Source organism: Gymnogyps californianus, chromosome 2, assembly GCF_018139145.2.
Source record: "Gymnogyps californianus isolate 813 chromosome 2, ASM1813914v2, whole genome shotgun sequence".
NCBI classification, from domain to species: Eukaryota; Metazoa; Chordata; class Aves; order Accipitriformes; family Cathartidae; genus Gymnogyps; species Gymnogyps californianus.
The window spans coordinates 34,773,510-34,842,862 of NC_059472.1; the positions used below are offsets into that span (position 1 = coordinate 34,773,510).

Genomic DNA, 69,353 nt, shown 5'->3' on the forward strand with positions numbered 1-69,353 from the left:
GATTGAATAACAAATAATATACAGAAAGTTGCATGTTACTTGTAAAAAGCTCATGAGCTGAAGAAGCAGCTAAATTCACAGCAAATCTCAAGTGCTGTGAATTATTCATTCAGCTTAGTTACTCTGTGTGACAGTCATCAGAAGAGTTTTACTGGCAGTTAAGTGTTCTCAAAGAGTTACTTGCTGAAAAATCAACACTGTATACTCAGTTAAGATGTAGCTGATACATGTTCAGGGACTCCTGTCCCACTCAGTCCTATGCAGCCTTTGGTCAGCCAACTGGCCTCAGTGAGTGCTATGCGGATGATCTATTAAAGCTCTAGGACTTACATCATCACTACCCTCATTTGATTAATTCTTGCTTTTTGCTACATTTTTATGTAAATGATCAGTCAAAAACTCAGAATTTTGCTGTTTGTTTTGTTCAGACTGAGGATGGTGTCTGCTGTTTTGTTGGTGCAGTCTGCTTCTTCGCCAAGACGCTACAAAGTCCTTTTTCTTGAACACAGCAGAAATCAAATGAGAGAGTGTCCAAGGTCACTTCACACTCAGTCCCAAATGCTTTCTCTCCTTACCAAGACCATCACATCTGCCCTTGTGTCCAGAAGTCTGCTTCTGCCCAGGGTGTGCAACCCCCAGAAGCACCAGATGTACGGCCACTATGTAGCACGTGCACAGAGAGTCTGTCACGAGCGGGATGAATGGGACCTGCTGCCCTTGGGCTGCACAACCAGTCAGACACGTCTGTGGTGCCATAGACATGAGATGGGAAGTGATACTCAACAACTTGTCTAGGATTTCAGCGTGTAAAACAGCCCAGGAGCTCTGGGCAGAGCAAAGGAATTGAATCTGCCTCTCCTGAGCCCTGGGAAGGTGCCTCAACATTAGCCTGTCTTTCCTGAGGATAATGAATTCCACTTTGGTACTTCCCGCTTGCTCACTGATGGCCATTATGTAAACTATTTGTGACACTAGCAACAGGACAAAATCCAAAACCTAAAAGAACTGTCACTTAAAGCTGTGACAAACCACAGCCATAGCTCCAAACACCCTCAGGTCACCTCAGCCCACAGGGAAGGATGTGCAGGGATGGCTTTCAGCAACACAAACCAGATGTCAGAACAGATCCTCCCTACACTTTTTTTTGTTACTCCTCACTGGGACCACAAAGAGTACTTCCCCATTTCTTTTTTGCAAGCAGCTGAGAACTGTTGTATCCATGTATCACTTTTCCCTTGCCAGGCTGCTAATTGAAACTTAAAGACCTTCATTAGCCACTTCCCATGGATCCGCATGGTGGATCCATGCAATAGAAAAGCAAGGGCGTTGACAGATGAAACCTGGCAAGTCTCCCCGAGCCATTCCAGGATTTCTGACCTCAGTGGCTTGCTCTGTCAGAGATAACCATCCCATGGCAGAGTCAGCAAAAGAGATGTGCCTCAGCTTCTGCAGTCGGTGCCAATGCAGCATTGCAGGGCACAAAGGGTTGTCAGGCCTCGAACTGACAGACCTTAAAGATCTCCCCACAGCAAGTTTTGTTGCTATTCCTTTGCCACCTCCCTGAAGAATTGCTTTTACTTCATTATCTACTTGTTCGCTATTAAAATTGCCATTTTCTCACTGGACTACAGATTGCTTCTTCTTATATATGCTGTTTACTCATGCGCAAAGAAACTGAATATAATGACCAGCCTTTCAGTATAGACTCTGTTCTTGCTACCAGGCTCTCTGCCAAATAATTACTGAATTTCTAAAGGAGCAGGCAATAAAATGTAAGAGGGAAACGCAGGTGAATTCCACATTGACTTACCCTCAACAGTGATGTTATTATGAGCAATATACCAGTGTCAGACATAAAAGAAGTGCTGGGCTCAACATGCCTTTGAATTAAACCTCCAGCCTTGCGTAACAAGGCTACTAATCCCTTTTGCAATTTAAGTTCCCTGAGTTTCCCCCTTCACTACACTTTAACCCGTTGCTGGTGTAGTCCTGATGATACAAATACAGTAGCGACAGTGGAACATGAATGCCTGTACATCCCGATATACCAAAGTGAACCACTCAATCTCAGAGACTGGCAATTGGCCTCACACACAGAAGGCAAGAGGCTTAAACAGCAAGATGGAATGTTTTGGTAATTGCCAGTTTTCTCAGCCGCACCAGGTGAAGGGAAACATTTGTCGCTTGCTTTGAGAAATTCCCAGCAATCAAAACTGCTGACTGCCAGTACTTGAGAGGCTGCGATGGAGTCAGTTCTAGCCAATGACTCGTACTAATGAGCAAACACTTGCTGTGAGAGCTGGGAAGCAGCTTTTCCAGAACGCTCTCAGCCAGTCTGCTTTCTTGCCAAACACCAAAGGACTGTAGAGCTTCTTTTTAGAAGGGAAAGGAAGTTTTCCACTGAAATCCGCTGAGTGGCTTTGGAATTAGGTTATTTGATTCAGTAACTAGCTAGTAGTGTAGCCGCCTTCTTTGAAAACCTAGCCCCTTCCATCTTCCCTTTTGTTCATATAAAGCAAGCAAAGTCAGGCGAGGCAGCCAGGACCTGTGTTGTGATTCACAATTGTAGGAGTGAGAATCTATTTTCATTGACTGGACAACAGACAGAAATGGTGACTCTGCAGCTGACTCCCAGGACAGTATGTAAGATATGTGTGGCATGCTGTAAGCTTTGTAGTCTCCTTTGGCAGAGGAAAATTCCCTAGATAAGGACAACAGCAGGGAAGGGAAGGAGGAACTGACTGAAAAATCTTACAGCAGCAGAAGTCCTCAGAAAAAGTGAAGAGGTTTGGATTAAGATCTTCTCTTTTATGGATTAGAATAATTCTCTTAAGATAAAACAAGAGAAAGAGCAAACTTTTAAACATCTGAACATGAATAATTGTGCCTAAAGTAAACACTCACAAGCACAAATGCAAACAACCTTACTTCACCCCGGTCTTTCTGGATCAAGGCATCTCTCAAGGCAGATCTTCTAACACTGACAGGAATAGTGACGGACAAAGAAAAGGGAGAAACTGTAACTCTTATCTGAAAGGCTTAGGTGACTTGGCAAAGATTTTTCTCATCCTCAAAGGCCAGAATAGAGCTCTCCCCCTTTAAAAATAAATAGCATTGTTAACTAAAAAATGTCTAAATCCCCAATGATTTGCAGGTATCTTACACTATGCATGGTGTATAGACCTCTCGTCTAAACTGAATAATCTTTAGTAATCAGAGAGACTCATCAGCTGAAGGAAGGAATATGCCAGTTTTCTCTTTCTCTGACAGTTTTTTACCTCCACCACACACCAAAATGTCATGATCTGTTTGGATATCTCAATTTACAGGACAACATACTCAGCAAATTAAACTTTATTTCAGGAGTTCATTAAGTTAAAAAAAAATCAAATGTGGGCTCAATGTCCTTTGTGCAGACTAGTGTAACACATGAATTCTCTAATTCATCACTTCATTAATTCACAGATTCTCCAGCTCACAAACTCTCTAGCTCGCACACCTACAGGCAAAGCAGCTACCAGCTGATGATGAGCATGCTCGTCCTTCCTCCTCCCTCAGAGTGTGGGCATCCCTGTGCCACACCAGGGAGCACGGGAGCCTCAGCGGTCTGGCTGCTGACAGAGCCGCCCCAGAGGCTTTTTGGGTAAGCTGGCATATTTCTACCTTCCAGCTTGGGAGGTTGGTCTATACATTTCTATAGGTTAGTGGATTCTGAAGAAACCGACAGACGGTTCCTCTGCAGGAGACAGGAGCTGCAGGGGACAGCAGGCTGCAGGTGACAAAGGCTGCGGAATCACTCTCCTCTCTTCTTCCCACTGTGTCCTGCCCACACGTTGCTCTCGCCGTGCCCCAATGGCTGCTCCAGTACACATCAGGCTGTGGCATGAGCTGTGTGTTGGGCCAAAACTGGAGCTGAGTGGACAGTCACACTCACCCCTTCGCATAGACCAAACACCCAGCAAAACCACTGCCTAGGCGAGTGGAGGTACTGTTAGTCCTCTTGCCTTGCCAGGGGTGAGGGCAGGGGGAAGATCTGGGCACTCACTTAAGCCCAAATCAGGTAACAACTGGTGATGCATGCTTTCAACACAGCAAGATATGTGATAAACATAGATATAAAAACATATTAATAGCAAAACTAATAAAATACAGCACAATAATACAATGATCACAGGATGTAACATGAGTTGCCATATGCCATTTGCAGATGGTGCGTATCTCATAAACACGTCATACCAATGATGTCCAGCAGTTTGTTCTATTTCTGTTGCAATTCTGACAACCCGGCCAGTATCGTGTTTGATAGCAATGATCACCTGTATTAGACAAATAATAGCCTTTTCATATTTGGTGATTAAAGTTTCCAGTTCCTCAATTTGAGAACACACTGCGTCCCATATTGGTCCTAAGGGACCATTTGGGTCCAAGTTGTAGGCCAGCATTCCACCAGCACTGGCGCAAGGTTAGCTTTATGGTCTCTGTAAAGTTGTGCACAGGTCTCTAGTGACATTACCTTGCACCAGCACTCTTGGACAGGAATGATGGTTTTATCCCAGCTGTTCCACAACAAAGTTCAGAGGAGACGTCATGTACTCCCTAGATGGACACTTTCTGTAGTATGCGAGTTGAATGACGGCTTTTGCTTTTTCATCCAGGAGGTCAGCAGTTCCTAGGGAAGGAGAAAGAAGACTTAGGTCTTGGATCATATCTAAGCCTCAAAAATGATTAATTTCACTCCCACAATATCAACAGTTTCCCATATTCCTTTCCCTCACAAGTGCTGCAAAGTAACACAGTGTCTTCCAAGTGATGAGTGTTGAATTCTCACCTGATCTTCTAGATACCACACCGAGATGTTCAAAGCATCCTGCTGGTGTTGGTTCAGCACAGGGGATTCTTCAAAACCTCTGTATAGTGGACTACCGGTAGGAGTCTGCTGGGATTTCAGCACTCGCACATCCTGCCATAAGTTTCTTCCCTAGTCAGCATCACCATTTCACTATTTGAGTTGCTCTTTAAGCAACCCATTCCATCTTTCTACTATACCATTACTCTAAGGTTGATAGAGTAAGTGGAAAGTCCACTTAACTCCATGCTTAAGGTACCATTCTTGTACTATTTTATTTTTAAAATGTCACACATTATCTGACTGTATCACTTGTGGCATTGGCTGCTGTATTGGGTTTGCATGGCAAGGTTTTGGTAGCATGGGGGGCTACAGGGGTGGCTTCTGTGAGAAGATGCCAGAATCTTCTCCTATGTCTGATAGAGCCAATGCCAACCAGCTCCAAGATGGACCCGCTGCTGGCCAAGGCCAAGCCCATCAGTGACGGTGGTAGCGTCTCTGGGATAACATATTTAAGAAAGGGAAAAGAAGTTACAGGGGAGTAGCAGTTGCAGCCAGAGAGAAGAGCGAGAATATGCGAGAGACACAACTCTGCAGGCACCAAGGTCAGGGAAGAAGGAGGGGGAGGAGGTGCTCCAGGCACCGGAGCAGAGATTCCCCTGCAGCCCGTGGTGAAGACCATGGTGAGGCAGGCTGTCCCCCTGCAGCCCATGGAGGTCCACTGTGGAGCAGATATCCACCTGCAGCCCGTGGAGGACCTCACGCCGGAGCAGGCGGATGCCCAGAGGAGGCTGTGACCCCGTGGGAAGCCTGCGCTGGAGCAGGCTCCTGGCAGGACCTGTGGACCTGTGGAGAGAGAGAAGCCCACACTGGAGAAGGTTTGCTGGCAGGACTTGTGACCCCACAGGGGACCCACGCTGGAGCAGTCTGTTCCTGAAGGACTGCACCCTGTGGATGGGACCCATGCTGGAGCAGTTCATGAAGAACTGTAGCCCTTGGAAAGGACTTGCATTGGAGAAGTTCGTGGAGGACTGTCTCCCATGAGAGGGACCCTACACTGCAGCAGGGGAAGAGTGTGAGGAGTCCTCCCCCTGAGGAGGAAGGAGCGGCAGAAACAACGTGTGATGAACTGACCCAAACCCCCATTCCCCATCCCCCTGTGCTGCTCAGGGGGAGGAGGTAGAGAAAATCAGGAATAAAGTTGAGCCCGGGAAGAAGGGAGGGGTGGGGGGAAGGTGTTTTAAGATTTGGTTTTATTTCTCATTATCCTACTCTGATTTGATTGGTAATAAATTAAATTAATTTTCCCCAAGTCGAGTCTGTTTTGCCCATGACAGTAATTGCTGAGTGATCTCCCTGTCCTTATCTCGACCCACGAGCCTTTTGTTTTATTTTCTCTCCCCTGTCCAGCTGAGGAGGGGAGTGATAGAGCGGCTTTGGTGGGCACCTGGCATCCAGCCAGGGTCAACCCACCACAGCTGCACAGCAAGTCATTGGTTTAATCCTGCCACAGGATTAAACCCAATCTGGATGTGGTATGTGTAGGGTAAGCATTACCCAAATTGCTCACTATTTCAACCCCAATCATAATGAATTTCCACCCTTCAGAGGTATGTGCCATGGGTCTGATATAGTCTACTTGCTGAGTACCCCAAGTACTTGCTGACTTTTCCTTCCCTAAGGTTTGCTTGCTGTTGAATTTGGACAATACAATCCTTTATTTCATTACAAAATCCACAGGTGATCACTAGCTGAACTACTTCATGGCAAGTAAAGTTCGTAGGAGTACCAATGATCCTTCCTACCAAAGTAGCTTAGTGTCTCCTGAGTGAACTGCAAAGCTACTCTAGCAGGTAACAGCTGGGCAGGGAAATCTGGACTTGAGTCCACCCTAAGGCTGTAGATTTCACTACATTCTCCTTTTTTACTTAAGCTTTCATCAGTCATCAAATAGTCCATTCAAGTCAAAACACTTTCCTTCTCTCATGTGTGTATAAACCTAAGCGAATCTTTTTAACCGTAAGTGATGGCAGAATATTATTGTATGGAACCTCTTTCTTCAGGTTAGACTTAAATTCACATTCCATGGAGCAGTCAGAAAAAGGCAAAACACTTTAGTAAGATATGAAATCAAGAGTCTCATCAATGCTGGCTATTCAATAGATAGGGCAATGTTCTGTAAATGAAGTGCTAACCTGGTAATTCTCATAAACCACCTTCTCTCTTCGTTATATTTTGCTAGCATCAACCTTCATCATTAAACACTTAACTTTTTGTCACTAACACTGCTGTACAGTATTCTCTGAATCCAGTGAAAAGGCTGCTTTACATTTTGTAGAACAGTCTCCAAATTTGAAGCCACATGCAACCCACAAGCCTGTAATTCTACTTTTTGGCACATAAGTTAGAATAAATACTGCATTCCATTTTAACACTGACCCGTGGAGATGTAAAACCTCCTTTAAAAGAGAGCTGTTCAGGAAGTCCTTTAGAGAAAGAATACATACAAAAGTCCAGGAGGACTACAAGGTACTGAAGTCTCTACATTTAAATAAATATCCAGTCCTGTTGGGTTACCAGTTAGTCTATTGTTATGAGGGGACTCAACCACACATGCTTTTATCCAGCTAGTCAGAGGTAGAGTTTAGTTTCTGTGCCTGGTCCAGTGTGGTCAGAGTGCTCTCCCAGGCACAGCTTTCTGGTCTGCCAAACACGCTTGAGATCGGTGACTCCTCACTTCAGTCACCTGGGAAATGAAATCAGGATCTCCACGCTTCGCAGCTCTCTTTGCACGGCCATCATATGTAGCCAGGTTTCCAGTGAAACCCCTTTTCGGAACAACATGACACTTCAGCTCAGCAGGAGCATCGCCCCTCTGTTCTCCTGCCACGTCCTAAGGCAGGCTTGCACTTGGCAGCCAAATTCCCCCAGTAGCATAGGGTGCCTTTATCGGCAAATCTGAAGGACCACTCTCAGTCACAGCTGACAGCAGTGGCAGCAGAAAGTTATCATCTCAAGACTAAAGACACCACCTTTGGAAAATCACTGTTTGAGTTTTATGGATCTTCTTTTTCCAGATTCTTTGAATAAATATTTAGCTATTCTTGGCACTTCGGTGAAAAATATGGGATGTTTCCTTCCCATTGCACGGGACCTACAAACACTCTACAGCTCTAATAGGAATATCCTTCCCTGCTCATTAGCAATTACATAGCCTGTTAGCAAGCAGGTGAGTGTCATATTTCAAAGCTAGGAAATTAAAAGTCCTATTGCTGTAGGACTGCTATTGGAATACTTCCTGCAGAAGCATAAGTTTAGATTAATTTTTAATACTTAAAAAAAACCTGTCCAAACTGCCTTGTGTCAAATGGCCTTGCCATAAGTGTTGCAAAGACTTTCTGGCTCTAAAAAAAGTTAATAGGTTTGTATCAACTTTCACCACGTGGAATTTGTCCAATAGTTGTAAAACAATAGAAAAAGGTGTGCTTTCTTCAGTTTTGAACAGACCACGACCAATAAAACCAGACACAGGAGCCAATTCTGAGAACCTCTAACGTGCATGGTCAAATGAACTGGCTTCATATTATCACTGGATTTTTCAGCACTCTGAATGTTGTAACACTTTAAGCTGTGGGCTGCTTAACACCTCTTAACACAAGGTACAGCCTGCAAGGAGAAATAACTTGTGCCAATTTTCCCCAGGTCAGAGGTCTTTGGGATTTTTTTGTGTGTCTGCTTTTTATGAAATTCAGAAAAGATTCAGGTGACCTTTTATATTTATGGATGAGATCCATATCTGTACAGAAGGGAAATGGAAAGATCTAATGAGGGTCTTTAGCACAAAAATGGCTGCCACCCTAATAAACTCAATGTATTCATGCTGTAAGGGTAGTTGCAGCCCTGACCCAAATGGGGAGAGTGAAGGGAACACGTGCAGCCAGGTGACTACGTCAGGCTGTGTAGGAGCTTGAACTGTATCAGCTAGTGCTAAAAAGAAGCTCCAGCCCCTTTGCTATGTCTGCTGCTAAAGCTTTTATATATACATATATATACACTCATACACACACACATTATTTCTTTAATCAGCTATTATCTTTATTTCTGTTTTTCATTATGAATAAGCATTTCTAGCGTCTGCTGATGAAAAGAACTATCATTTTTGGCCATACGTATCATATGCAAAAGCTATATGCAGAATAAATTTAGTTTAGCAGTTTTAAATAAAATTTAAAGAAGACATTTAAATAGAATAGCTGGAGCTTGTCTTGAAAAGAAAAATTGAAAAAATGCATAAGGGCATGTGGCTGGTATGGGGGTGGTAACTGAAGATAGCAGCAGAAGCAAGAAAAAATGTTTATAATTAATACTAGGCTTGTAAAAAAGAATGGCAAAGCTGCATCTAAAAATAATATTCATGGACATGTCATTGCAGGATATATTCACAGTAGTGTTCCAGGCAACAACAACAACAACAGCAACAACAAAAAACCACAACACAAAGAATTAAAGAAAATATGCTTCCTGTTAAATTAAATTATTAATTAAAAATTAAAGATGTGTTTTCTGCTTTCACCAGAACAGTAGCTTTATGCCAAATGCCACCACAGGAGCCACTTTGCACTATGAAATACCTTTATTGCAGCCGCCGCCGTACAACTTAATGAACTTGTTCACTTTTGCAAGACAGGCTTTAGATCATTTTCTATTGTCTCTTGCTTTTTCACAGCATAAGCACACTAGGCTGGTACATAATGTTAATCACAGTTTTTAATTTGAATCACTATTAGTTTCTTTAATATTCAAAGCAGCCCTGCTAGAGAGAGAAACAATAGCTCCAAGGCAACAGAAGCTGTTCACTTCCTTTCCACTGAATAATAATATTTCCCAGCTTTACTTTCAGGCTGATGCTGAATTATGGGCAGAGATGCTCACAGCTGTTGCTAGATCCAGATGACTCTCCATTTCCATACCGATGGATGAGACAGCCTCCTCTTCCTCCTTCAGTGCAAATAGGGAATAGGGGAGAAGGAGAGAGGTGTTAATGAGCCCAGACCCAAGCTGGTGGTCGCAGAAGCACCTCAGGTGCACCTCCAGCGTGCCAGTGGGGCATGCAGCATAGGAGGTGTCTGACCTCGGTGGCAGGACACACCATCGCAGCCAAGTTAGTCAGCTCCCCAGAGGGCTCGGCACCAAACTGGGGAGGTGCTTGAACAATCACGGGCAGTTTTGGCCACAATTAGCATACAAACCAAGTACCCGTCTGTGGACAAGGGATGCTCGACTGCACTCTGCTGCATGCTTCCTCAGTGGCTCAGCATCACTGCTACTGCTTTTTCTAACTCTACTTGCATGATGTCAATCACTCTCCAAGTTAATTAATTTGGTTTCAATTAGTAGGATAATTAAGACCTCATTTTAAGCAAGAAAATAGTTCTCTTAATTTCAGTACTGTATGACTAAATCTGAGTTTTGCCTCCAGCCCAACATCTCCCAAAAAACTTGACCTGATATAGTGAATCCGTTGCAAGTGCTGGCCAGGAATCAGAATCCAAACAAATTATAATGTTACAAAGACTTTCCAGCTCTGTCTGTTCCAAGCTTCACAGATTTTTCAGGGCTCTCAACCCATTTTTCCCTCAAAGTATACCCATGGCATTGCAGACAGTTTCACTATACACAGAAAAACTCTGCCTGCTGCAGCAGAAGAAACACAAGTGACCACTACGTGAATTACCATCTTTGTTTAGGTTTGTTTTCATAGGGAGGGCACAAAGGTGCTGATTCAGCCAGTGGCTAATCCTTCAACAAAACCTTCTTCAAAACTTTAACCTGTGCATGGAGTTGAGTGACCCTGAGTCACTTGACTAGCAAAAACCCTTCCGTGTTGTGGGAGACTTTTATGCAGCAGGTCTTGTAGTAAGGGGAGGTGGGGAAATTTGCTAATACGTGGAGAGATCTGCAGGAAACAGGAGACCTTCAAAGGGGGAGATTCTTGGAGAAATTAAGGTAACAGAATCTGTCTTTAGGAGAGATTCTTGTTCAGGTGTAAAGCTGAAAGGAGTCAAATTTTCCTGTGGAAAGGCTAAAGGAGTGTTTAGATCTCTTGCATTTCATTTGATGAAAGCGAACGATATCCCAGGAGGCAAAAACTATTTAATCTAGAACTAGCAATCATTAATATTCCTGATTATATAAGGGACCCATTTCCACATAGTTTAAATTTCCTCCTTTCAGCTTTGGTATTTTAACTCAATCGATTTTCAGGAAAGACATTTTCAGTACAACTAAACTTTGATCATGACAGTGACCATGATGTGCAGTGCCACTCAAATGTGTGCTTATTTTTGTGTTCCTTCACTTAGACCGTGATAAGCTTACAGGGTGCTCAGAAACTGAATACAGATTTCTGTTCATCAAAGCAAAGATTTCTGCAGATTTGGGGAAAATGCGTGTACTGCACTGCTCAAAAGGTGATATGTGCTTGGGTTATTAAAGACTGAATCGTAAGGCTGTAGCAGAAAGGGGCACATTAAAAATGAGTGACAACCCTTCCCGATCTGAGTATATAACTATACGTCCAGCCTTAATATCTCCTGGCACTGCTTGGAATTTTTGCATAAAATTTTCTGCAGCAGGGACTTTTGGTTGCTTGACAGATTCAAACTGACAGTCTACAGGTGAAAGGCTTTCTGCCACGTTACTAGTCTTTTGAGTCATTCAGGAGCATAGTGACAAGTGCATATTATGTGTAGGCACTTATCTTATCAAGGGCCAAGCCGTGAAAATCCTTCTAAAAAATGGCTTCATTGACTTAAGCAAGTTTGTGTCATGCTTAAGGATGTGTAGAATTTGGTTCCAAGTACTGAGCTTCCTTTCACGTTTGATTGCTCATTTTTTATTCAGCAAGATAATAGCCTGTCAATCATCAGCAAGGATAAGCTCTCCTAGCACTGTAATTCAGAGAGCAGTTGTTGATTTTACAAAGTGAGGCACTAACTTGCAGCCAACCTCCTCCTTTTATTCCGGGTTTGACACCAACTTTGGAAAAGTTATTAAGAATTTAAAGCCTAAACAGAGCATATTCCATTTCTTTCTTGAACATTTTAGTATTTATCTCACCCGTTTAAATAGTCAAATATTACTTTTTTTTTTTTCCCCAACAGAAATGAATAGAGCAAAAACAATATGAAGCATGCAGGCAACATTGTGCCGTTTGCTTTCATGCGCATCAAGATCTCCTGAAGGGAATAAAGCTCTCTTGACAACTCAAAAAATGTACCCTGTAGGATATGATCAGTTCCATTATTTAGCATATATGCATTTATAAAGTAGCAGTTCCTGGCTTGTGCGAAAAACCCTGTTGTTCTGAAGTAACTAAAACGCACCCTCAGTAAGATGGCAAAACCCTCACCCAACGGGGAGGCCTTCACTTCAACTCCAAGTGTGCAAATTGCTTCACAGTTTTAAGGGAAGGAGGGAAATGGGAATAATCACAAATTCACGTAGGGGATTTAAGATCAAGAACTTGGAAAATTCGGTAGCCTAGCAAGATGACAGTCAGCTTCGGGTTTTAACCCTTTGATATTTATTTCTTCTTGGTAGAAAAACGTAGCATGTGTAGAAAGTTGAGGCGACCGTGCAACTGCTAGATTCTCTCTGTTACTGTGCACATGCGAGACACTTACCATGTGAGTTTAGGGAAATCAGATTAATTTATAAGACCAGACTACTTCAGACCCATACCATGGTGAAGTCACAACCCTGCAGAGAAGAAATGTGGGTGTTGGCTGGCAGTAGCCACCCCAGTCCACTGAGGAGTGACGCTGCTGTTCCTCAGGTCCACAAATCTACAGTGGTTCCTGTGAATGACCTCTGGGAAACTGGAAGACCACCCAGTCCCACCAAGAGACAGCAGACTAAAAGGTTTCCCCCTGCTTACAGTGAACATTAGGCCAATGAGCGTAAAAATATATTGCTTTACTCTTAGATTAGTCACTTAACCTCCAGATCGAGACTAAAAATAGAGAAAACAGTCACTGAAAGGGTCAGTGATTTGGTCTAGAGATTGCATCGATGTTGTTCTTGTGTTAGGATCTTTTTAATAACACAGCTATGTACTTTATTGTGGTGGAAAATAAGGTAGTTCAGTTTGCCTACCATCTTACATTTCACAGAACTGTTGTCAATGTGATGTCCCTTAGAAAAGTGTAAGACTATTGCAAAAAAGGCTGAATTTTATGTCAAATCCATGTAACATCAATTTAGACATCAAAAAAATGCATATGCTCAAGATCTATCACAGCTAGGCATCTGGCTCTATTTTCAGCGTGGTATTCCAGCAAAATCTCTGAATTTGGTATACATCTCACTGTGTCATGCTATATGCTTTTCAGGCTGTTAATGCTTTGAAATGCGAATTACAGTGGAAATTGCAGTGGAAAATAAGAATTAATTCAGTTTGTCTGCCATCCCCAGCAGAAAGCTATCTTGCACTGCACTGAACCAGTCCCCTCATTGTGTAGGATTTCTGGGTTGCTCTTTGGAGATGTCAAACAGTCTCACTGCAGAATTAAGGGATGCTGGGTCACTCTCTTGGGGTTAGATGCTCAGTAGGTGCTTTGGATCTGGCCATGATTCACATTTCAAAGAACTCTTAAAATATTATTTTACTAATTTCATAAATATTTATACAGTACCCAGCAGGGAAGCAACAGTCCTGATTACAAGCTAGTTACAGAAGGCACCACTTCAATCCAAGTATTAAAAAAACAGATCGTTATAATTGTAATTGCTGAATACCTTGAGCTTATGGTGAATTTTAGCTCTTCTCACAGAATTATGGTGTCTTAGTCATCCTTGTTGTATTGAAAGAATGTTTGGAGAAAGTCTCCTCTTTCAAATAAACCTAATATTAGTGCCTGACTCACTGATATTGCAATGTTTTGTCTATAAATATTTCAAACATCTTGCATTTGATTGTATATTTTATGTAACTGTTTACCCCACCTGTACTTTCTTCCTCATTTTCTTCCACATTTTCAAAATTGAAATTATAGTCTTCATTTGATTCCATATTTTCTCCCCCAGAACACTGATTTGGGGGTGAAGAAGTGGACTATCACAAGGATTGGCTGTAGCTATCAGTGGAGCAGCAGTGAAACAGGGAGCAGCCATGTTTCCACTCCCATCACGGCAGTGACAGTGACTGTGGACTTTGCAGAGCGCTGCCCCTCCAGCAAGGCCAGAAGAAGGCATTCCCTCCTGTGCTGCTCCCCTGTCACGCTCACAGACATCCAGGCTCAGCATCTTGAACCAAGTAACGTTTGTATAAAACATTTGCAGCAGAACCAATACCAGCCTGGAAGGAAATACAGTTTCTTTATTTTATCACAGTCTTCTCATCTACACGTAAATAAAATCATTTGCATTATGACTGTGCTAAGATTGGGATATATGAAAATATATATTGCTGAGTGTGTCCAGCTCTCAGCTTCAGTAAGATTTGGAGACACCCAACACCTCTAGTAGGGCTTATCAGAAGTTGGCCAGTCAGGTCCCGGATGTCACTAAAATCTGCTTTAACTTTTGGTCAGCCCTGAAGTGGTCAGGCAGTTGGACTAGACGATTGTTGTAGGTCCCTTCCAACTGAACTATTCTATTCTATTCTATTCTGTTCTGTTCTGTTCTTTTCTATTCTATTCCATTCCATTCCATTCTAAATTTTGGTTACCCTAGCCATTTACTCCTAAAGGTGCATAAGGAGGAGGTGTATTGGTCTGTTTATTTGTTCTATTTGTTATAGCATTTGCTTTTTATAAAACCAAAAGTACTAAAAGAAAATTATAATTTAAAAAGTTAAAGTATATGGTTTGGTCTGCTCCCACCGACATCTTGCTTCTTCTTGTACTGTTTGTAAAGTCTTAATGTTGCCCTTTGCATAGCAATTCCAGAAGAAGGCATATAAAGTCATATAGAACTGGGCTGTGCACCTGTACCTTATAGGACAACTCAGATTGTCAAGTAGATACTAATATGAGTACGACTATCACAGCTTGTCTCCTGGCTTATCAGTAGAATCACAATGATTTTGTGACACAACAGTCTTTCCTTGAATAATGCCAATTTGTCAAAAAGTAGAAAAATATTTCTTATTTGCTGAAGCATCTCAAATTTAAGCGAGTTGAAGCCTACTATTTTGAAGTTATTTGGTCAAAATAAACACACAACATTCTGAAGTTTTCAAAATTATTTATTTCACACAACCATTTTTTTTCCCTTATTACGCATCTGAGAACACTTTATTTTAATATTTTGGATTGTCCTAGATAAGCAATTACTTTAGATTCTTTTTAGGAACCCCTTTCTTCCATAATTAGAATATTAAAATCTCCAAAACTTTTACAGGTCAGAGAAACTGTATATCTAGCAGTCAGAGTCACTGGCAGGTAGCTCAGGGAATCAGAAAGGCATACTGCTGCTGACAGTCTGTTTTTCTCACAGTCATATGTGAACATCATTAATGATGTTCATTCTTCTATCTATGTTATATCTATGCTATTAAAGCATCTTTAATGCTTTAAAGATATCAGGAAAATTCCACTACATGCAGTGTCCACTGACATAGAGCAGATTGCTTCAGTGCAACATATGATTACAAAAGATAACTACCAGTCTCTTCAGCTGATATTCAGACGTGAAATAAAGTCAAGTCATTCTAAAACAGGGTCAAATTAATTTAGGGTCAAAGTGAACAACAGCTTATTCTCGTATGCATTATGTTTTGTTTGATTATTTCCTCCTTTATGCATCTCGTAAGTGAAGGGCAGATTTTTCAATTCTATTGCTTTCGGAGGACTAATGCTAAAATTTTGCTTTTCTATATTTATCTTTACTTATTGTACGGTTATGGGATTTTTTTTACTTTGCATTACTGAAATTGTTAAACTACACTACTTTATTAAAAATACAAAAAATATGGGTAATACAGTGACAAGTCTAAATCTAATCTGGCTGAACAGAATGTACATAAGAATTAATCCAACTTCATAATCAGTATGGAGGTACTTCTTCAGGAGAGATGCCAAACCTCTTGGAGAACAAAACCCACAGTGGATGTGCCCAGTTAGCAGAAGTTACAATTTAAGAAAAAATTATCATCTACCCTGTAGTACTCGAAGGTTTTGTGCAGGGCAGGAAAATGGGCAGACGGGGACCTTAATACTCAGAATGAGTGACCGTTCCCTCCTGTGAGCAAAAAGCCAGGTTTACTATTAAAAGTTTTGCTTTCTTAGTTATGTCAGTAAGAAATTATGTTAGTAAGAAATTTAAATTTAAAAACACAACACGTGTAGCTAAGGCAGCTGTTTAGGCTAAAGCCCAAGAAAAAAAAAAAAGGGTTTTTTTCAGACAGAAGCTTTGGGAAGCTGTTATAAATTATCTGGCCAAATACATATATGTCTATATATGTGTATATATATATAAAATATATATATTATATACATATATATAAGGTCTCTCTTTGCCGGTAGTAAAATGTATCTTGAAGAAAAGAGGTTATGGACATACCCATGTACAGCAGCCATGCAGCAAGGCCCCTGTGCCTGGGATCCACAAGACAAGTACGCGTGCACAGTGACTATTTTCCGGGATTTCCAAAGTCCTGTCCTTTCTAATGCCAGAAAGGAGAGTTTCCAAATTTCCCTTCTCCTGTCTTCTCTCCCCTGAGCTCTGCAGGCATGAGCTGCCCTCCCTTCCCTCCCTCCCCATCTCTTCCCATTAGAAATGTCACTATCCCCATCTGCTGCCCCTGAACTCCCTGTGCTGGCAGGAACACACGGGCAGAACGAAGCAGCTGAAGTCATTCAGCATAATGTGCTACATTGACACTTCAAAGGCAATTACTGGGATTTTCCGCTGAGAAAAAAATTGTGCAAAAGGGATTAATGCTGCTATGTTTCTCTTTTGATGCCTGTAACATGAATCAGGGCGCACCTCCTGCATCATCAAGTCCAACTCCTTCTTGCTGCAGGCACCATGTAGTTTATTTTTTCAGTATGCGGATGTGTGCTTCTTACCAGCTAAGCTAACTGGTGACTGAGGGATTGCTTATGCCTTCCAGTACATCCCTGGAAACAAGATATGCTATCGTAATACCTGAATTACGTGGAATTTTCTTTGTGTGTCTATCTCAAATGATGTTAAAGTTTCAGCCAGCAAATGTATGTGTTATTGCGGTCAGCAGGCCTTCTCTCATTTGACATTATGCATGCTTTACTGTTTTTATCAAATGAAACTGTAATAACACAGCTCAAAAAGTGTGCACTCTTATTGGAAAACACATTTTACAGTAACTGCTTCTTCTGATAATTACATATTTGGCGACAGAGGGTGAGGGGGTGAAGAAAAGCTATTTTCCCATCTGCAGCAAATCCTGACAGCCACTTAAAAACAACAGTAATGAGGGAGAGAAAAAGAGATATTTGTGAAGGCTTTAGAAATTAGTTTCGGATAAGTATGCCGCATGCTAGGCCTTCCTTGATTTATTTTGCTTTGCAAGGGTGGGGGCTTTGCACAGCTCACTGGAACTCCTGGCAAAATACAGGTATCTCAGGATGTGTAGGTCTCACTGAATATTTTAAGCAAGAAACACTTAGTGAATGGTTTACTTCACAGCTTTCACACCATTCAAACTCTGGACAGAGCCAGGAAATGAAGTAAAAAATGGATCAAAGTTTACTGACCCATAAATTGAAGAAAAGGGAAACTTTCAGATCAGTCCTTACTGAGTCCAAGTAATTCACCTCATCCTAAGTAGACTCCTCTCTGCTGTAGAGGCCTGAGTATGGGCTCAGAAAAGTTTGGAAAGGAAAAAAGTTAAATGATAACTGTTGTCAACTCCGGACAACAGCAGAAGAAAGGGAAGCCTTGTTAACAGCTCTGTCCTGGGAACAAGACACGCAAAGCAAAGCTCTGCCTTCAGCTGTGCCCTTCACCCTACGGTACGGCGGCGACTTCGGGGTAAGCTGTTTGCGTGATCTTACACCTTACAAAAACCTGTCTCCTCTTGTCCATGGGGGAACGTGGCACGGCAGCCACCAGTGCTGCAGTAAGTGGAAACCTTCGGTCATGCGCAGGAGAGAGCTTGAGGCCTTTGAAAGGTCTTTGCTTTATAAAGTTGTGGCTCCTGCGTTCTGCCTCGCAATCCTATCTGCTGGCATGTGTAATCATAACCCTTCAGCTGAAGATCTACACTATAAAAGTCTGCAATGCAAGCTACTGAATACATATGTTTATCTGTAAATGTCCATATTTAGATACAGAAATTCTGTTTCTACCTTTACATATACTGTAAATTTTCTGTAACATCTATAAGGCATTAAAACGTGTGCTTATGAAAAATAGAGCATATGAATGTCCGTGATTTCCAGGAGCTGTTAGTCTCTCCTACCTTTGGTACTTGCTGCTTAATAAACAGAACATTTCTTCTAACACCCCGAATAATTCAGGGCAGCAAAAATCTCAGAACACTTCATCACTAAAAACTGTTTTGAGGCTTCACTGGTGGTTGCTGGACACTGTGAAATGGGTACACGGGGATATCATACAATAAGACTGTTCCCTAGACCAGTAATACTATTTGAAATGAGCAAAATAGAAGAAGAAAAGTAGGTATTGGTTATCAGGCTCTCTGTCTGGTTTTTGACTGATATTTTAGATTAAGAGGAAACTGATTGCAACTCTATAACTTGGTTCAAACGTAAGCAGGAGCTGCTGTGATACTCCATCACGGACTGCTGCTGGAATGGTCTGTGGACTGAATGCAAGCACAGATGCTTTGCCATTGCCACTTGGATGTAATCGTGGCTTCTTGTCTCCAGCCATGACGCAGTTCTACTTCTTATATTTTTATTGACTCTTGATGATTTTGCTTTAGATGATTGCCAAACCAGCTATATTGAAACCAAGTTTTACATGGAGTATCTACATACTTGGGTGTGGGGTTTTTTGTTCAGTGTTCTGATACCCAATTTCAAAAACATCTTTACGTGTAAAGCGAGATTAAAAGCTTCACTTCTGCTAATTTTCATGCTTGGTATTTAGCAGCCTGAAAGAGGGTTGGTTTGTTCTGGTTTTTCATTTGGTTTTTTTCAGGCATTTGGAAACAATCTGCTAGACACAGCACGACCTAGCGGCCAGCGCAACATGCAACTTCAACACCAGCCCGTTCATTACAGAAAAATGTCTCAACTCACTAAGCAACCGCTGGCTGGGGGCTGAGGACGAAAAGAGGACATGGCATCTTAACATCATAAGGAAGGTACCTGTCCGAAGGCAGGAAGCATTTGTACACTGCAGCGGTCAGCTGTCTTTCACCATACAGTGGCACCAAAGCACCATGACGCCTGAAAGGATGCCAGCTCTCTTCCTAAGGACCAAATCTTATACTCCATCAAAATCTTACTGAAGGTCTCGGGCGTGGAGGCGCAGCAGAGAGGGAAGGTGGGTACTGAATGTCGGGCTGCCCAAGAGGCAGAAGCCACAGCAAAAGCTTTCGACGTGCTTTTCGTAACTGAGGAATAGATCAACCTGTTGGGCAACAACCATCCTCCTGCTTCTGAAGGAGACAGCTTGTGTAGCCTCTGGCCCTCGGACTCTGAGCAAGAGCTAAAAACACGCTGTGGGGTTGCAGTTACAGCTCTGGATGGCTAAATTCAGCCATACCATATCAGTGTAACTGGAAACATGTTCCACTTTGGATGTTATTCACATCAGCTAGTACCACATAACAAATTGTTAATCCTCTGGTTCAGCTTGGCGCGAATGGAGCAGAACATTAGGAAATGTCTAAAGATAATCAGAAAATAACAGGAGAATAAAAAACATTTCTCAAATTGATTGTACAAACAAGTTTTATTGTTAAAAGAAAAAAAAAAAACCAACACAACAGGGTTCCCAGATTCAATTGCTGTTTTATTTTAAATTGAGTACTGGCGAACTTCTGATTCTTGCACTTCAAAACTTCAAAACTTCTTATATTAGTTTAGCGCAGTCTGAAGGACTTAGCTTTTTCATAACTCAAGGCACAGCACCAAAATGCAGTCCTCAGCCTGACATCCAGTCAGGGTTATTCTGTGGATTAATCAGGATGCCTGATTCCCAGAGATTTTGTGCACATTGTCTGAGCATCTGATTACAGCAGTGCTATAAATGGATAAGACTATCCATCATGCAGCTTTCCAGATAGTACATGATGTATTCTACCTCAGGAAAATTAGTGTGCTTATTATTTCACAGCTCGGATTCCAGTTGCTTGCAAGAGGGATGTCCATGTTCTGAAATTATTTGAAACGTTTGTCGCATTCAGAAAGGGTCTTGTTTTACTATCATGGTGAAATTCAAGCAGATGACCATATTATTCTCAGAATCGTCAGAGAATCCTTGTAAAATAATGTTATAATTGCCCTAAAACAAGCAAGAAAAAAAAAAAAGAAAATTAGTGCATAATGCTGCCTGCTCTTGTCTAAGTAGCTGCTTGGAATGGTTCTGGTGATTTCTGTTAGGACTGAAAAAGAAAGATTCCCATTAGGGACTGTTATCATGGGTATATTCAGATATATGTGTACATAAAAAAAGAGTGCTCAACTTTCTTCTCATGACCAGGGTACTAAGGAACAGCAGTAGGCTGTGGTCCAGCTTGCACTTGTCAGGGTCCTCTCTCAAGCCAGAGTTCTGTGCTCCCGAGAGCACCTGCTCCCCCTTCTAGAGCTGTTCTCTTGAGTAACGTTTCTGACTCCACAAACGGGAATTAACTGAGCTGATACACCAGGCTGCATTCTGCAGCAATGGGCTTTTTTGTCCCCGCTGTGAGGCAATAACCTTATTAGCCCTTATAGCTTACATCCAGCAAGGATTCAGTCCTATCAACACTTCCATTTTCTGCTGACTTTCTGCCACCTTCTTGCCCCAATACCCATATGCAGACCGTAGGTAGTTGCAATAACAACCTCTGTATTTTACAGGCAGTCCTAGGGAAATCTTCCAGGCTACATACCACACAGCTTCTGACCAGTCTTGTAACAGATGTTGTTGTACTGGACAGTCCATCTTTTTGTCTTCAGCTATAAACATGTACTGGATATTTAACTGCTATTCAGCCTCAGTGGTGTTTACCAAAACAATAAATATAGATACATATGTATTATACAATATGTATAGATATACTATATATATGTAGATAATAAAAATATATTAAACCACGACACAGCATCACCCCAGGTTTAGCTGTTGTCTAGCTACCCATCTTCACATCCTCGCACAGACAGACCTTTGTAGGCACCAGGACAGAAGATAGCTTGGTGGCCCCTACTGAACCCAGGTCTTACCCTACCTTCTTTGACACCTGTAACCTTCCTCTTCTGGTATGGCAAACTGGGGATGAGCACTCAGGAGCTGAAGGGCTCTTAGGACTAATCTAAAGACTGGGAGGCTTGCAAGAGTTTCTAGTTTACAGCAAAGGCTATGGTTAGGGTTAGTTCCTGGTCTGGCAGAGTCCCGTCGGGAAGTGTCAGGTCTGCCATAAGCACCTCATCTACAGGAGGACTACTTGTGATAGAGGGCATTCTTGTCTACTACCAGCTCTGGGGCTAGAAGAGATGCTGGGCTGGATGGAGTTCAACACTGTTAGAGGCCCATGAGCTTTGAGTTGAGGGGAGGCTGGAGATTTTGTACCAGTAGGAGCTCCTTAGTGACATTTGTGGGATTAATAGGGACAGTAAGGGTCTTGGGAAGGCTCAGGCAGCTGATGAGGCAGGCGTTGGATGAGAGTGGGCTAACCTGTGGACTGGTGCTGCTCCTGGTTTAACGCCGGAGCATTGCTTTTACTTTTGGTATTGTTATGCCTCTTCCAATTTTTGAAAAGGGTTTCAGGGAGGAACAGACCAGCATGTGAAGAGAATGTAAAATAAAGAATGAAATGGACAGAAAGAATATGGACGGATTTACTCAAACAGGTAAAAGGAAACACAATAATTTACCAAACAAAATGGAATGATTAAGGTGACATTAACTGATATCTTTGGTCTTTTCTTTTATAAGATAAAGGAGGAATAATAGAGGTATAATAACCCGAGGACATCTAGCATTTCAGAGATGCTACCATCTGCAGTCATCACTTCAAGTATGAGAAAGTTTTCTGACATTTCCTTTTGCTGTTTTCTACAGTTCAGGTGAACATCTCTTTTCAGAAAATATATACATGTAAGTATGTGAATTTACTATTGTTATTTCTTTATATAAAATGCTGAAAAGTACCTTTGGAAACTTTGTTCTTGCACCTTTAATGTCAAATGCTGTTGCAATTGTTTCTGTAAAACAGAGATAATTATAATATAAATGGTTATTTAATCATAAAGCCATCAATCAAACTTCCTAAATAACTTCAAAGCAATATGGCATATCTCTCAGCAGCAGTGCCAATGCCATTTACTCTTCTAGTGATAAAGCCCTCACCTGTTTCTTCTCCCAGAGCTCTGCCTATTTGTCTAAACCACGATAGAAAATAGAAATTAACCACAATGCTCCTACAACATCTCCTACAGACCCGTCCTATTGTGATAACTCCAATAATTTAACTTGCAATAGTAGTTCAGCTGAATGATAACTGAAGAGAGATGATATTCATTTTTAAAGAAAGGAAAACTTGGATTGCGTATTTTGACCTCCTTACAGGTCTTTTTGGCCTTTAGTCTGACATCCTGCCTGAATTCTCAGGATCTGAGCCTGTGTCATGTTAATGTTGGTTAGCCCCTACAACAGGATTGACTCTTATCTAATAAAAAAAGCATTATACATGGGTGTAGAGAATCTCTCTAAAAACCCATCCAGACACTTATCTAAATAAACTGTGGTCTGGATATTAGTAGTGCCCCTAGCTCCTCTCAAATTTTCAGTACAGTCCAGTCAAATGTAGTCTTTCCATGCCATTTTAGAGATGTTAACAATAAAAGTGTCATAATGAGATGAAGAATATTAGTAATCCTAATGTATAGAGATGGAAACTGCAGTACAAGGATGTTAAAGCACAGAATTTGGAAATTCTCTATGTTAGTGGGGTTCTGACACTGGAGAACTGCCTGCTCTGAAGTCTGCTGCCTGACAAGCAAGCTGAATTGGTCTAGATTGCGGAGAGAAAAATCTGTCTGCATAGGCTGATCAATTAGTCTTTTAAGAAATCTGCTTAGTGGTGAGAAAGGGCTGGCAGGATATGGCCCTGTTGTGGAGGGAACCTGCCAGGCAAGCGAAAGGCACCGTATATTTTCCACAGCGACCTCCTTTCAGCATTCCGCACACTGAGTATTCATCGTCGGCTCCGCTGCAAAGGACTTCTTTCCAGTGTAATGCTTTGGCACCATCATACCAGACATTGAAGACAATCTTCAAAAAGGTGATGTCACTTCCTAGTTAAGACATTGCAAGTAAGAAAATGGTAGCTGGTGGGGAGGAAAAACTTATATGCAGACACGCTATTTAGATAAAAACTAGTTTTCCCTGAAATACAATATTTTTTAAAGACTCCCCCCAAAACTAACAAAAATACATATCTTGAAAACTGTTAGTTCCAGAAAAACAAAAAGCTGGTTTTCAACAAAAAACATCAGTCTTAAAAAATATTTGAGCGAACAATTTCAAAATCTGTTTTAATTTCTTCAGCAAAGATAACAGAGTTCACTCAGCTCCACAGCTAACCCAAATGAATGCTCAGATGAGGACTCTGTAGTTTTACGCAGGTGTTGCAAACAAACTGTCCTGAATGCTGGTAGCCATCATCAGAATATCCTTCTAGGGAAGCAAACTTAGTCCAACTCCAGAGTTTTTACTCAGAAGGTGATGTTTATGATACAGCCATTTCATAAGTAACTCAGCTTGCCAGCTTAAAGCTGGGTTTAAAGATTAAAGTTGGGTTTGCATATACAATCCAGTACCATCTCCAGCTTCTGGAACATGCATATTCTTGGTAGCCTAATGATATTTTCTCTCCTTAAAAAGACTTGGATGTTCTTCAGGCCAGAAGAGCTTGTGTGGTGCAGATCTTCTCTGCTTCTTCCAGACAAATGCAGGTGCATCTAAACTGTCTCAGATTTGCATGTACAGTGCCAGTTAGCGTGCAGAGCTCTGGTGACTGCTCCAACAAGTAAAACTCAAACACTCTTATTTCCACAAATCATCATTTCTGTCCATCACTATAGTTTATCTATTCCATTTTTAATCACAGAAACTGATCTCCTAAATCATTTGGCATTTAGGATGAAGTGTCAGCTTTTTGCTTGTGTTCATTTTTTGCATTTGCAGAATGTAATTGTCTAGTCAAGAGGGACTCACTTGGAATCCAGGTAAGAGCAGCCTTCCAGGCGGATTTGTTCATGATGCTGCAAGGTGTCAGATTAAACATGAAAGCATGAGCTGTAGAATCTACAGGAAAAAAGTATTTCATGTTGGTAGTGTGAATAGGCTTTTCCAGGAAAATAATAAAAATATACATATATACACACTCACAATAAACACATACACTTTTTAAAATGTATTTAATATAAGGTATTGTCGTGGTTTAACCCCAGCCGCCAACTAAGCACCACACAGCCGCTCACTGCCCCCACTCAGTGGGACGGGGGAGAGAATCGGAAAAAAAAACCTCGTGGGTTGAGATAAACCAGTTTAATAGGACAGAAAGGAAGGAAAAATAATGATAATGATAATAATAAAATGACAATAATAATACTAAAAGAATTAGACTATACAAAATAAGTGATGCACAATGCAATTGCTCGCCACTTGCCGACTGATGCCCAGTTAGTTCCCGCGCAGTGATCCGCCCCTCCCAGCCAACTCCCCCCAGTTTATATACTGGGCATGATGTCATATGGTATGGAATAGCTCTTTGGCCAGTTTGGGTCAGCTGTCCTGGCTGTGTCCCCTCCCAGCTTCTTGTGCCCCTCCAGCCTTCTTGCTGGCTGGGCATGAGAAGCTGAAAAATCCTTGACTTTTAGTATAAACATTACGTAGCAACAACTAAAAATGTCAGTGTGTTATCAACATTATTCTTATACTAAATCTGAAACATAACACTATACCAGCTACTAGGAAGAAAATTAACTCTATCCCAGCCGAAACCAGCACAAGACCCCTTGGCAGCAGTCTTTGAACTCCCAGGGGTTGGTGGACAGCAAGGTAAAAAAACAATTATGTTCAGTGAGCTCTCGGGCTTCTTAATGCTACGAGCCCCATGGTAAAGGAAATTCCAACGTTTTTCTCTTTAAATCTAAAAACATCAGTGTGTTATCAACATTATTTTCCTGCTAAATCCAAAACACAGCACTATACCAGCTACTAGGAAGAAAATTAACTCTATGCTAGCCGAAACCAGGACAGGTATATACTATAAAATTGTCTAATACAAATATCCATAGTAAATATTAAATTATATTTTTAATTATTTATATGCTTAGACGGTAAAAATAATATCATATTTCTTTAAGTAGCAAGAAAAGTCAATTATTTGGTTGATGATATTTTGCACACAAAACTGAGGCAAAAGTACCTTTATTTCTCTTTTGAAGTTACACAAACTTTTTGTTAGCATTAAGCCAGCATGGTTGTCTGCTGAAAATATCCCCTACTTATGCTAACCATGGAATCTATATAAACTTGCTGGCAACAGCTAAAAACGTTTTTAATGTACCAGCATATTTTCCAGGATAATGTAAATGAGCCTTTGAGTAGATTTGCTTTGTGAGCGACCCACCTAGCACTGTACAATGCACAGTGTCAGATGCAGTGAGATAAAGCATCATACAACCTGTATCTAATCAACTTTAGAGCCCACTAGCTGATATTTTAATTTTTAAAAAAATCATTCAGCGACAGCTTTGGAAGGATTTCCAGTCAGTGTTTTTATTTTTATTTTTATTTTAGGAAAGAAGTCTGTTCAATTCAGCTGGCTTCTGCCCTCCCTAGCGCGCTCGCGCTGAAGAAGCCCCCTGCTTGCCGCGGGCCTGGAGGCCGGGTGGGGAAGGGGTGCTCCCCGCGCTAACCCAGCTAGCGAACGGGACGGCAGGGTGATTTACAGCGAAGGGTTCTGGCTTGTGTTTCGGGGATTAAAGCAAGGGGCGTGCAAAGGGAAACTGTCTGGCCCTTGGTAACCAGCAGTCACCTTCTCATCTCGGGTACAACTACGCACGGGAAATTACGACAAGAAAAAGGTGGTTGCAAAGGTTTGGTTTGCAAGCTTAAGTACCGCCACTTTTACCCTTGTTAAATTTTTAACATGAGTGTTAATGTAAAGCAAAGTACCCAAAATAAACATCCTCTCCTGTGCCTCAGTTTATATAGCTATTTTACAGGTGACACACACTAGTAATGCACACAGATTTTCAAAAGACATGGGCCTTTCCTTGCGAAATACCTCCTCAGAAGCCCATCTTCTGGCCACTGAGTCTGCACGGGCACACTGAGCCTGTTCAACACAGACATCAGGGAGGTGCCAAGTTGTTGCAGAATCGACCAAAAAACTCAGTGAACAACATAGATCCAGCGGCCCACGACACAGACACGGCAAGAAGGGACACACTATGTTGTCCCAGAGCCTGACTGATCCTCCAGCCTGGCAGAATATCACATTCCCCCTTTTTTTCCATATACTTAAAGCTTTTCATTGTAATATATTGGTTAAATCAATGTGGATAATTTATACAATACAGTACTTGCAAAACAAGTTTAAATCCCTTATCTTCTAGTTTTTCCTGAATCAAAACATGCCTGCTTTACTTGGGGGTAAACTTCTCTCTTAGCTGCTGCACCTAGCAATGTGGTAATACTTACGCCTATGCAGTACAATTCTTACAATAGGGTAATTAATAACAGAAATATACTCCAGCTGAACTTCTTTGTCTTTTTCCGTATTCATCAAAGAAACAAATTTGAAAGAAAGTTCACATTTCCTCAGACTACAGTAATTATTGTGCAAACACCAGAAAAGAAAAGAATAAGCTATTTTTTACTTACCACAAAAAGTATATGACATTTCTAGGTCTGATGACGTACAAAGAAATTCACTGACTCCAGGGGCGAATAAAATAAAAAAAAAAAGTCCAAACATAGTTACTTATTTTGCTCAGTGTTCGATGGAATAAAACTTCGTTTTGGTGAAAGAGGAACAAAAATTCAGCACAGTCATCCTCAGTCACATGTCTTCAGGGGATATTTGGTTATTTTGTCAAATTCTCTGCAATCTTAATTAATCCTACTGCAGCACTATCAGTTATCACCACAATAAATGTTGTGAAGAAAAAGAATTTCTGCCTTTGTTATTACAATTTCCCCAGACAATGCAGCTCAAGCCACGAGTGAAAAATGAAAGAGAAAACCGTGTGAAATGGGGAAGTGAGGAGAAGTAAAACTATGATTACCAGAAGCACGTAAAGGGCAAGTTTAGTTGACTCATCAGACGTAACATTTGTTAAGGCATAATTTCAAACACTCACAGAGTTTCCTGTACATACTAAAAAAAGAGAAAAAAGCCACAAATGATGAAAACCAAGTCCACTCTTTCATTGATATGGTAGTCAATAACTCTCACAGGTTTTCAGAATTAATTTCTTACAAAGCTCACCATGCTTTAAGAACACACCGGCACTCCAGAGGAGTGTAATTAGATAATGTATTTCCAAATGGAGGTAAGTATGGGAGCTGAATGCAACTGTCTGACATGTTATTGAGTAGAACCACTGATGTCCTGCACGATGTCAGCTACCATCTCCAAAGCTGTATCTATCACAGTTATACTTCTTAGTGAAAGCAATCTTAAAAATCCATAAAATTACAACTGATAAGTCCCACGTCTGCCTCCCAGCCTCCCTCTGTGACCTTCTTCCATGCTCTTCCCCGCAGTCTCTGCTGGAGAAGCTGCGCTGCACAATTTGCCCAAGAGCACGGAGCCCAAAACCCGACTGTTGTGCTGGTGCAGTGCACAGGCATGGGTCCACGCGGACACCGAACACGAGACAATTAATAACATAAGTTGTCAAATTTTGAGTGGGATGTTTCTACAAGAACACAGAATCTACCTGTCACAACTGAAGATTGATTCGGAGCCTGATTTTAACCTGGGGCATTGAAAACAGTCTAGGTTGCAGATTTTGGTACTCAAGTTTGAAACACTAAAACAAAAACTCTTAAAGCACTTTTGGTATTAGATGCACCCCCTTATTTCTGTCTGTTAGTGCAATACACAAAGAATAACATATTTTGCCTGTATCTGCTATATCAATTCTGTGGACTAAACTGGGTCAGCTTTTACCACACAAACCCAGCAATATTGCTAGTCCCAACTACAGAAACAGATCCAAAAAAGTCTCATACCTCATTCAAGAGAGCACAATCACCATCTAACTGACAGGAAACACAATTACGTTTTTTTGTCTGAATATAATAAAATATGGAAACTTACTGAATTTATGGAAGAATGACTTACAGAACTTAAATTATTTTCTCATGAGTTACCTTCTTGATTTGTATGTATGTCTGCAGGCTCCTCTTAGATCAGAAATTGTATTTTTTACGAAAAAGAAGCAGTATATACAATAGGTATTTAGTTTTGTGCTAAGCAGGAAATTCAATAAAAATTACTTACAACAAATATAACTTAAATTGTTCTGACTCTCCCCACTCCCCATCACAGTGTCTAAAAGCTTTTATTCTCACAAATTCTGTGCACACCAGGGTAATATTTTACATATTATAAAGGTAAAGTAGCAAAAGATTAAGAAATTGGTTTTCAGAAATCTGAACATGTAACACAAAAGATAATTTAGGAATAGCGACATGCACAAAAACGTGACTGATTGTGCCCAGAAGATGGGGGGAGTTCACAGACTAGTTAAGGAAGGTGAGAATTCAATTAAAAGTAGCTAAAAGTACCAACTAATGAGCTAATACATGTAATAATTCACAAAATAAGATAAAAATTTGAAAATTTAATATGGCTAGAGAATTCTCTTCAGTATTTCCAAATCTTTCCACAAACCACAATAAGAGTCCCACTGGCCCGACAGAGTTCAAGACTGAAAGACACTTCTAACATTTGGCTTTTAAGTGGGAATTCAAAATTATACAACTTTCCTGACAGATCTCCAGAGTACGTACATCACACACAGATTTTTGCTGTTGTTTAATAGGATGCCATAAAACATACAAACCCTTTGTGATCACAGCAATAATACAGTTCTGTTTCAAAATGGCCAAATTTTGCTTAAAAATAGTAAAATATGTAGTGAAATTGAAATAAATCGGGAAGGCTGTAATAGCTGTAAAAAAAAAAAAAAAATGGAGTAATGAGACAGCCACTAAGGAGTGATGAAGCAGCCACTAAAGAAGAGCTAACTTGTGCATGTACAGTCAAAAAAAGGTTCCTTTCAAGCACAATGCCATCGCCACTGATGTGGAGGGAGTCAAACCAGCGAGAAGCCAAGGCAGGCTCTCTGCTGAGTCTTCTGTCAGTCCAAAAGTCACAGGTCAGTTTGAAGTAGGCGTGAGATGGCACTGACTGTACCCTATGGACATATACGATTACCCGGCTGAAATCGTGTCTGTCCCTCTGTGGCCAGACTTGTACTTTGCTGCACAGTGCGTTGGGTGGCTGACGGACTCATGGGCAGACTGGAAAGAGCGCTGCAGGTTCACAAGATCTTATGTAAAAGCTCTTTTAACATAAACGAAGACAAGCTCTCTGCTGAACTCTGTGACTTTCTAGACCTGGTTCAAGAATAGGTGTTTTTTTCAGATACTTGCTGCAGTAAATGATATAGATGAGGAATGAGTCCCCCCTGGTGGCTTAGACAGACAGACGCATGGGGAAACCTCTGTATCCTCTCCCGTTCCTTACTGCACTTTTATTGCACAAGTCGAGACTATTCCAATGCTTGAAAAAATCAGCATAACTAGGCTCCATCTTAAAAGGATCTGGCTGGCTAATGGGAAAATAGGAACAATAAGTGCTACTGGTATCAGGGCTAAAATATCACTTATGACCATGATTATGAAGTCTACAACCTGGACCATTGTGTCTGGTCAAATTGTCCTTAAATCAAAATAACTTCAATCATTTTTAAATCTTCAGCAAATTCAGTTTTAGATGCTTGTGGCTTTTGATGCCCGTATCGATACCATTCGTAGAAGTGACCTCTTGTGATGTTCACCGAAGCCCCAAACTAGTGCACTAGAGGTGTGAGGCGTCTGCTCTGTGCCTTTCAAGTCTGTATGAAGAAGGTCACTGGAGAAGAAGGATATAAACTTCCATATATTTTATTTTTACTAAATACTCTCTCTTTACTATAATCTTTTTCTTATGTACTCTGATCCAGAAGGAAGGCGAAAAGGAGAGAAAAAGAAGTGGAAAGAGCTACACAATAGTGTTACTTCACTAGAGTTTTGTGATAATTTACTTCATTTATTTTGAAATCCTTTGCAACTACATTTAGTAGGGACCTACTCTCGTATCCAGTTAACAGTAGATAAAATAAATCCAAGTCTAGAGAATTTAGGACTTCATACCTATGACTTTTCATTTTGTCTACATCTGAGATGCTGAGTAGAAGTTTAACTCCAAGCATCCTCACCAATTTGTGGTTAAAATCCTTAAACTAATTTATGATATTTTTATCTTCTTTCTCAATACATCTAAAAAGTGCTTAACTTACTTGTGATTGCTTTTCAAAATAATCACTTTGTATTTGGATTGTTGGCTGCAGATGAGTACTTTGACCAGATAAGCACTTATAAGTCACTGAAATCTCCCTCAGGAAAGATTTATAATATATGTTATCATAATATCCCATCACAGAAAAATAAATAACAGTATACCAGTACAGCAGAGGAAAGTACTCCTTCTCAAAGTGTTAGTCAGACAGAATTAAAAATTATGTCCTAGTTCTCGGCATGTACCAAAACCTCACATTAATGGAAAACTCTTTTAAGATGTTAAACACATTTATTCAATAAAAGAAAGAGGCAATAATAATTTAATTTTCCTTGCAGGCACATTTGTGACAGTTTTTGAAGTAGATCTTTTTGCAGCTGGAAGCAGACATGTTTATTACTTCTGATCCTGGCTTTAGGGTTGCTGCTGAAGACACTCCAATATAAAGGGGCTATATATAAGGCATGTATTCACAGAACAAAAACACACTCAGCAATCAACATGAAGAATAGAAAATTGTAGCAATTCATGGATAAATCTCTCTTCTCAAATCCTCTCATCCTATCTTTGACAATGTTTACAGTGGAAGTAGAAAATCATGCCCAGGGGTACTAGAAAGAGGCAGAGGATTCAGCTCCTCTACATGCAGCTGATGAAGTGCTTGAGAGTGCCAGGGGAGTCCGACCCAAGAGCAGTGCACCAGCACATATCCAGTGGTGAGTTGGTAGCATTTGAGTAAGAAAGCAAATAGTTGTGGAAAGAAAGAAAAAGTGATGTGCATTATTCTGCATATATTTTTTAAATGCTGTATGCACTTCAGCTTAGTGGTTTGATTTGAATATATCACATTAAACCACTGGAGACTATTAAAGTGAAGCAAATATACACCAGGTGGTATCCCGTGGAAACAATTATGTTGGAAAAAACTCTCTGCCTGTTGCCAGTAGGCTTATGGTTTACTCTTTCCAAGCCAAGTTTAGGATTAAAGCTTATAGTTATACTCTAAAGTATACATTAAATCATTAAAGTTGTCAAAAAGAAGAGAAAGCAGAGGGTGAAGGGAGAAGAAAGGGTTGTGTCCTACCTGAGGCTGACAGAAAGCACACCACAGCAACGCTGCCCACCCTGGTATTCCAGAAATGGAGACAGCTGGACATGTTTTGTGGCTGTTTTCTCTTGTTCTCTGTTCTTCCCTGCTTAAAATAGCTGCTTGCTGTGGGATAATCTTATTATAGTGGATCCAACTCCTAGCTAGCACACTTGTCCCATTTCCCAGGGGGGCTGCAGCAGGCTATGTTGTACATGGGGGCACGAAGAAATTCGTAGTATGACCACAGAACTACAGAGCAATCAAATTACAGCAGCTTACCAAGTTTCCACCTATTAAGTCATACTGAGCAATTGTAATAATTCACATGTGTGCTTTTAATTTTTACAGCACAAACAGAATTTCATGAAGTTTCCATCACCTAAATTAGGCCCTCACAGTACCATGCAAAAATCTACACGGATTTTCTTCATCTTTGCTAATGCGATGACTTTGGTTTGTAATAAAGCAAGCTCCAGTGAAATTAGTTACCTTTTAATTCTAGAGAGTGTGGTTAAGAGTGTGAAGTACCTTAGAGCTTTAAAGATTTCCCTTTGAAGTATCAAAAGGGGATAATTTTCTCATCAGAATTTTTTACATTTTCAAGAAAAGGCTGAGGGTTGTGGGCTAATTTAATTTAAAAAATAACATTAAAGAATGACAAGAAGCATTGTACTTCATAATTAAGAACAGATAGGGACTAATGAATAATATTGTGGACAAAGCCAAAAACTTGAGAAAAAGGGGGAGGGACACCGGCAAGAAAATAGCATGTACTCAAAGGCTGAAAAGAAAAATTTGCATGTATCCTGTCTGTTTTCCTAGGGAAAAAAGCCGTCATCTATGACCTTTTGTGCAAGCTCTTAAGGCTGGACTGGGATAGGAATCACGTGTCTAGGAAAGAGGTTTGAGTCATTTCATATGTTCCTGCTCTTCACACCAGATTGGGTGAAACTGGTACCAGAGCTGCTAGGGACAAGCGATTGGTTGGTACTGGAAAGGCTGCAGGAGCTGGCAGCCTTCATAGTAGGTGTAGCCTTGCAAATAAGACAGCTTGTAGATCACATATTTTAGAAGACTGGGCTTCTGCATCAGTATTTCCTTCAGAATCTCCACATGTATGAGCACATTCTCTAGGTCTTATAAATTAATTGTTTCTTCCATGTCATACACAAGCTACCTACACCCAAAGAAACATCAGCAACTTCCAGGGATGAAAATGTTAGCAGCTAGTAATACTCCTGCAATTAGAACTGTTTTTCACCAAGTGTATAAAACTGAAGAAAAATAAACTAGAATAAAATAGTAGTTTACAAAATCAATACGATTGTGAAGGATGAGGAGCTAAGATAACCAGGCTTTGGGAATTACTTGACAGCAATCTATTTACTGAAACACTCACCCCACAGTCAATTCTCTGGCAGGATTTGTTAGCAGCAAGAGGGCTTGTTTTGGTTTATGCACATTTCCTAACTTAGAAGGACACCAAGCATCTCGGAGTTTCCCACTTGGAAATGCACTCAGTGCACTATGAAGTATCTGTATTAAGACAGACTGTTCAGAACCCAAAGTAAAACAGAAATGCATCTAGAAGTCTTTTGGGATTACATTTCCATTCCTTGATTCTGTTTCTAACGTGAAGAACAAACTACAGTTGTTTGAATTCTAGTCTCTACTGCTCTCAACAAGTTCCAGGGATCTAAACCAGCCACATATGTGCAAGTATACTCGAATACCGTGTTCAATTTTGGGCCCTTCACTACAAGAAAGACATTGAGGTGCTGGAGCGTGTCCAAAGAAGGGCAACGAAGCTGGTGAAGGGTCTAGAGAACAAGTCCTACGAGGAGCGGCTGAGGGAACTGGGTTTGTTTAGTCTGGAGAAAAGGAGGCTCAAGGGAGACCTTATTGCTCTCTACAACTACCTGAAAGGAGGTCGTAGCGAGGTGGGTATCGGTCTCTTTCCCCAAGGAACAAGCGATAGGACGAGAGGAAACAGCCTCAACTTGCACCAGGGGAGGTTTAGATTGGATATTAGGAAAAATTTCTTCACTGGAAGGGTTGTCAAGCATTGGAACAGGCTGCCCAGGGAAGTGGTGGAGTCACCATCCCTGGAGGTATTTAAAAGATGTGTAGATGTGGTGCTTAGGGACACGGTTTAGTGGCGGACTTGGCAGTGTTAGGATTACGGTTGGACTCGATGATCTTAAAGGTCTTTTCCAACCTAAATGATTCTATGATTCTAAGTATTCACTGTAAGTAAAAACTGCAAAAAAAACAAATCTGAGAATCCTGGGATTATACACAAGGACAGGCAGAGGTGGAAACACTAACAGGGATGGGGCCAAAGCCATACTTACTTGGCAACCATAACAAGTATTATGATTTTAAGATTTACAACTTGGTTGTTTCCCAGGTTGAGTTTGCCAGGTTAGCAGCAAACAAGGTAGAAGCAGGTAGAATATTGTGCACCTCTAGTATGTTTGGTCTGCCTTTCTTTACTATAAAAGTACTATTAAAAGAAAATTATGGAATTATCATTATTTTAAAGTTGCACATTGGAAGTATAAAATACTTTTCTGAGACTACATCATGGCCAGAATCATCATCTATCTTCTGGTAGAAATCTGGATTTTTAAATTTTTTTAAAATCATCTATGTGTCAGAAAGCCACCTACTAGCTTAACTTGCATTTCACTGCCAGAAGACAAACAGATAGAAGAAATCATGTTTAACTTCCATACTTTTTTTGAGAAACTTAGCCACTGGCATGGAAATCTCTTACTATTGCTGCTTAAATCTGAACCGGTCAAATCTCAATTTTAACAGTGAAAATTTTCTGCAGTCAGAAGGCTGAGGATTTTGATATTGCTCAAGGGGTACCTAAATATAATTTTGCGGCCTTTCCTTTACCTTCTCTTGCAAACTCTATTTCCTGTTCTCCCTGTATTTGCACTTAAAGATGAAGTTAACTTCATCCGCAAGCACAAAAAGAAGAGAGTGAAGGCATCAGACATGGAAAGAATGGAAAGATTATTTTTAATTAGGTGTAAAACATCAGTTCAATAAGGACAAGTAGTACAATCAGGTGATCAGAATTGCTTGTTACTGGCCTCACGTCTTCAATATCATTTATGGAATTTTTTTTTTTTAAAGTTATTGTTACCTATGAAGTGATACTGGTTTAATGGGGCTAGATCAGGCCTTTAAAATTATAGCTGTGCCACACAAAAGAACTGCCTCAAAAACACCTGGATGAGATGATTTGCTTTTTAATTACTCAGCAAGTACATCGAGAGCAGTTTCAACAGTCAGAAAAACAACATTTAGAAACACTGATGTTTTAATATGACCTATAGTGTCATCCTATGACAGGAAACTGAAATAATAGTCTTGGAAGACATTTAGACTTTTAAATACATTTTTTCAGCTAGAACTTAGGAAACATCTGGAAAGGTAGCTATAATTATTTTCTCTTTATTTGCAGTATCAGGATCACTTAATTAGTAGCAAGCATCAGATTTACTTATTACAAAGGGCACTGCTAATACAAAAGGATTAATTTGAATTTTGCTTTTTTGTTTTTAATTCAGTAATTTTTAAGCCTCAAAATATTTAGGCCCTTCATTATTTGAAAACAAGTATCTGTCAGTTTACATGACAAACCTCTCCTCGGGCTAAAAACATTTACATCCAATTTCTGCATACTCAGAATGCAGAACTAACCAGTCTAGTCATACAAAAAGATCTAATCCTCTTTTCACTTGAGCTAAAGCCTTTGCAGCGCTAAAAATCAAGAGGTATATTTTTTAAAGGCACAAGATGTAAAAAGTACTCTACAGGAGTTTGCTTCCTCACCTTACTCATAAATGCTGACAGAATCCATTTTAACCACTAGCTGCTAGTATTTTCTTTAAGTCAGTTCAAATAATACAGCACCTGTTTTCAACGGGATAGTCACAGAGCAAATCTTATGCTAAGGTGCTTCCCCCCGCCCAACAAAAGAGAGGCTTCTTGTTCTCCACCTCTGGGGACAGGCTTGCTCGGAGTGGGACTCTAGCTTAAGAAACCATTTAGTAGCTGTGAGTAGCTAGAGATTATTGCAACGCAGCCATTCCCCCTATCTTCTCCAGAGGCGTGCAGGCCTCTAGAAGGAGGCTGTAGCAGGAACTAGCAACAATACCTGTCTGCTTTCTGACAACTCCTCCTGGCTACTGATGCTTTCACAAAGGGAAGTGAAAGCCATCTCCACTCCCTTTATACCGCCAGCAGCATTGATGAAAAGGCCCACTCTTTTTGGATTAAGTACAATTAATCTTTAAGGCTTAAAAGCTTAACTATGTACTTGACAGGTAATGAGTATTGATGATTTTTCTTATATGAATGGTTCCTTTTGAAATGGAGATGGTGAGATTGCCACGCAGCCCATGCATTTTACAGTTCTCCTGGAGAGTTAGCAATAAAAACCAAGCCAAGAACAAACAAGCACAAGACAGATCTAAGCTTTTTTTTTTTTTTTTACTATGTTTTGTGTCATTAACTCTGAAGAAACCCTCACATTGTTTACAAGTTTAAAAAAAATTGGTTTTTTTTTTTATACATTCCAAAATGCATTTGGGGAACTCTAGCTATCTGATACTTAAGAAAGTAATAGAATTTTACATTCTTTCACATATATAGCACTGCACCACGAACAATGATAGTGACATTCATTGTCTTCTAGTTATTTCCTTTCACCACCTTCCTTTTCCTCCTCTAAGTTAAAATAAAAAGATTTGTCATAGCCCATGAGATGGTTGTAATCCTGAGGATTTGGGAAAAGTGTCGGATTAACAAGCATTGATTTCGTTTTAGCATAAAATGTTGTAAACATCTTGGTGATGTCTGGAATCTTTACATCTTTCTGGTGGAAAACAGTCGCTTTTTCTGCCAAGATCGCATTGTATGTAATGGCTGTATATGTGTCCATTTCATCTTTATAATAGAGTCGAATCACATAGCCTTTTGTAAGGATATGCAAAGTAACCGGTGTTACAAATGTAAAAAACCCAATCAACCCATAAAATGCAGCTTGTATAAGCAGACTTTCAAATCCAATACCAGTTTTGAGCATGATGTAGGGCACCATAAACAGGTTGAATATGCTGGTGGAGTAAGAGAAAAACCTCACACCTACATAAAACAAAACAAAAAGAAAATGAAGGTTAATACTTATGAGTAAAATTTTCTCTATAATTACGTATGTTCTGCTACTATATATTGATGGCGTTACTTGAAGAGCTGAAGTTAATGAAAATCCACTTCCCTTTTTTTTTTAAGCTCACAAAGAAACCACTGCAAGTTCAACCCTGTCTTCTTGCCACTGTTCTGCTTTGTTTATATATTCATATTGAGTTTATCAAAGCTGGCAGCTGGCTCTATTTCTATGATGAAGTCAGCTACTAATTATTATGCACACCTATGAAGTTTTTACTTCACAGATAGGAAACTGATTTCAAAAGAAACTTGACTCCAGTCATGGACACACATAACGGTAATCATCACAGATATGACTGGGAATTTCTCTCTTCATCAACAACTAATGTTGATGTTTAGTGTGCATTACAAAAAAGCTTGCTTGGTCCCCCAACCACGCATAACTTGAAAAAACCTAGGTTATTCAACATTAACAAGTACTCCACAGGCATCTTGTGTGCAGCTTGAAAGACGGCAGCCAGTGTTGTGGATCACCCACAGTCCTTAAGCCACCATGAGAACCAGGAGCCTAAGACACTGTGATAATTAAGTATGTTAAGGGATACTTGCTCCTTCTTTAAGGCACATTTCAAAAATGCGTATCAGAAAACATCCAATGGATTACTTTTCGCTAGGTCTTTGTAACAATAACTGGTCAAAGAAAGATCAACAAAGTCTCATTACAGATAGTGCATTTCATCATAGTATCTGTCTACTTCAGAAACGTTTCAGTAACATTTGAAAGTATACAGAATGTAAATAGCAGTTACAGCTAGTCTTTGTTTGCTACTGGGTTGTGTAATGCACTCCAAAGGCTGCAGGAGAAACAGAAGGAGGCTGAGCGGTTACAGAGATGCACAGTACCTACAGAACTCCTTGCACACCTAAGTGTATAAGCAGAAACCAGGCACCACCACATTTTTTTACTGTACAGAGGATCCAGGTTTTAGTAGAGTTGGAAAGAAGAACATTCACTTTTATAATGCTGCATTTTAAAATTATTAAACACTGTTCAATAAAAAAAAGCAATACAAATCACTTCAAGTCACATACCTAACACTGCCTTTGCCAAATTTCCTTTATAAACTAATCTTCCGTGTTCTGGGTGTTCATGAGGGGAGGATGTGCAGAGGCTGCGAACAGCCACTCCTTGAAAAGATGTAACCTGAAAGGTGAAAGCAGTACATGGCCAAGCAACATCAGTAACAATCTACACTTTATATATATATATACACACACATATACATACATGTATATATACACACACAAAGTTTCTCCTTGCCCTGAACCTACTCCCAGCATCTTAAATTCGGGATTAAAGTTAGGTTATACTACAAAGCACGCCACAAACAAACTCCAACTAATATATTGTTTGACTGTTTTAATGATCTTCCATTTAGATATCCCAAATTATCATTAAATATTTGCAACCCCGCTGACGAGTATTAAGCTTGCAATCATTTTACATACGGCTTTGCAGGAGACATTCACAGCCCCCGCGCCTGCCAGCTCTCCGTTTGATCTCAGGGATGCCCTGAGGGGAACCGCAGTTCCCTCCTTAGATTCGCATTTTTCGCAAGGAAAAAAGCCGCGAATCCGAGGACCGCCGCCCTCCCCTCGGCCAGCTCCTCCCGGGGAGCGGGGCCGCATCCCCTCACCGCCACCCTCCACACAACCTGCTGGGCCCCCGCGGCGGCGGGCAGGACCGCCCGGCGGCGGCAGGCGGCCGGGAACCCGCGGTAAGCGGCGCCCCGCAGCCAGGCGGCGGCGGAGGCCGGGGGGGCGGCGCGCCGGCAGCCGGCAGCCCGCAGCAGCAGCAGCAGCATGTCGGGCCGCGTCCCGCAGCGGCCGGCGAAGGGAGAGCGGGGCGCGGTGCACCGAGGCGGCAGCCCCCGCCGCCTCGCAGCCCCGCGCTTTGGTTCCGCCGGTAGGAAGGGTCCGGCCGACTCCACCGCGCCCCCGCCAGGCTGCCGCCGGCGGCCTCCGCCCGGCGGTGCAGCACTCCGGCCCCGCGGGTGATGTGGGTTTCTTAGACGGATCCCTAAGGATGCCGCTGGCATTGCATTCGTGGGGACAGCCGGGCGGGGGCGAGACCGAAAGCGTACGCCCGCACATTTAGGACCCGCGTCCAGCGAGTTTCGGACTTCGCCTGCCGCGGGCGCCGCCCGGGAAGGCAGGCCCTCGGCCACCTCGGCTCCCGCCAGCCCCGAGGCAGGAACCGCTGCCCGGGCAACCCCGGCTCAACACGTGTCCTGCGCCGCGCTCCTAACATGGCGGACCGACACCTGTTCCCCCCCTGGAACTACGCGCCCCAGCATGCACCGTTCCTCGCCGCATAGCATGCCGGGAGCCGTGCGCCGCACGCCTTCCAGGGGCCGGGGGGCGCTCGCTCCGGACCGGAAGTGACCTGTGACCTTGGCGGAAGTGCTTGGGAGGCAGCTGGCCCGAGACCGCGGGGGCCCTGTGAGCGGGGCGGCGGGAGCGGCGCTGACGAGTGAGTGGCGGCGGCGGGGGCGGGGGCGGCGGGGGCTGGCTCCGCTGGGGGCTGGGAGGTCCCGCTGCCGCCGTCCGGAGGGGGCGAGGCGGGCAGAAAATAGGGAAGCGGGAGCCCCCGGGGCCTGTCCCTCGGAGGGGAGCGGGCCTCGCTCTCCGCGCCGCCTCGCCCCGCTCCCAAAGGCGGGAGGGAGGGCTGGACGGGAGCCGGGCCGCGGAGCGGAGAGGCTTGGAGCAGCCGGGGGAGCGTGGGGAGCCGTCGGGGGGTGCGCGGAGGGGTGCCGTGCCAGGTCGGGGTTCCCCCGCCGGGACGGTGGCGAAGGGTGCGTTTCTCTTCTCTGCGTGCGAGGGTGAAGCCGTCTCCTTGAAATCCAGGCGCCGCCGGGAAAGGGGCTTTCCGGAACAGTGTTTTAATTAAATATCGCTCTTAAACTTTTTCCGCCACAAATGACGTCCACCCTCTTCCCACGCCAGGCCCTAGAGAGAGGGGAAAAACTAAGGCCGAAAGAATTTAGGATGCACCCCCGGGGGTTGTTATACCAAGGTGAGAAGTGCTGGTTAAAGTGCTTTAGCTGTGATGGTCGACGAATACAAGCAAAGCAAGGTTGACGGAAAAGGGTGATGCACTTACATGTAGTAAGAAAAATAAGCTTTTGAGTACCATGTGTTTCTCAGAGGGAGATTTTGCTTTAATATAAGGGAACCTGAGCGTTGGTAAGTTATTGATGGCTTCATGTGTATGTATGAAAGGTGATGGTGATGCTAGCAGTTAACTTTGACAGCCAGTTTAATCTTACACCATGTAATACTATGTGCAGGAACTTTATTAAAGATGTTTAATACTGTAGATTGTGAGTTAAGCCTTGCACTGTAGGGAGACTTAGATAGTCATAGGCCATTTGTTTACTTGGGTTTGCTGATGATCACTTGCAAAAGTTCAATTTGGAAGCAAGCCAGAAAAACACAAATAGGTGAGAGACTTTTAGGATAAGAACCACTTTGTGTACTTATTTCTGAATAATCCCTTACATGCTCCAGTTTCCTCTTTTTGCTATACTAAGGACAAAAAGATATTGTTGGGAGAGAAATAATGTTTATTAACCGAAGAGTTACTTAGAAGGGGAATAAGTGTTGATTTGTTTTTCTATAATACATTGGCTACCATCTTTGTACAAGTAGCACACATCTTATACCTTGAGATCAGCCTTTTAATGTGCTCAAGTTATGTCAATAAAATTTTCGCTAACATTTTCCATTAACATTGGGAGCCTTAAGGTAATCTTTAGAAACTTTCAGCACTTTAGCATTTAATTTTATTCTTGTTGTATCAGAGAAAAGTCATTTGAGATATTTTTTTATATATTAGAATGGGTGATGAACAGATTTAGGTATTTTCATGTAGTCGTAATGTGAAGACTTAGTAATGGTACAGTGAGGAGATCCAGTTGATTCTCTGAGGTACCTTCTTCTATCTCCCAACCTCATATTTCTTTTTCTGATACATTTGTGTTCATGCTCCTGTCCCTTATGTTTTGTGTGGGGATAAATGAGTATCTTTCAAAAGTATACTTAGCTTCAGATGTTTTATTGTGTTTTTGCAATTCTCAGTGTATATTACAAGAAACCCCTAAGTTTTGTCATAAAAATACGGGTTTTGTCATAAAAGCATGGGTTTTGTCAGATTAAAATAAAGGAATTTTGCTGTATTTTGACAAGTTCTCTTGCACCTAGAAAGGTTCAGAATTTAATTATCTTCATAATGGAGTAGTTTGCATAACAGTAGTTTTTGATGAATGCTTATAATGAGAGGGCAGAAATCCATGCCCTATAAAATTTTGCAATATGCTAGCAGCTTTTTTCCCCCTAATGGCAAGAGGTCTACAGTACAGGGCTTTTATTGTATGTCAGGAAGAAAACAGTAACACCCCCCTGCCTTTTTTTTTTTTTTTCTCCTTAAAACTTTCTTGGGGATTACTGAAAAGGAAAGTTTCCTTGGATAGAAAAAGAACATCTTATGTGAGATCTTTGATGCTCCATACACAGTATCCTACCTCATCTCCTTTTATCTTAACTAGTGTTCACCTGTAGTATACCTTCCTGTCACACTTCAGTGTGCCCCCAAATGTTTGAATTTTAGTGCCCGTAAGTATGGAATAGTGAATCAGCTGATTTGGTAATCACACCGTACCAGTTTTCCCTCATGTTTTTCTAAATATGCTTCAGTCCTTATTTACATTAATATTTTTTGATGCATACTGAAAATGAATACTAAACTGAAGAGTGGTGTTTTTAAACAAGTTAGTGTATAGGAGCAAGAATAGGACTAGAATTCAGGACTGAACAGTAGGAGGCTACTGTTTTAACACACAACAGACTTCGTTTACTGATGAACTCTTACTAATATGCAAATGACACCCAGAAAATGTCACATTTGGCTTCTAAACTAACCTAGGAATTGTGAAGGCATTTGTGTTATTTGCCCCACATTTTCCAAAAATTGATAGTGTGGAATACAGAAATGTCACCAGCTGAAGCATACAAAAGCCGTGTGTGCGTTGTGCAGCTAATGAGTTGGAAGCTATTTGAGTTTCCTTAGACCAGAATCTGAGTTTTTAAGGAGTTTTCTGTGGGATCAAAGAATCTGAGTGCTTGAGATGTTTGCATAGATTTAATTTTCTTGTGCTAACCAGAATAAAGCAATGGGCTTCTGGAATCTGTACAGTAGTTGCATGTGTTCAATTAAATTAGTGTATGTCCTTCAAGTCTATTCCGGTCTCATTGACATACAGCGTATACAAGGAAATGATATTCTAGAAATTCTGGGAAGCTTGGGAGATGAGCACGCAGCTTTTGGAGTGAGGTGGGAGGGTCATGGACATGCTTTGGGTTTTTTTCTTGCATTTGATGCTCAGGAGAAGCAGGAAAGAGATCAAACTAAACTCACTATACCATAGTATTTCTTCTTAGAGTTGTAGGGAGGAGAATAAGATGTTTAAGTATGTAACAAGAACACTTGCCTTGTGTGGGTTAATTACTATGGTCTTATGATACTTTGCTATATTCTACCTTGTAGGTGTAAATATTCTAGCAACTTGTGAAAATTTTCAGTTCTCTAATATCTAACGAGAATTTTATGTTTTCTACAGCAAGAGCTTCCTTTTTAGACTGGTTGAAAAGTTTCTCTGCCAAATACGCTGGGTTCAGTTGTATTGTATTCTCCCTCATCAATTAAAAAGTGGCATATTCTTTTTATGTAATCTTTCTCTTAATGAATGCAGTTTTTACTCATCCTTTTTTTTTTCAGGAGGCAAGGCAGGAGAACAATAATACCAAATGTATATATATATATGTGCTTTTTTGAGATTAAAGGCAGGGAGCTCAGCTACCTAATTGGTAATGACACATAAGCTTCTTGAAGGGGAAATGGAATCGTGAATGTACTTCCCACAGAAATTAGTGGTTCTTTGCAGGAGTCTGAAATAGTCAGGTCAGAAATATATAATAAAAAAGGCAAATGTTTGAGTGTTCGGAAAACTTGGATTGTTCTCTTCCCTACTGCTGCATTGGTGTAGTCTTGGTGAAGTCAGACAGGGGCAGCTATAAAATGTGGAAAAGTAATTAAAATATATAGGTAGTTACTAGGCATCTTCAGAAATCTCACTGAGTCTCTTTCTTCATGTTGTCTTGGCAAATATTGTCATTTATATTGTTTTCATTATACAGAAGGAAAATATAGTGACATGTTTTGCAATAAATACTGTATTGGAAAACACACTGTAAGAAAATAATTTCTGGTAAGAGAACATACCAGGTCACTTTACTTCCCTGTTTCTAACTTATTATTTAATACTTAAGGGCGTGCAATTGTCAATTAAAAAAAAATTTTTGTGCAGAAAATTTCCCTCCACACTCCTTTTACTATACGCACAAGCGATAACTTGTGTGTGACAGGGATTTCTACCTCCTTCATCTGTCTAATTTCTTTTCTGTGTGCATTTTTTTTTCTGGTTTTGCGGGATGTTAAATAACAAATCAAGATTTCTGTCAAAAATAAATAAATCAAATACTACATGTTTTCTGTGCCAATTAGTGTATTTCTTCTGCTGTTCCCACTTATTTTCCTGTAAATTTATGAACCGATAAGGTAGTTGACTGAAAAAATAGGCTGTGGCTTGCGCAAGATCATATTAATACTGTCTCAGATAACTTGAGTGTAGTTGTTGGGAAGAGGATGCTTTTCACAAAATAATAATTTTGAACTGCAGTATGTTCTAATCTTCATAAAGTATCATGACACACTGAACACTTCTTGATCCAGACGAGGAACCAATAGATGCTAACAGGTTATTGTTGCTTTTTTATGTTTTTCAGGTTTCCCGGGTTTCTTGTTTTTCTTTCCTTCTCTTTTGTTGCATTGACTCTATGATTTTTCTGTGCTCTCTGCTGTCCATATTTTGTCAGGAGCAAATCTATACTCCTAATAGTATTCATGATTATCTTTTTAGATTTTTTTTTTTTTTGAAATGACACATTGTTATATCAGAATAGAAACTGAGTGAAACCGCACTGTCCCTTGCTTCCATGTCAAATGCATCATATAATGGAATGTATGATGTCTTTTTCGTAAAAGCAGGTAGGCTTTCTGCATCTTTTACTTTTGGCAATAGAATGTTAGTTTTGTTCTATATTCGGAACCAAACGTGGATTCTGGAGTAACAGTATAAATTTTATTCTTTTTTTAGTTTATGTTCATTGTTGGACTTAAACTGAGGAATAATGTTGGCATACTTCTTCCTCTTTGATGTTTATCCTTTTAATAAATTGTTATATTTATCTTCATTCCAGTTTTATTTTGGTAAGCTGAGTAAGCAAGACTAATTTTTCTTTTATACAACAGGCTTTTTGGTCCTATCAGTAGCTCCTTTCTGTAGTTCTTGTAATTAGAACTCCTTTTTCTTGAGAACAAGAATTCAGAATTGTGTGTGGTATTCCAGACAATTTGTTGCTCATGTGCAACAATGTTCATATTTCCCTATCTCTATTGCAAAGAAATCCTTGATGTGCATTTGCTTCTCCACCCCGCCTTTTTTTTTGCCCCTACAGAGCTGCATCAGTTTATAGTTGACCACAGAATGACTATACTCCCAAATAACAAGCCCTGACTACATGAAAGAAGCTTGTATCAGTCCGTACGTGCAGGAATCTTGTATTTCATATGATTTCATTTCATGTGGCTTCTAGTATGCCATTTTTCAAGACCGGTCACTTGTTTGTGTGATACTCTGTTCCCCTTTTGTTTCAGTGCTTTCCACTTCTGTCTCATCTAAATCTACCTATTCTTTTCTGGCAGCATTGTTAAAAAAAAAAAGTTCGATATAATTTTTGAAGGCGCTAGTAGTTCTTTTCTAGTCCAATTGTTCCATGTTTGCAACATCATACTGTATTCTTGTAGAAAGTTTCTTTCTCATTTTAAGATTACCCTATTATCACATTTATTTAACCTCAGATGATTTACTGAGTCAAGATTGCATCTTGTTTGAGTTTCCTTTTTTCAAGGAAATGACTGATTCATTTTTTAGGCATTGGGTTAGTCCAGCATGTCCTAAATCTGCTAACGCATACTGCTTTTTTATCCTGTTGTCCTTTTTAATACAATTGAATTCAGACCACGAGCCTGATAACTTTTTTTCTTTAAGTGTTAACTACTGTATTTTTTTTTCTCTCTAATATGATAGCACACTTCATTTTATTAAAATGCTTATTGCAATTTTTTGGGACAGGTTTAATGTTTTGGTGTAGACATTTTTTCAGTTCCCCAGCTTCAATCTATTAGCCTCCTCAAGTTATGCTTTTACCTTGCAAGGTGTTAATATATTTGCATTCCCACTAACTAGCCTGTCTTTATTCCTGTATTTAGTGGCATTATTTGTATTGGAAACCAAGGCACATTTTATTGTCACCAGTACCTCCACAAAATGGTATCACTTCTTCTGTGTTTTTTTTTTTTTTATTATTATTATTTATAAATCATAAGCAGTTTCACTACTGTTTTGGAATGTAGGGAAGGGTTTTGTGGCTAGAGAAGGAGGTAGCACAAGTGATCCTCTTCTGCAAAGCAGAAGTAATAATGTAAGTTATCCCTTCAGTTCCTGAGCAACAGATACTCTCCAGTAAGATGCTTGATTTCCATTTACAAAAACCATTGAAATAGGGTGAAAGTTCCCATCAGTTTTGTGCCACAACTGTTCCAGCACCCAAATGTAATTTCCTTGGATGAGTTCCTGGAATTATTGAAAATGGCGAAGGCATTTAACACTTGATATTAAGGTATCTCTGACAGCATACACAAATTAACTCTCAAAGGGCGTTCTTGAATGTGCCTTATATTCAGGAACTTTTCACATGCAAGAGTACAGGTGAAGATGTTCCTTATACCAGTGGAGAAGGAAAATATTTTCTAAGATATTTCTGTAAAGTCAGGGTAATTTTCAAAGACAACAACAATGTAAGTGGGGGATGCTTTTTGCTCAGTTCTCCACAGACAACTGAAAACTACTGGTTGTGCACGTGTGGTTTGATTAGTGCCTTCTTGTGAAAGCTTGAGGAAACATTCAGACTATTTCATATTTGTAGTTATGAAAAAAGGGAAATGCAACAAATCAGCACCAAAGTGCTGTTGAGAAGTGAAGCTATCAGCAATAGCAAAGAGCTGCATCTTCTGAAGAGATGCAGAGGTCTCTGTAAAACTTCCTCCAAATCTTGCAGCTCCCTCCTCAACTTGCTTACATTTTTTGCTAAGCTTTTACCAGAAACATAGGAGGGAGGGGACGGGGGGAGTGGTCTCTCTCCTGTTTTTTCATACCTCCCGCTCTGAGGTCCTTCTCTAGTGAGTAATTGTGGTTCGTGCCTCTGCTGTTGCTCATTGCTTTTCGAAGCAACAGCATGGATTGTCAGAATTCTTAATGGTCTCTTTGCTGCCTCCAACCCTGGATAACAGCTGGGAAGCCACCCAGAATCATTGGTGCTGTTTTCCTGAACCTGGGGGCACACAACAGTAGTTCATTGATTTGTACTGGGTTAATGTTTGGAGAGTAGCTGTTAACGTGAAAGGAATTTTAGGACAGCAGGTGGGTGGGTAGAATTTCTCTTCCGAAGTTTTCTTTTCCACAGCAGAGATGCAGTTCAGTGTAAAGAAATATACGTTGTATCTGAACATACCAGATTTGTTTTGCAAATAAGTGCTTCCATTTCTCTAACTCTTTGGATTCATTTACATGGCGAAATATGTATGCAGCAAGCTGGATGTCAATTTATAAGCTATGGAAGCTCCTGGTTAACTTACCATGTGAACACCTATGTTAAAAGTCTGAAGTAGATTATCTAGGTGACATTGGTGGCTGTATCAGGAACTGTCAATCTTCTGGGAAGGACAGGTTGGAGGCCAGGTATTTAGTGCACACTGATTAGACTGATCCCTGAGCCTTCTCTTCTCCAGCCTAAACAACGCCAGTTCTCTCAGCCTCTCCTCATATGACAGGTGCTCCAATCCCTTGGTCATCTTTGTGGCCCTTTGCAGGACTCAATTCAGTCTGGCATGTACTGGGGAGCACAGAGCTGGACCCAGCACTCCAGATGTGTCCCACTAGTGCTGAGTGGAGGGGCAGGATCACCTGCCTCAACCTGCTGGCAACACTCCTCCTAATACAGCCCAGGGTGCTGTTGGCCGCCTTTGCTGCAACGGCACATTGCTGGCTCATGTTGAGCTTGGTGTCCACCAGCACCTCCAGGTCTCTTTCTGCAAAGCTGCTTTCCAGCTGGTTGGCCTCCAGCTGATACTGGTGCCTGGGGTAATTCTTCCCAAGGTGCAGGGGTTTGCATTTCCCTTTGATGAACTTCATAGGTTTCCTGTTGGCCCCTTTCTCCAGCTTGTCAAGGTCCCTCTGAATGGCAGGACAACCGCTCCTCTAGTCACAGGATAGTGAACTGTTCTCTGACTTCCACCCCCCACCCCCCACCCCCCCGCCATAGACAAGCCCTTCAGCTTCTTAAGTGCCTTTTGCAGTGTGGCAAAACTTGCTTTCTTTACCTCCCCAATACCATTGCATGGATGGTGTCCGTAGCGATAAAAGTTATAAGGCTCTTGAAATAACTCTGGCTTTATAGTCAAGGGTCTTTAAAAAGCTTAGGGGAACAACTTCTTTACAAAGTAAGCTAAAACTTAGAGATTCTTGAATGTGGTAGGGATCTCTAGACAGCAAAGATACGTTTCAAAATGTAATGCTCATCAACATTGCATGCTGTGTATCATCATATTCTTTTCTGAAGAGTGTTTATGATAACATAAAGGCTAATAACTAAAGCTGACTTAAGAAATTGTACTACTGACTGAAAATATTGCCACTTCTGTTTTTTCAGACGCTCCTATTGCAAAAGCTGCTGTTGAAAAGAAACAATTTTTTTTTTATAAGAAGAGAATGGGTAAGTTCATCATCTTAGAGGGGTTTTTTTGTTTCCTATGATGTGAAGCACTTTCTCTCTTACATCGGTAGAGGAGATGGATTGTAAGACTTTAGATGTTGATATTGTCACTGTTTTTCTTGTAGCCTCAAAAGTTAATGGAATTTCCTACAAATGTGTTTTAGGAGGATTTTCTCAAGTGACTGTTTATTCGTCGAAAGACTTGTTCAAAGTGCATCTATCTAACAATAAATTTCACTTGCTTAATATGCATAGTGCTGAAAATGTACATGCTAAAATAGGATGCCTTTAGGCTTTTATAGTACTAAACTTTTAGATAGTGGACAAGAAAATTTGACTATATACTGTTTTAAATATTTTTTTTGTTTCTTTGTTAACTAAGGTCACTAAGGTCAAGTAACTAAGGTTAACTAAGGTCAGCCTGTTCAATTCTGGCTAAGAGATCATAATAAAGACTGATTTCTGATAAATTACATTGTGTGTGTATGTGATCTGTCTAAATGTCTGAAACTGTCCTATCTGCCTCTACAAATGACTGGTTAATGAAGCATGATTGGACAGATTCTGGTTTTATCTGTACTTTTTCTGAACGTATTTTAGCATGTTTGGCACCAGCAGTACTTTATTAAAACTGGCAATAACTACATGGTAATTCAATTTTAACTTCAGATTCAGAAAGCAACTTAATTGATTGGGGGAATGTTATATTTGCTATACCACTAGATACAATGGAAGGTAGTTACTCTAATATAATTAATATAATTTCTATTCTTTGTTTTGTCAGGAGGAGAAACAACACTAACAATCAAATGTCAAGTTTGTAGTCTATGTCTGTCTTATCTTTCGTACTTCTGCATACGATCATGAAATACTGGCAGTATATTACTTTTCTAGAAGTGTACAGATCTCTTCTGTTATACTTTTGCAAGCTGGAAGAACTTCCAGGACTTTCATTTTTAACTTTCTGTCAAAATTAATACTGTTCTGAAAATCAAATTTTAAGTGCAGGGTCAAATTCAAGTATTCTTAAATGGAATTCTAGCAATACTTGCTATATTAGTCCCTTAGAAAATACAGTATTTGAAAGAAGGCGTTAATTTTCCAGTTTGAATTTGATAGGAATTGTATATTTAGTGGGGCGGGGGGTTTTTTTTACACTCATTTTTTCAAAAGTATTTTAACATTACTGCAGTCTTTATTACTTAAGAGTTTACAGGAACATATAAAGACCAACTACAGAGACAGTCTCCTTAGTGCAATGGTGTCCTATAGTGCTGAGCACTATGCAGGCACAAAGTAGTCAGTGGTTCCTACCCCAGAGAGCGTGCCGTCTAAATATACGAGACAGGTGCAAGATGGAGAAACTGTTAAGACTGCACAGAATGAACAGTGCAGTGGTGGCAACAGTAATGTTTTTTCAACTTTTAACAATAGTGCTGTTAGGAGAGAATAAATGAAGGAGCAAAAAGGGAAGGGGGCTAAGGGCTTCTACAGAAACAAAGTAGAGAGCAGGTATAGAGTGAGACAGAAGGGAGAAGGGAAACAGAAAAAGCACAGTCAAAACTGCTGTGGGGAGAATTTCCAAATTTCTTTCATTTTAGTGCTTTTGCACTTTCCCCTGTTTTCCACCAAAGGTCACAACACGGGTGTGCGCTAACACTGTATGGTTCTGGGTCTGGCTGGGCAGTGGGGGAGGATGAATCTTATTTCATGTCATTTCTTCAGTACAGGAATACTGACTGCTTTTATTCTTACCTGTGCTTCAGAAAGCACTTTTTTCCTTGCAGTCTGTATTTTTAAATATTAGATAGGTAACTTTTAGTAAGTACCAGTATGATAAACATGGTAATAGCTTTATGGAGGGAAGCAGTAGCATGTTCAATTCACTTGAGAATGTCTAAAGGAAAATTTCATCCCTATGTAGATTTTAGAAATCATGTCAGAATTTGGTGATGGAGAAATGAGAGATGTTAATCAAAAAATTCCTACTTTTGCAAAAATTCTTACTTTAAAAGAGATTGCTGAGTGCTTCAGAGAAGTCATCTTCACATATGCAAAATGTTTCTGTCTTATTTCTGGTTGTATTGGGTTCTTCGGTCTGCAAACATAGTCATAGAAAAGACTGCAGCTTGCATTCTTAGTGATGTGAATCAGTCATTGTGTTCTGAAACTGTTAATCTGTTTTCCATTATAGATGGAGAAGAGAAAACATACGGTGGGTGTGAGGGCCCAGATGCTATGTATGTGAAGTTAATATCCTCTGATGGCCATGAGTTCATTGTAAAAAGAGAGCATGCGTTAACATCAGGAACAATAAAAGCTATGTTGAGTGGACCAGGTAGGTACAAAAGATTTAGTACCTTCACGTGCTTTGTTTTCACTTTTGGACAGTTTGAATTTATATCACGCAGAGAGTGAAAGTTGGAATAAATGATAACTTTTCCAGATCCTGCCTAGTTCCTGTTTCCAGTGGAACAGTCCACCTCTGTGGGGTATTGTGCTACCAGACATATGATTGGACTCTGTCTGCTTTTGGACAGTTAGCGATCTTAGTGTCATTACTATTCGTTTCCCATGGTATGAGAACTTGAGGGTGTTACATGAAATGTGTAGCTGTCAAATTCAAAACAAACAAGAGTTGGTAGTTCTTCATTGCCACCTCCGTGGTGGAACTTTCAGTATTCTGTACTGGGTCTGGCTGGTATGGAGTTAATTTTCTTCATAGCAGATCATATGGTTCTGTGTTTTAGATTTGTGACCGAAACAATGCTGATAACACACCAGTGTTTTAGCTATTGCTGAACAGTGTTTGCACAGTGTCCAGGCCTTCTCTGTTTCTCACTCTTCCCCCCACCCAGTGAATAGACAGGGTTGTGTGCAAGAGGTTGGGAGGGAACACAACCAGGCAGATGACCCAAACTAACCAAAGAGATATTGCATGCCATATAATGTCATGCTCAGAAGTAAAAAGGGAGAGGAGGGGGTTAGGGAGGTTAGCCATCTTTTGCTTGGGAACTGGCTGGGCATCAGTCTACCCATGGGAGGTGGTGAGTGATTACCTTTGCATCAGTTGTTTTGTTTCCTTTCTCTTCTTCCACTTGTCTTCCACTTATTAAACAATTTTTTTATCTCAACCCACGAGTTTTCTTGCTTTTACTCTTCCTTTCCTCTTCCCTTGTCCACTGCAGGGGGAAGCGAGCAAGTGGCTGTGTGGTGCTTAGCCACCTACTGGGGTTTAGGCCACAACGTGTTCACAAGATCCTATGGCAAGGAGTTCCTGAGCTTAATGACAAAAGTTAGCTTAAGTTTGAGAGGAGAGTAGATAAACTTACAGAAGGGAAGGACCTCATGTGTTACTGAATATATGAGACTACCTCTGGTTTAAGAAGTGTGTGAACTAATTCTTGAAGACCGAAAGGGTGGAGAAGAGAACAGGGAGAAGTTAACGTGTGCTTTCCCTCTTTTGTACCCTCATCCTGTATGTTTACCTTTGGCCACTTGAGTACTTTAGCAGTAGGCTACGTGAAGCTCTGGTCTGAATATGGTCATTCTTATATTCACTTTTAGATTCTGGCGAGGGGGATTACTGGAGAGATCTATTTACTTAATATATTTTTAAATGATTTAGTAATAGTTGGGCAAACTGAGCAATTAAAATTCTCAGCGTAATGTTCTGCTAAATGTCATTGTAATGGTTGCATTTGAAAATATGTAGCAGGTCTGTTGTGTCTGATCCACTCCATGTCAGCCTCCCAGACATGTAAGAGGAAGAGTAGTTACAAGACCTGCTCTGAATTTGTTCCACAAACAATGTGAAGGAATAAAAGGCAAAGTAGCCTGCTTAGAGGGCTAGAAAACTGACTCTGTAAAGGAGTCGGCATTCAAGAATATTTTGTCTAAGAACTAGCAAGATAAGTGGGTTCACAAGGAAAAGTACTCTTGCTGTCTAGTTCAGTAGGTCGTAATTTCACTGATGTGGAAGTATTCTTTATTTCAGTACTGTGACATTGCCAATATGCTAACATTTCTTCTGTTGCTTCCTACTGTTCCTGTACTAGAATTCAAGCCAGATTGGCTTCAGTGCATGCAGATATTTCTACACAAATGTGTGTAGACATTAGTAAATAGCTCTGCTTTGTAGTTAGAAGGGGATTCCTATAGAAATAGTGGGAACCAAACATTGCTAGGTCTCCCATATATATGGAGTCCATGTTAGTGTTTTTTGTATTGTCTTTCAGCGTAATGAGTTGAAAGTCCAGAGAGATGAGGAAAAGAGGGACAAAGATAACAGTAGAAAGGCTGTGGGACTAACCACAGGATGACTTCATATCATCCAAGTTTCATGCTTACGGGCACTATAGAAAGCTAATTTCAAATGTATTTGTGTTTTGAGATCTGAGCTTTGGATAAATTTTTCAATATCTAATGGGGTAAACTCACACTGTATGTAACCTTTCCTCCAGTACACTTAGGGTTTCCCTGTCCCTCCTGTCTGCCTGTTTTCACAGCTTATCAAGTTAATGCATCTTTGAGGTTTCAACCCTCTGTCAAATCTGCCTGAAACTGACTGAGAAATTCAAAGCTAGTAGGATCACAGAAGGGACTACAGATAAGTGTGCATATGCACAGAACATCTATAAACGGGGTTTTTTTCTTGGATAAGACAGCTAGAAATTTGGATTGATACCTCTTTTTTTTTTTTTTAAACGTTGTTACTGTGACCTTTAGAGGTAAGCACACTACAGTTTTAGAGTACCTATCAAGCAAGCATCAGAATTAAACCTAAATTTCTGATGTAGTTGTTCAGAATATTGTTAATAGGCTGCCGCCAAAATAAACATTTTGTTTTGTGCAGGGGGATCTTAATATTCTTGAGGGTTGAGAATGTGGCACATCCTGCTTTACACTGAAGAATCTAATACACAGGAACATTGGACTTATGCAAGTCTATTTAGAATGTGTTATATTAGTATGGTAAAGCGTTTCATTTTGCAGTGAATTGAGATTCTGACTTTTGGCTGGTGTTTTGTTTTTGGTTTTGTTTTTTTTTTTTCCTACAGGACAGTTTGCAGAAAATGAAACAAATGAGGTGAATTTTAGAGAGATCCCATCCCATGTCCTATCCAAAGTATGCATGTATTTCACCTACAAGGTCCGCTATACTAACAGCTCTACGGAGATTCCTGAATTCCCAATTGCACCTGAAATTGCACTGGAACTTCTGATGGCTGCAAACTTCTTAGATTGTTAAATAAAATAAATTATAATAAAAAATGTAAAACTTTTTTCAGTATTTAATACATGTAGTTCAGTTAGTAACTTTTTTCAGATAGCATGTTGCGTGTGTGCTGTTGAGAACTGTAAAGTTCACTGCAGAGGCAATTGCCTTCAGTCCTTTTGCATATAGCAATCATTCAGTTGAAGTTTGTTTTGCTGCTTACACAAATAAGGACCTTTTCACAAACTGAGACAAATAAACAAATATGCCAATTAGTAGATGGCTATGCCTTATCCTTTAGGTGTGGTAGAACTTTCTTTTAATACAACGACCATAGAAAATACTGGAGTTTAGTCTAATGCTCTCTAAAAGGTAATTATAGTTAAATACAAGTAGCTGTTTAGGGTTTCTAACTTTCTCTTATTGTTAAAGTTTCTAAACATCTGAACTTAATCTCCTTTGTAAGATAGCTGTCCTTTAGCATATACTAACTAGATTAGAAGTGCCCTCCCTAAGGTTTGTATACTGACAGCAATATTCCATTTAGATTGAAAGTGGAGTATGTAGGAGAATGCTTAAGGCTTTTAATTTAAATCATAGTATAGACATGTGTAAAGGTGTACTTGATACATTCTTCTTTTATAACCTAAATTTTCCCCGTTAGTAATTACAAATATTCAAGTCACTTGTCTGTACAGTAAGACTGTGATCCCATTGACAGTGGCTTTTAAGGGGAAAAATAACTGTTACAATCTGTGTATATTATCTTCTGTATAACATATAAGGTTATTCTTAATGTACTGTCACTTGACCTGATACGGATTTTATATGGTTTCAGTTATGGTTTATTTCCATTGTTGTGATTGGTTATGTAAAGTCTGTATTTAATCTTTAGAGTAGTAATCACTTAAATTTTGTAACATAGCAACTGAAAAGATAGCAGTTATCCTGTCTTTTACCTCTTCCTCAACGTCTCCCTTGTATCCACAGAAAAAGACCCTGAAATGCGGAGGTCTTTTATATTTGAAGGAAAGGGCATTAAGCAGATGTTTAAGGAGCTGTTTTATAAATTTCATAGGTATTTCCAATGTTTTTACAAATATTTTAGGGGAAAAGGATTGGCAAGCCACTGACATAATACTAGAGTGGAACACATCATCTCTTGGTAGTTCCTGCTGGTAGTTGCCTATACTATCAGTTCTTTATTCAAAACAAGTTTCCATAAAGAAAAAAAAGAAAATTAAACTTGAGACAAGAAGGTGCTTTTTGTTCAGCTGCAGCCTGAAGAACCCTTTTGCCAAAATCATCTGTAAATGAGAGTAAATCTAATGCATCATAAAAAATGATGCAAGAACAATGTAGTTAGCATTTCCATCAGCTGCCACTGCTTCAGCTTTGTTTTGATCAAGAAGTGGTTGTGGTCTTTCATGGAAAAAGCCGACCGACAGATGGTGGGACCTCTTTACTGATGTATTAACTCATGGTGAATTTAGAGGGCTGAAACTCTCCTCTAAACCTGTTTGCCAATGTAAATACAACATTGAAGAGATTTTCCTGGACAAAAACTAGTAACTCACATAGACTATGCAGTCTGCCCATGGAGGAGTTCAGTTCTGACAAATGAAATTTTACTCTGGGCTTGAACAATGCTTGATAGACAAGCTGACATTTGTCAATGTGTTGATAGATTAGCTGACATTTATTCACATCACATACTTTGGCACAATTTAATGTGTTTAATGTGGGGATGTTTATGACTAGATCGGGTTTGCACGATAAAGCTGAAGTGCATTGCAAGGCAATTGTCTGAAATCCTATGTTTAAGCACTCTGGTCAGTGCTGTTAGTAACTCATTTTCAAGAGCACTAAAAAGATAAAAACAAACCAGAGATACCCTGTTATGCTGCTTTTGTTAGAGCCACTAGGAATACCCTAAAAGGTCAAGGAATACCAACATGGATATTTTAGTCCCAACTACATTTCAGTCTGAGCGAGTCTTAAATTCTTTGGCCATTTTTAATAGTCTTGAGGTTAATGACTTGAAGTTAAAAATTATTTAGTTTAAAATTGAAGTAAAAAGGATGTAATTTTTCTTTTTTTACAAGGTGTTTTTTCCTTCCCCCTCCCCCCCTTTTTAAGCATTTCAAAACAATCTCCTCTTAAAATACGTTGCATTTTATGATTCCGTACTTCAGCAGTAAGGTAAAATAGCTGGTTTAGTTCTGAATAATAATTTCATTGTTTTTCCTTCAGCTTAATTTATCATACAGTAGCTTTGAACACTCAGGAAATGCAGTAGTGTCCTAGAGCGCACTATTTGCAAAACCACCGCCTGTTAAAACTAACCTGCAGATTTCTAAGGGGGAGGGGGGCAGAGGGAATTAGTGCAATTTCCGTGATAGTGACATGGGTATGCTATTATCAGACAATTGGAAACTTACCACGCTTAACCCCTGAGTTCTAAATAAATTTCAAAATTGAAAATTTTTAAACCTGTGTTTCTGTTGATTTATGACTTCTCAGAGCAAGTATTCATACGCAGAATCATAATTTGCACGGCTATGTGGTGAGCAAATTGCTAATATAAGTAGTATTTGGGTAATAGGTTGTGAAACTGCATGTATAAAATTAAAGGGTTTTTTTCATAGTTCTGAAGAGTTTCATAGATTTAAAGTGTTTAGATATCTTTGTGCTCCTCTCAATTACAAGTATGCACAATTCTCAGAAACAATCAAGTACTAAAAAAGGATGGTATTCCTGAACAGCCTTGAAGAGGATGTTTGAAGACTTCAGGTGTCCCATAATACTCCTTTTTACTTAGTAAGCTAGTCCTGTATCTGATGGTTCAAATTTTAAACTGAAGCTCTGATTTAGCCATAAAAACTTCCAGTTCTTTACTAACGGTAAGCAATGAGAAAAGTCCTGCTGGGTTATGGTATTTCATCATTTGAGTATGTATAAGCTGCTGAAGAAGTCTCTGATGGTCTCCAACATGAAATAGTCTGTGCATCTGGAACAATCAGAACTCCGTTCCACAAGACATGAAATTCCTTTTTGGTTTTGAGGTTGAAGAAAGGAGGATTCACCATCAAGATTCACCATGCCATTATATTCAACAGCTGCGTTGAACACGATGTCTAAAAGGCCTTTCTTAATTAACGGTACTAAGTGTGGAAAATTGGTTGCTTCTGTCTGCGTTTTATCGCTGTATATCGTATTTCACAGGCTTAAGTTGCAGCAGTGGCTATTTGGTTTTTTTCACCCTTTCTTGTTTTTACTTTTCCCATTGAAAGGGGTTTCCCAACACCTGCCTAAATCTGTTGGTTTATGTGATAGATCAAGTGGACAAGAAAATTAGTGGGGCAGGAAAGTTTTATTTATTTTGTTAAGTCTCAAATGTTGCAGTATAATTTAAGGGAGTAACAGCTACTGCAGAGTCAACAAAAGCACAACATTGGTGTGTGGGTACTAATGAGAAATAGCAGTTTTCCTAGCTGAAAACTAAGGGTGGAGGCTGTGGTGTAAACTTAATTTCAACAACCGAATAAGAGAAACATAGCAGGAACTCATTATTTTAAGATTGAGTGGATTTGGAAATTAAGCTATTATGCTGGTTTTTAAAGACAGACCAAAGCTTTGCAATTAGCAAAAAAGGCATTAGGTAGTTTTTCCCATGGAAAAAGTGCAACTTTGAATGATTTTTTGACAAATACTAAACTGGATTGGAGTTGGATTTCTTTTTAAATGTAGCTTATTAGGTGGCAATTTTCTGGGAAGATACCAATGCTGTGAACTCGATGTGTTGCACAACGATCGGAAGAGCTAAAAAAGGGCACATAGTAGATTTTGTGATTATTATCAGTCACCTATGAAGCTTGTTTGAGTGTCATCACTAGGGCAGCACAGAGAAAAGAATGGTGAGGTTTTATCAATTCAAGTTTTAACAAGTGTTACGTGTCATGAAATAAAGCTTTGAGTATGTTACATCTAAAACATAGGTTGTGGTGCAATCTCTCTTCTATGGGAGAAAGGTCACCGAGATTAAAAAAAGGAAAAAAAAAAAAGATATTTCTCTCTGTCACTGCCACGTTACTGTTTTATGTTTACAGAATACAGGATTTTCCTCCCACACCACGTGGGAGGAGAATCAGAGCTCCAAGAATGATTGTTCTTAGACAAATGGAGTACTTCAATGTTTTATCCTATTGAACTTACATACTTGGGCAATTTTCAAGACATTAATCATGTAATGTTTCGTAGCCTCACTTGTTGAGGGTAGAGTTGGAAAATTAAGTTAAAATTGCCCCTGAAATAGGTACTGCGTTTTAGATTGGTGAAAGTAACAACTTGAGAGTTTTTAGAGAAATTAAAATCTTACTGTACAGTGCTAAAGTTACTGGTTTTCAGGATAGTTTTGTGAGATGAGTTTTTTGGGAATACAGGCATGGATTAATGCTACTCCTTATTTATTTGTTGCCAATGTCTTTCCTCAACCAGAAGTTACTTTGAAGTTAAAACCAAATACTGTTAATTCCTTTAATGTTAATTCAAATTTAAAACCGCCTTTTCAGGTGAGAATTCATAGTTAAGGCTTTTTTTCCCATGAAAAAAATACTACTGGTATCCTATTTGCACTAAATAATAGAAAACCTTTACCTCCAAAATCACCACTACACAAAACCATAAGTAATACGTAATTCATGTCTTAGGTTGCTATAAATTCTTGTTATTCTGTCTAGTAAAACAATGGGATACTTGTTATGCAGGTTAATTCACTCTCACATGAATAGTTCTCAGTTTTGGTTGGTATCATCAAGCCTGAAAAATATCTAGAATCTAAATGCGTTTGGCACAAAGGATTTAATTTCTCTTTTTATAGAGGGAAAAACTTCCTGCGTTACCATACTAAATTGACATATAATGTTTTCCAGAAGTGACGCTCCATTTGAGTCAGAATTATTTGTAGCAAACTACTTGAAACATGTAAATGATATATCAATATTGCACTAACATTTAAGCTGCTTTCAGATTTGTCATAGAGCACTTAAATAATGAAAAATATTTGACTTGTAATAAACAACTATGACTTAACAAGAGAATTGTCTGAAAATACTTAGCTGAAATAGTCAAGTAACTGCTCATTCCTTGTGTTTTTGTAACATAGCTCCATTTCATGGTAGTCATATCCCATATGAAGTCATGTCTTTCCTGAGGGACATTAAATAAACAAACGCAAACCAACAGGCTGGACCAGGGTCATCTTGGTGTACAGGAAGCAAAAGGAAATTCTGCAAGCTCTGTAAGTAGCGTGCAGGGTCCAGCGACGGCAGTATGCAGTCTGATGTGCGCATTTGGAGGATTTGCTTCTCATCCCTCAGGAGCTGTGACAGCTTATTGCACCGCTGTGTAAGTTACCCAAGAAGCCTTTTCTCCAGCAATTTTATCTTGCTTCTAGACTAGCAAGACCAAACAGCTACTTAATTTTGAAAATTCCTTATCAGTGTCTTCTTCGCTGGTTATGAAGTCAGAGTCACTTCTGTGTATTCCTAATAACAAAATCAACTAGGTATTCATATAACTCTTGGGCTTACCTGAGAAGCCTTCAGTTCACAGTCTTTAGAGGTAAAATAGTTACTAAATGATAATTATATTTGAATCTTACAGGTATTATCACTGAGCAGCGTCTGAACCTTTGTATTTGATAGACACAGTAATCAACCTGCTCACATGGGCTCTGGAAATGGATGCTTTTGATGTGGAAGAACTTTTAATAATTACATAACCTTGCACTTTTTAATGCATTCATCTATTTAATTGAGTATAGGTTCTACGCAATCCTCATTATTTTAATTTTTTACAGCTTTTATCCTTATAGGCATTTATCTTTACAGCATTTAAAAGAGTCAGAGGACTACTGGTGCCAAAAACCATGGCTGGACAATTACTACAAATTGGTAATTACAGCATATTACTAAAACAGGCAATTCCACTCCTTTCCCTAGCCACACGTCCTCCTTCTTCCCCTGCAGTAATTATAATAACTGTGTGTCCACATAACAAGACAGATTCTTTTTCTGATCTGATGGAAGATTATTTTGGTAGTTTAGTCTTCCTGTGGATAAGCTGAAAGCCACAGATCACCCGGTGGCTGCAAAATTGTCAAATCCTACACAAGAGAAGAAATGGAAGCATGTGACATCTGAGAACAAGATTACCTTCTTCTGCAGGCACCGCACTTGCAGCGGATCAGGAATAAGGTGAAACTTTTCCTTAGCCTCCTTTCCGTCCCTTTGAAAGGCCTGGGATGGAAGTGATAATGTGCCTGTTACTATTCAGAACTAAGATGAAAATGGAATACACCATTGATGAAAAACCTACATTATCATTAAGGAATAAAACAACAATAAAATCTCAACAGCTCTAAGACATCTTGCAAATTTAGGGTATTTTTCATTTTTAGCTATGTATGCAATTTATGTCTTTTATATTCTTGATATAATCTTGCCTTGGTTTGATTCTACATCTTTAGATGGCATTTTCTGCAGGTGCTTCGAGCTTGTGTTTATCAGAAGATCTCCATTCCACAGACTTTTTAAACTCAATGCCCTTCCTTAAACTGGCAGGCAGGAGTGGAATAAGTAGTTGGCACAATTCCTCTGAGAGGCCGGGAGTCCTCCACACTCGTGAGATGCAGCCTCCTGGCACTGCAGATTATGGTTGTTATGCCACTGGAGTAGCAAGGGGAGGTTAACGTGAATGTACAGTTGACTTCTCTGTGAGAAGGAGACAAGATGGAAAGCCAAAAAGATACAGTGGACACAGACAAAAGAAATCAAGCTCCCGTGTTATTATAGTGGCAGAAACTGTAAAGAAGCAGGCAGTGATAGTTCAGTATGTAGAAGAATGATACAGGAAAAAGAAAAGGGAGAGCAGAGGAAAAAATGTTTGGTAGTGTTTGAAAACATTATGGATAATGTAGGGAATGGAATATAAAATTATAGGGACCCTAATCAAGAAGCATATTTGACCTTTGTGGAACTGGCTAGATGTATCAGAAAATTATCTAATAAATACAGTTTGAACATTAGTTGCATTTTTCTTGTAAACGTAAGGTAATGCAAACTGAAGAAAAGTGGCTTTTTAGATCAAATTCATGAATATTTACAGAAACAATTTTAGTAGGAGGTACAATTTTCATTATTTGCTCTATATGTTTTCAACATGTGAGTCATAATCATGTATTTGATCAGATCAGTGCAAGATAGCTTCTGAAACAATGAAGATAACAGATGAAATTCCTCTTACCCCTGAAGTTTTGAATATTTGGGACCTAGGACTCCGATCCTTGAAGTCTCTGGCAAAACTTAGCTTGACTGGTGCAGGATCAGGCTGCATTAGCCAAATAGTAAAGCTTTCTTTTTTAAAAACCAGACAACTATTGCGGTGGCTATCTCTACACCTGCAACAGATGATTAGGAAGGGTTAACTGCAAAAGTGTTTTCTTCTAGGTTTTGCACAGGTAAAGGTCAACACTGAAATAAACAGCAAATTACAATATAACCAACTCCTTGTGAAATCTACCCACTCTGGGATTTTGGGCCTTTCATTGCTGAGATTACTGAATAACTTAGAACAAAGAATACTATGAGCCATCACAAAATCAAGAATGCTACTGTATTTAAAGAAGAAAATACTGATGTTCATATAAATTCTTTCTGGGAGTCTGCTAATAGTGTTTGTTTTCTTATTGTGCTTAAGGGATTGAATCCCTATAGCATTATGCACTGTACAAAAACACTTACTAAAAAGCACTCTCTGCAAGCCAGGTTACTGAGACATGGGGAAAGGGGAAAAAAACAATAGAACACAAGGATAATTCTCCAGCTGCCCCTATTCCCATGATGACAAGGAGCTAAAAATGTTGCACATATATATTCGGCAATTGCATGACACTTTAAAAAACAAAAATGTGACAACAGTGATAAAAGATACTTTTGGTAGTCCTGTAAGAATAAACTCTACTTAAAGTGAATTTAGGGACAGGGGGATTCTGGTCACGAGTTTCAGCTGCAGAGTAATGCTTTAGTTTCTTACGTGTCCAGTTAAGATAGGGTGGGTAGTAGTTCATTTGTGCTTTACTGTTTATGTGAAGGGCAAACTGCCCCTTGCTTTTTATGCCTGCTATCCTCAGGAACGGGATTTGCAGCATAGATGAAGTTATCCCAGTAAACAGTATTTTAGTCCAAAATGTGGTAGGTGCCTTGTTTTTAACATTGCAAAGCTCTGTGTGATAGGAAAAAAGACTTCTCGAACGTAAGGACAGTTAAAAGTTATGATTTATTGCTAAGGTGGCTTTTTGTCCAGAGATAATTTTTCTTTATCACAGAGAAGAAGTCATATTTGTACTGATTACAGTTAGCTTAAGACTACAAAGCTGATCTTTTCATACAAAACTAGCTTGCAGTCTATGAAGTGTGCTGGCATTCATAAGCTTATGCCTTTTCATATCTTCTGACCTTGAACAGGGTTTTCTGGAACAGGGTTAAGAAACTGAATATAATGGATTGAAATCAGTTTTATCTCACTGTGATTACATCAACACAGAGAGTCAATATGTCCATGTTTATAGCCGAACACATGTCCATTGCTTAAACTTGATGTTCTTGCTATCTTTGTGGCATATGGCATTAAGAAATGTATTTTAGGATAAACATATGTTTGGATCATGCAAAACAACAACATCTAGTAAAACAGAAATAGCGACGTTCCACTTAATGCTCTAACAATGTAAGTTAGTGCTGAAGAACTGCAGGAAAAAGAAACCTCTACCACGTCTAAATGTCTACTTAATGCAGTAAGTCCTCTGCAACCTAAGTGGTGTTGCAAAATCATATAGTACATAAATACTGACTTCCAGGGAAAACACACACAGCAAGACTCTTCTGCGAGACTTAGGTGTTATTTAAATGAAGTCAGTAAAGCAATGCCAGCTTGCACAGCGTCAGGAGCCCATAGTTTGTGACTGAGAATTGAGGTTGAATTTAGAGAACAAAAAGTATAGGATTCGGTTTACATCACAATACTTTTTCCATCCTTACTTTTGGTAAGCTAGTCTCCTTTCCGACTCAAAAATTGACACATACTCAATTTGTCATCAGCAAATTCCCACAAAGCCAAGAGGCTCGTTCCCTTCTGCAGCTACCTCACAGGGCAAGGATACTCCTGCTGCTTTCTGTTCCTCCCTTTGAGCAAACCCCGGAAGCTTGTATGCTCACTTTAACATTGGCAACACTGTTGACACTGGATACAAGTTGGAAGCTGACACCATGTTGTGTTTTCCTCCAGTTAGCTGTTTTCAAAGTTGAGGATGCATAAAAACATACCGGAAGGTAAAGCTTGTAGGCAGAAGTTGTATCTTGTATCACACTAAATAATACCATTAAATAAAGTAGGCAGCTTTCAGGTGCACCACCCTTCTTTACATCTGAAATTAAAGAAGCAGATTTCAAAGGTAAATACAAACTGAGAACAATTGTTCAGTAATTTAATTGGATGTGTATCAGTCAGGCCATCTCTGAAGGAAAAATCAGGTGCTACCGATGGAGCAGAGGTTACCCAAGGGGGTTCTTTAGCATCATCAGAAACTGTGGATGTGAAGGGACACAGAAAGGTACTCCAGTGTTTTTGGAATGTGTAGTGATATCAGCGGGGAGATGGATACCATAACGAGCTACAAAATCAGTATCTCTATTAAATCCTTCGTTTTACCTATCCACTAGGATTATGAGTTTTATAGGTTTGTCTTTGGAAAAACATTTTGTAGGTTTATCTTGAGGATCTGTTAGGTCTGAAATACTATAGCTCGAATAACTGTTTTATGAAAAGTGCTTCTGTAATTTGCTTAATTTATTGATTGCATGCAGGTTGCTTCTAGTGAGTGGTGCGTTTATTTTCACCTACACAGTTACCACAAAATCATCTGGTGCAAAGGGACAGAGGATGTTCCAGTCCAGGAAAGGAAAATGTAGCATCCAAAAATGCTCCCACTTAAAATATACCCATGCTAATTTGGGCATGTACAACACCAGACCACCACTGCAGAAAAATCACATTATCTGAAGACTGAAGACCTGTGGCTGAGTAGCAGGGGAAGCACAGAGAAACGCCTCCCCTGGCCAGGAGAACCGTCCATCACCCCAAGTCGCAGGCAGGTCTTCTCCCACAGCAAACCAGCCGACGGCCCTGCGGTCCTGAGCCCAAGGAGCAGGGCAGCGCCGGGCCGGGCCGGGCCTGCTGCGGATCCCTAATCCGACCTTCCCGCCAGGGCACACCAGACGTGAGGGGAGCCCAGAGAAACCCATAAAAGGGCACAGCCAGCTTTAACTAAATCCCTTAAAGACTCTGGACGTGCAGATCTAAAAACCTTTACAAACAGAGAGGCCGGGCGGGGGGGGGGGGTCAGCCCCCTCCCGCCCCCGGCGGCGGTGATGGCCGGCCCTGAGGCCCGCTCCCGCCGCGGCAGACGACAGGGCTCCCTCCCCGGCCGGGCGAGCAGGGGACGGGCAGCACCGGGGGAGTCCCGCGATGGGCGCAGCGAGCCGGCGAGGCGCCTCCCCCGCGGCCGGCAAGGGCGGTGGCGGTAGCGGCGGCGGCGGCGGCCGCAGCCCAAGGCCGACACTCGGCAGCCGCCCCGCCGCCCGCGCCGCCCTCTCCTCGCGCATGCGCGGCCGCCCGGCCGGTGGCGCGGGCACGTGACTGGGGAGGGCGGGGAGGGGACGGGCGCGCGGCGCTGCGTCTCTGTGGGCCCGGGCCGGCGGCGCAGAGGGGAGGGGGCGGATCCATCATGGCGTCTATGCAGGTGAGGAGCCTGCGGCGGAGCCGGGGCAGCGCTGGGGCGCGGGGGTGGTGGCCGAACGGCGGCGGGGGCCGAGCGGCGGCCGGGGCCCGGAGCCGGGAGGAGCCGTTCCTCCGGGCGTGTGCGTGGTGGTGCGCTCTGGAGAGCGGTGCGGGCGGAGCAACCGCCGTGGTAGCGACTGAGGGGGTCGGTTGCGCGGCGGCTCCGGCGCGGCCGCGGGGGCAGGGGGGCTGGCCGCCGCTCGGCAGGGCCGGGAAGGGCAGGGGGAGGCAGGGTAGGGCCAGCCCGGTGTCGGGATGGAGCTGAGACCCGCAGGGGCAGGCTGTGAGGGGCGAGGCTGGGCCCCGGCTGCGGCGGGGGAGGGAGCCTCAAGTGAGGGCGGGCGGGGCAGGATGGCGGGCGGGGGAGGAGGCGGGAGGGCGGCGGGAGGCACCGGGCGCCGGGGGGGGGGGGGGGGGGGGGGGGGGGGGGGGGGGGGGGGGTGGTGAGTTGCCTCGGGGAGAGGTTTGGCAGCGATGCCCCCTCTCCCTGGGGAGGCGAGGGGAAGGTGAAGGGGTCCCTCTCCCCCTCGGTGTGGTTTGAGGGGGCCACGGCTTCGCTGGCCGCCGTGGGAGGTGGCGGGCTCGTTCCTCTCTCCAGGCGATGTGGCCACAGCGTAGCGGGGGGGGGGGGGGGTGTCAGGGAGACCCCCCTGGTGACACCGTGAGGACGGTGTCGAAGGATGTGACCAACAACTCCATCTTCCCGGGCGTTTCTGGGGTTATGGCACTGTGATTCTCGGGCATGGGGGGGCTGGGACAGACAAGTTTTGTCCCAAGCCGTGTGCCCCTGTTGCCCGTGGGGTCCTCTTTCTTTCCGTAAAATGAGATTGTAGTGTGGTGTCAGTCCTGTGGATGGATAATGTCTGGTTTTACTTGGTTGGATGGGGTTGCTGTAGGTACAGTGGCATGAAACATCCTGCTGCTTGACAGGTATTTCCAGCTGATTTATTTATTCATACCTTCTCCGAAGGAGTTCTTAAATAGTAGCTGCAGAAATTGCTCTGGAAGAATGGATCACTTTCACTGTGTGCTGCTCCGAGTGGGTGGTGATTTATTGTGACTGGGGCAGGAGAAAAGATCACTGGGTTTAGTGGCAGTGGCCCCTGTCTTTCCTTATTTCACCTGTAACTGCTTTGCTTTTCCTTGAATTTTTACAGTTTTCAATTTTGTTTTTAGATCTGGATGATCTAACACTTCTCTTTCTCAAACTGCTGCGTATTTTCTTTTCTCTTTCTTGTTTTCATTTCGGTCCAGTATAACTTATATTTTTTTTGTCACTAGTAATGGAACAGCACAGAAAGAGTGTACAAAATGAATGAAATTAGTTTAATTGTCCTGATAGCCTGGATTTAGCATAGCTAAAAAGAGTTAAAATGTCAAAGCATTGGACTTTATGGGGTAAAAATTCTGCTCATGAAGTGTAGAGCATAAAAAAAATCCATGGTGTGTCTTTCTGAGTTATTGAAATGAAACGGGATCAAGAACTTGAACATACTGTACAGAATGTTCTTCATTTAGCAGTAGCTTAGACAGTCTGATCTGCCTTTCGTTTTATCAGCTCTATCTGGAAAATGTGTTTTTGTAATGCTGCTCTTTTAATGTTCAGACTTTTGCAAGCATAACTGCAAAATAGAGGCAATAATTAATTAAGTAGTATCTTTTATAAAACTGTGAAAACTATAGGGAAATGACAGTTGTGAAACTTGAAGGAGGCACTCTGTGGGACTTTGTAAACTTGTGCTGTGTTGCTGTCTCTGGCCTAGTAAATGACTTTCTACAGCTTGCCTCACCCTCATTCCTGTTGCTCCCTCTGCAAAGGGGAAATAATGATTACAAATTAAATGAGATTGTTTAGAATACATGAATGACAAATGTTGTCTAAAAGTAAGATAAGTTATGTGTGGAGAGTAGTACTCACTTCCTGAAAATAGGGCCATGGTAAGTCTAATGTTGTAATTGTTTTCATTTTAGAAATACCAACTGTAAGATTACACTTTTTTTTTTTTTAAATGGTGTTCTGTTGTCTTTTGATGAGAGGTTCAAGGAAATTTACGGAGTTTTTTTGTCTATATGTTGCTAGTTGTATAATGTTCTGATGACTTTTTCCTGAGTTTTGTAAACTACTAATTTAGTAATGTAGTTTAGCACATTGGAAAAGGAATTGTCTGGGATTTTTTTTTTTTTTTTAATAAACAGGAAGCATAAATGAAAAATCAGCAAGTGAACTGTGAACTGTAAAACTAGTTTCTCAATAGTAGACACCTTCCCAGGTGAGCAAGATTTCAAGGCTCTGAATTCTTCTATTAATTAACATTTAAATCTTCAGTGCGAAAAACATTTTTACAAAGGAAACTGTTGTATATAATTTTAAGTGTTTTTTGATTCAGGATCATTTAATTTATTATTATTAGTGCTAATGTTCAATATTTAAGTTGCGTGACATAAAAAGATGTCCTTTTTCTGATTATGTGCAGTGTTTTTAAATAGCCAATGTTTAACTGAAATGTTTGTGCAACTCCTTGCAGTCTCTAACTATACCAGTAGTCTATCACCATACCATTATGGCAGTATTATTTATATTTCTGATAAGAATGATATATTGGTATGTTAAATAAGTTGTAGTTACTTCTTCAACTGCTGTAATTTTATACAGCTGTGTATGATGCCCTAGGTTAATTACATCTTATTTTTACAGATCCACTGAAATTTCTGTGATTAACTTAAAGCTAGAGTTATCTGATCAGCCTGGTCTAAGTTAGCCTACAAGGAAAGTTTTGAAACTGTAACAAATCACCTCTTTTTGCCAATGGCCCTGAACATCAACCTGAAGAGCTACTGCGGTTCAGTTGATGCATAGTAACTTGTAAAACTTGTGAGTTTGAGCCTTTATGTGTATCATTTAAATTTATTGTGATCTTTGTCTGTGTGGACATTCTTTAATGGTAGTTTCTGTAATGCTTTTCTTCTAGAATAACGGAAGCCAATGTTGACGAGATCCTGTGTTTTGTTTTCTAACCACAGTGTTGTCCAAAGTGGTGGCTAATTTACCACTGCTGGATTGGTTTAAACCTGGTTTGCATAACTTTAAGCAAATGATATTTTTTTTTCCTTAAAAAACAGACAAACAAAACCCCCAAACAAACCTTGAAGTAAAAGCACTTTTTTCAAATTTTTTTCCAAGAAAAAGCCCAAGCTTGTGCAACTTTTTCCTGAAAAAGAACAGAAATAGTCTGAAAAGTTGTAAGCAGTGTAGAACAAGTGAATAGAATGGATTTGCTTTAGAAAATTCGGTATAGCATCTTTAGTAATCTGAAGTCTTAAAGCTACAGATAACATAAAAATGCAGCAAATGCTGAAGAAATAATAAGCAATAAACAGTTGTTCTCAAAACAGCTGGAAACACAGAACTTGCATTAAGAATAGAAGAGCAGGTAAAAAATAGAACCAAGGAAATTCAGTTGAAAATGTACGGAAAATATATCACTGCTGTACAGTGTTAGATAATTAGGGCCTTTCCCTCAACCCACAGATACCAACTATTTGCATCTTAAACTCAAAAGATTGACTTTATCCATAATACCGACATTTTAATTACTATCGTTTTACCTTTCCCCTCCTTTCGTTTTTAATACCATGTTACTTCAAACCCTGAATTATGATTGGACATATTTAAACAGCTTTCACAAACATATCTGCGGGAACAGGTTTAGGTTTGCATTTTATCACCAAAATAACATCTTGTCTTTTCTTTAAAGTGAGGCACATGAGATCTGTACATGTAGATATTTAGATCTGATTAAATACAGAGCTAATGTAATTAATGACACAAACAGCTTTACTGAAGAGTGTCGAATGTTAGCCTTCACCATGCATTTGTGTTATCAGGATTTTATTTTTTTTTTTGCCCTTGAAAACTGCCTGTTGGTGAGCTGCCATCAAAATGCATGCACACATCAAAATGAAGTACTACTTGAGAAGTCTTGTTCCAGCAATAGAATTTTTTTCAAAATTTGTGTCTAAACAGGTATTTAATAATTGTGCTAGGTGACAATGCAGAATTCATGTTACAGTTTGAGATCACCGGGAACCTTTATCACAAAACACAAGCCAGTAGTAATACAAAAGCTTCACCCCAATACACAAGTTTCACCCCAATGTTTTCAGCCAGTGGGGTAGGGGATGGGGAAAATGTGTACAGGCCACTGAAATCTGAAGAAAAATTACATACACTTTCGGTTAAACTTCCTTGGTTCTATTCTTTACCTGCTCTTCTAGTCTTAGTGGAAGTTCTGTGTTTCCAGCTGTTCTCAGAACAGTTGCTTATTGCTTAATCTTTCTTCAATATTGGCAGCATTTTTATTTAATAATTTGGAAATAATTTTCTCTTTACTTATTTGACAGCTTTGTCCAGGAAAAAATTCTAAACTATTTTTAATATATCTTCCAAAAAAACCCCAACAAACCCAACCTTAAGTGAGGAAAGCTTTCAGTCAACTGGAACTTCAATGATGATGCACGTGTGTTCTGTACTGTTAAATGTCACGGTATGGGATGATATTTGTGTTGTTTCAAATAAAATATTTTAAAAATAGAAAGAAAACAAGTGGTTACTGTAACTATATAACCAATTCTGGGATATAAACACAATGAAATTATTGGTAGTTAGTAACAACTTGAAGTATTCAGCAGTGCCATTGGTGAAATACTGATGAAGATAAAAATTTCAATCATTTTTTAAACTGAAAAATGCAAGTACCATAATTGAGACCAGAATGAGTGGAGAGTAAAAAAGCGTTTCTCCTGTCCACTAAGAGGTTGTTAGTCCTTTATGTAACCTTCAGTTATCAATCTGTACTGATATGTGGTATATTAGCTTTGGCATATAGCCATGCTACAGTAGAATAAGATAAATGCAAAATTTATAGCTATTTTACCAAGATGAGGTAGTTTAAAAGTTTATTAAAAAAACCCCAAGATTAAAGCGAGTTGAATATCAAGTGAAGTTTAAAATTTATAGTCTTTAACTCAGTAAAGATAAATAAAATAAGTTATGGCTTTAGGCCCTAAGGAGTCTCACTTGCTTGTTTTTGTATCTGTCTGTGTAAATAGAATTTTGGGAAACAACTGCACAATTTTTGAGCTAGAATGGAAGAATTAACTTCCGAAAAAGAAAGCAGTAGTAGACAAGTTTACTGAAACCAGTGTCCCTGAGTGTTACCAGCAGATCTTTCTTCCAAACAGACCAACTATATAGCTAAAATATAGAAAACCATGAATGCTTTCAACCTGTCACATTGATCATTGATATCTCATGAATATGTGTATGATTTAAATCAGGAAAATAAAAGCAGGCAGA

The 69,353-nt window shown here is 40.4% G+C and overlaps 3 protein-coding genes across 4 annotated transcripts; 1 reads left to right on the plus strand and 2 right to left on the minus strand.

Moving 5' to 3' along the window:
- Positions 1–20,128: 20,128 nt before the first annotated feature.
- On the minus strand, positions 20,129–27,074 carry LY96 (lymphocyte antigen 96). The gene is given in 7 exon segments (XM_050892805.1): positions 20,129–20,308; positions 22,157–22,209; positions 23,173–23,301; positions 24,224–24,313; positions 26,903–27,004; positions 27,007–27,058; positions 27,060–27,074. Coding segments are annotated over 7 exon segments (543 nt in total). The 3' UTR covers positions 20,129–20,206.
- A 7,657-nt stretch (positions 27,075–34,731) lies between these two features.
- TMEM70 (transmembrane protein 70) lies at positions 34,732–38,972 on the minus strand. The gene is made up of 3 exons (XM_050915690.1): positions 38,589–38,972; positions 37,966–38,077; positions 34,732–36,849 (listed from the first exon to the last, which is right to left on the minus strand). The coding sequence occupies exons 1-3, from the start codon at positions 38,970–38,972 to the stop codon at positions 36,401–36,403; spliced, it is 945 nt and encodes a 314-aa protein (XP_050771647.1). The 3' UTR covers positions 34,732–36,400.
- Positions 38,973–39,359: 387 nt separating this feature from the next.
- Positions 39,360–53,917, plus strand: ELOC (elongin C). 2 transcript variants are annotated; one of them, XM_050891566.1, is made up of 4 exons: positions 39,360–39,406; positions 47,821–47,883; positions 50,078–50,221; positions 52,944–53,917. In XM_050891566.1, the coding sequence occupies exons 2-4, from the start codon at positions 47,880–47,882 to the stop codon at positions 53,132–53,134; spliced, it is 339 nt and encodes a 112-aa protein (XP_050747523.1). In that variant the 5' UTR covers positions 39,360–39,406; positions 47,821–47,879; the 3' UTR covers positions 53,135–53,917. The 2 variants fall into 2 exon arrangements, with proteins under 2 accessions (XP_050747523.1, XP_050747522.1); XM_050891565.1 differs by lacking the exon at positions 39,360–39,406 and adding an exon at positions 39,931–39,949.
- Positions 53,918–69,353: the final 15,436 nt, after the last annotated feature.

What these genes read in the sequence shown, in the direction of transcription:
- ELOC (XM_050891566.1), top strand. An exon ending in AGCTATGTTGAGTGGACCAG is followed by an intron (nt 50,222 to 52,943) that starts GTAGGTACAAAA and finishes TTTTTCCTACAG; the next exon opens with GACAGTTTGCAGAAAATGAA.
- TMEM70 (XM_050915690.1), bottom strand. Translation starts at nt 38,972, where the DNA reads ATGCCAGCGGCATCCTTAGGGATCCGTCTAAGAAACCCACATCACCCG. An exon ending in CCGCCGCGGGGGCCCAGCAG is followed by an intron (nt 38,078 to 38,588) that starts GTTGTGTGGAGG and finishes TTCACCTTTCAG; the next exon opens with GTTACATCTTTTCAAGGAGT. An exon ending in TTTGGCAAAGGCAGTGTTAG is followed by an intron (nt 36,850 to 37,965) that starts GTATGTGACTTG and finishes TGTTTTATGTAG; the next exon opens with GTGTGAGGTTTTTCTCTTAC.